Genomic DNA, 72,089 nt, shown 5'->3' on the forward strand with positions numbered 1-72,089 from the left:
TGCAAAAATTTTGTTGGTCAAATTTGTCAACCTTCTTTAGCCTAGATACTCATCTTGGCCAAAGAGTGTAAAAAATTTTATTGGTCAAACCTACCAACCTTCTTTAGCCTAGATACCCATCTCGGCTAAATAGTGCAAAAATAAACTTTGTTGTTCAAACCTACCAACCTTCTTTAGCCTAGATACTCATCTCGGCTAAAGAATGTAAAAAAATTTGTTGGTCAAACCTGCCAACCTTCTTTAGCCTAGATACTCATCTCGGCTAAAGAGTGCAAAAATGTGTTGGTCAAACCTACCAATCTTCATTGCCCCTTAGTTAGGCAAAGATTACAAAAATTTTGTTGGTCAAATTTGCCAACTTTCTTGAGCCTAGATACTCATCTTGGCTAAAGAGTGCAAAAATTTTGTTGGTCAAACCTGCCAACCTTCTTTAGCCTAGATACTCATTTCGGCTAAAGAGTGCAAAAATGTGTTGGTCAAACCTACCAACCTTCATTGCCCCCTAGTTGGGCAAACAATGCAAAAATAAATTTTGTTGGTCAAACCTGCCAACCTTCTTTAGCCTAGATACTTATCTCAGCTACAGAATACAAAAATGTGTTGGTCACACCTGCCAACTTTCATTGCCCCCCACTTAGGCAAATAGTGCAAAAATTTGTTGGTCAAACCTACCAACCTTCTTTAGCCTAGATACTCATCTCGGCTAAAGAGTGCAAAAATGCATTGGTCAAACCTGCCAACCTTCATTGCCCCCTAGTTAGGCAAAGAGTGCAAAAATTTTGTTGGTCAAACCTACCAACCTTCTTTAGCCCAGATGCTCATCTTGGCCAAAGAGTGCAAAAAAATTTGTTGGTCAAACCTGCCAACCTTCTTTAGCCTAGATACTCATCTCGGCTAAAGAGTGCAAAAATGCGTTGGTCAAACCTGCCAACCTTCATTGTCCCCTAGTTAGGTAAGGAGTGCAAAAATTTTGTTGGTCAAACATACCAACCTTCTTTAGCCCAGATACTCATCTCGACCAAAGAGTGCAAAAATTTTGTTGGTCAAACCTGCCAACTTTCTTTAGCCTAGATACTCATCTCGACTAAAGAGTGCAAAAATAAATTTTGTTGATCAAACTTGCCAACTTTCTTTAGCCTAGATACTCATCTCGGCTGAAGAGTGCAAAAATGTGTTGGTCAGACCTGCCAACCTTCATTGCCCCTAGTTGGACAAAGGTTTGTTTAGAAAGAGTTGGTCAAATCTACTAACCCTCTTTGTCCCCTGTTGGGCAAAGATTTGTTAGAAAGAGTTGGTCAAATCTGCCAACCCACTTTGCCTCCAGTTGGGCAAAGATTTTTTCTCGGTCGGTCCTTCTTGTCGACAGTGTTAACTTTCGCCGAAGGCTTTTTGTCCGGCATCGCTGTTATGCCGAACTCTGCCTTGGCGTGTGCTCCATCTTCCTCTACTCGGATGTGTTGGTGCATTCTCTCCATAAGGGCTTCCATAGTAAGGAGGCGGCGTCATTGTCATTGAATCTTTTAACTTATGACCCACTAGCAGGCCCTGCTTATACTGTGCAATAGCTAGGTTAGTAGGACTGTCGTCTATTTGGTTGAAGGTCTCCCAATACCTCGACTGGCGTCTTGGTGTTCATCTTAAACCTGGTGATAAACGTCTCTACAAGTTGTGCCCATGAAGTGATGCTACCTTCTGGCAACTTTTCAAACCAAGTTAAGCCCAGGTCGCCCAAGCTTGACGGAAACAAGATGCACATTAGAGCTTCGTTTCGCAGATGTATGGCCATAACTTAGCGAAAGTGGCTCAAGTGCATGTTAGGGTTTGACTTCCCCTCATAGGTTATGAACTTAGGCTGGTTGAAGCCCAAAGGTAATGGCGCATTCTCTATCGTTGGAACGAACGACGAGCTTTGTAATTTTGCTAGCGCTTTGTCTGCTGGTTCGTAAGCAAGGTACGACATAGGCATTCCAACCTTAACAATTCTATGTGTCCACGAAGCCAGCCGATGTAGAGCAGAGACCTTTTGGGGGTCGCATGCCTGGGCTTCTTCTACCGACCTAGGCAACGCGGTGTGCTGAGAAATGGTTTGATGTGTATGGGAGGGTCGATAATTGCTTCCCTTCGTGTAAGACCTTTCAGTCCTCGTTCTCTCAGACTTGGAGTAACGAGTCCTGGAGGTTCTTGATTGTGTGTCGCCTATTCTGAGCCTGCTACTTTCAGATTGCGATGGTATGACTTGCCTATCGAGATCTCCTGAGTGGCGAGAACGCGTTCTGCCTTAACGGATCTCTTCACATGACACCCATTTGCCTTTCATTTGGCGCTTTATGATCTCCATGTCAGCCGCCATTCTCTTTATCAACTCGTCTTGTTCCTTCACACTATCCTTCAGAACTTGAGAATCCATCCTCTGTCTCTATCCATCTAGGCTTTGAAAGCAACAAGGACTTAAGCCCCATTTTTCTCACACCCCTCTCCTTGGGTTCCGTCACTGGGGATCCAATTCTGCTAGGGGTTGGACAAAAGGCAAATCCTCGCGCCTTCTGTTCCCCTCTGGAGTTTGTCCATCAATAGTAGAATGAGGCAAGTCTTCATTGTGTGCCATTGAACTTAGTTGAAGTAAAACTCAATCAAAAGGTTTGCTCTGTGATACTTTCCACCGACGGCACCAATTGTACGAGCACGGAATAATTTTCTTGTATAATCCTGTTGATCAAGTTTGCACTCCTCCAAACGTCGTTGCTTTACTACCTGAAAACTCAAACGTGAGCTTGTCGGCGGGTGTGTGCCGGTAACCTCTCTAATGCCTAAGTTAGCAAAATAGACAATAGACACAAAAGCTATGTGTATTTGAGAGTAAGAATTGCAATACCTGTCCATAGGTTCTGTCATAAGCTATTATAGATTCCACGTGGCATAGTCCTAGCAGAACTCTAACTCTCATTAGCAGAGACCTCCCAAGAGTCTCATACCTAAGGATAATGCTTATCTTTAGAACACCCTCCTCACTACAAACCAAGTGAGATGGCACAAGTCTTTGCTTGGCTTTCTGTCGTCCAACCAAACTACCTCTGTTCTGTCTGCCAACGGCTTAGCTGTGCAACGTGTAGCACCGTGAAAGCTAACATTGCATAGCTCTCCTCCTAGCTCGGCACTTCTCCTAGCTCGACTCTCCTCTTTGTTTGACTACCTTGCTTGGTAGCTCGGCCATAGCATTGACCACTACTAGGAAGTAGCCAGGTCCTGTAGCTAAGTCCCGTGGCTAGGTCCCATAGCTAGGCCTCGTAGCTAGGTCTTATAGCTCGGTCCCGTAGCTGAGTCTCGTAGCTAAGTCCTGTAGCTAGGTCCCGTAACTAGGTCTCATAGCTAAATCCCATAGCTAGGTCCCGTAGCTAGGTCCCATAGCTAGGCTTCGTAACTGGGCCTCGTAGCTCGGCCTTGTAGCTAGGCCAAAAAATATGGGCATTTACTAGTTCGGTCAAATATCTTTGACCGCCACTTCAACCTAGCTCGACCCAATTTGACTACACAAATTACCCTCTCAATTCTTAACTAAAGTGAGACATATAATAACTTTTATTCAAATGACTTAGTTGTTCTTACTATGGAAAGATGATACTATACATTCATGATTAATTAGGAAGTTCAATCCTAACTTTAATTTTTTAGTATTTATTAATTTTGGTTGAATTAGGGCTACTCAATTGTTGAGATTTTCTGTTCAAAAAAATTTGTTGAGATTTTTAAACAATTCAATTGAAGCATGCAAAAGTTTGATTGTTTGGATCTTGTGGGTAGGATTTTGTATTGGATGACAACATGTATAACAGTATTGGTGCTTTCAAGGGCACCTAGTGCCCAAAGCCAAAAATGCAAGAAACTAACAAGAATTATGTTCTCTCTCTCTCTCTCTCTTGAATAAGACTTGGTAATAAATTTAGGATAAATTATATAGACCATTCTTGAGATTTAAAAAATATATAATAAATTTTATAAGTTTGACATAATTTTACTAAACTCTTTTTTAATAAGCTTAAAATGATTAGAATTAATGCAAGCAATGTATAAAATAAAAATAAACAAGAGTTAAATATGCATTTCAGTGTAAAAGAGATAATCACATCATTTTTTCCCAATCATTCAACTAACAGATTACTTACAACAATGGGATAAATATCAGGTGAATTAAAATTTTAAGAGAGTTTAATGTAAATACGTTGAACGTGTAAGACTCAATATATATATTTTTTTCCAAACTTTAAAATCTTATTCAATTTTTTGAATGTTTCCAAATAGGAGTGACCTCAATCTCCAACCTAGAAAGGTTAACTTTCTTCTCTATCTCCCTCTATGTTATTGCTATGGTATATTATGGTGAAAAGCTAATCAGGATGTTATGGTGAAACCCTATATGAATTTGGATGTTTATGAATGTCACGGCTGCACTAGATTAACTCAATTTGAGAAATTCAATTATTTCCTCTTGTATTTATTATGCTTTGTGCTATGTAGTGAATTGAATTATATGAAATTTATATTCCTAACACTGTCGAAATTGACTTAGTGAAATCCTATTGATTGCAGTTTTCTCCAAACCTCTGGGAAAAGCATGTAAAAGGAAGGTAGAGACATTAGATCTAATCTGCAAATATCATGAAACTTGCATCATACTCGACATTCAATTATTTAAGAAAACCTAACAATACATTACCACAAGCATACAAAAAGTACAAACCCAACAATCACAAAACAACAAAATACAAGTGATCATTTGTTCGTCTACATGCCATACATAACTTTTCTCACTCCAAATTTGTAATAGACAAATACAATCCACATGACACCAAAGCATACAAAAATTAAATTAATTAGAAAATGTGCAAGTACATAGTTTAAACGACAAAACTAACATGAATAAGCCTCAAAACATGTATAACAAGGATTCTCTGATTTTTGCTACAAATACTACAGCAGCTTTAGTGGGGCATTTAAGGTAGTTGGAGATTGGTTGCCAGGCTAAGCATGGGAGCTTCTCTGTTTCATACTCAAACACTTATACTGACACGGTCACATATGACTTGCGAAAGAAGTGAATTTTATGAGCGTTCAGGTTTGAGACACCTCATGCTCTTGTGTAGAGAGAGAGAGAGAGAGAGAGAAGCATTTCAAGCAATAGGAATTTTGGGTTCGCCTAAATTCACAAAGGCCTGTGCGCGAGCCATGCGTCCCATTGCCGCATTCCAAGACACAAGGTGGTTCATGAAGACATTAATGTACCTACCTTTGTCGTTCTGTTTGAAAAAAGTTTAAAGATATCATATCAGAGAAGATATCATGGGAGAAGGAAAAAGTGGCGGGACGAGTAACATACCTTATAATCCAAATAATAAGCATGCTGCAAAATGGCATAAGAGGCTTCATCAGCAACATATATTTTACATAGACATCACTGAGAGAGAGAGAGAGAGAGAGATAGAGAGAGCATGAACTTACTTCCCACATATCCAAACTGATAATGGGCTGCAAAAGATTTGATAAATGCAATTGTCAAGATACACAATAGATTATTAATGCAAAATATTACAATAAATAAATAAATAAAGCAGAGCAAATCAATGTAGCTGTATTGAAAATGGCTTACAATGTCATCCCACACAAGAGGGCTGATGGCATTTGATGTTCTAACCACTTCAAGTCGTTTCTCACTTCTCTTCACTAAAAATGGAAACAATGAAATACACTTTCGTCATCAAAGGGGAAACATAGGTAATAAATTAGCCAAATTGTAATCTCACAATTGATTTTGATACCCAGAAAGATAAATTTCTCTTAGTTTTATGACATAAGCTCATTCAATAATCAAAAGCACTGCCTAATATCGAAACTACCAGGAAGAAAAGTTGCTTGAGACAGGACTTACATACAAGCCAAACCCAGCCAGAGCCAAATAATGTGAGGGCTGCTTCTATGAACTTCTCTTTGAAGTTATTAAAAGAACCAAAATCCTTTTCAATCTGCTGAAGAAGACCCATTATGGGCATGTTACCACCTCCTGGTTGCATCGATTCCCAAAAGAAGTCATGATTCCAAACCTGGAAAAGCAAGTGAATGAGTTCAATTGACTAGCATGTTGTCAATTAGGTGCAGACTATCAAGAAACCTTCCATGGATTTCTATACCCACTAAAAGAAAGAAAGCAGAATCTAATTGTTCTTATGATTTATCGAGATATAATATACTTGGAAAAAGAAGATGAAGAAACTACCTCATATTTACTTTTCTTGAAAAGACAAGCTACAAAACACCATCTCATACTCATGTTGTATCTACCATCAAGTTTGTGGCTTTGAAAGTTGAAACCACATCATATTTAATTGGACAAGACAGAAAAATCTACGAACTAGCAATGCACACTGCAACCTAAAATAAGCAATCCGATTACTAGATGCAAGATAACAAATGGGAATGATTTGTTTTTAAAATTTGATCCTAGAAGTCATTCTTCTGCAATACGCATGTAGATGCAAATCTATTTCTCTCTACAGATCAATCTCTAATTCCACTACCCTACTGCAACTTGATTAGGCATGAAGATTACCATTTACCCTAGATATTGAAATAAGCAACATTTTCATATTTTGAAGCAACAGTTAGACATGCAAGCAAGTACTGTTTCAGTTAACTCATTGATGTGCAATGAAACGCCCAAAATAGTAACAGCAAGTCAAAGCAAATGATGAGAGATAACTTGATCAAGATTTTAGATAACTGATATAGACGGACCTGGGCAGCATTATTAAATTCTGGTAATGGATTCCCATTGTTATATGTCACTTTGACAAGTTCATCCATGGTGTGGCCATACAGTATGTCATTCTTTTCAAGTTGTTTGTTCAGACCTTCCACGTAAAGACGATGATGCTCTCCCCAGTGCATCTCAAGTGTCCTTTGGCTCATATATGGTTCTAGTGCATCCTGCAAATACAAAATCAAAAACTGGTGAGCCAAACATTAAAGCAATTGTCGAATCATGGAGAAGCTCCTTTTGATTAAAACAGAAGGTAGAGTTGACGTGCTGAATTCAAAACCATATAAGAGCTACAGGAAGGTGACCAACGTGGAACTTGGCACCCCAAATGACTGGATTATTAGGTTTGTTATTAAAATTATCCCACTTACCCCTTTATCCATTCTTCAAGCCAATTTAGATTTAAAAGAACAGCAAAAGAAGAAGGAGAAAATTGCCAACCAAAAAAAAGGAGGAGAAATGGAAGGGAAAAGATATGAATTTTATTTATCTTATTGCATCAATTATTAAAATAGCATCTGTATGAGATCAAGACAGCTTGAGTTTCATTAGAATTCATGGGCAACAGCAAGGGTCGTTGTACTTTTCAACCCTTAACAGATCTCTTTTTTGTTTTCCTGTACTATTTTTTTTATTTTCTATTTTCCATCATCTAGAAATAAAGTAATGCTACAAAATATAAGGCCACAATAGGACACTAGATTCAAGATCATCTGCCTAGGCGAAATATGACAGAAGATTTCCTAGGTCAAACACTTAGTGTAGTGTCTGAACCTAGTTTCACCAAATTTACAGAAATAGTGCCTCATGAAACATGACTTATCCTGTTTTGTATATAAGGTGGATGAGCAGATTTCACAAATGGCATTGGGGAACATAAATGCAGTAGCATTCCCATTACAAATAAGCTACAAAGTAAAATTATATATATATAGACAGGCTTGACGAAAATTTAATACTAATATTAAAGGAATTTTTAAGATAAAATATTGAGTTTTAAGATTTCTTTCGATTTTGATCAGGCCATGGCTAACAACCCTCTGCAGAAAAAAAAAAAAATCAGAAATAGAAAAAGTTCTTCACAAGTTCCTGTTTTGACAAAATAAATATTGATGTACTTTGTTGCAGTAGATACGAGTTTCTCTCTCTCTCTCTCTCTGATGTGTGTTGCAGTAAACATTAAAGTTGTGTTTGGATCAAAGATTTGAAAAGTCAAAAGTGAATGAAATACAAGCTAAATTTTGTTCCCTTTTGCCTTCTCCTCTTGTCCTTTCCATTTCCAAATGCCCCTCAAATTCTTGATCCAAACACACCCTAACGCTATGTTTGGTTCATGAATTTGGAGAGGAATTTGGAAGGAAAAGAGAAAAGATAGGTGAAATGTCAATGAAATACAGTTACCTTTTCTCTTTTCTTTTCCAAATCTCTCCCCATGAACCAAACAAAACCTAAGTGTAGACACTGACGGACATGAAAATTCACTTACAAGTTTATAAGGTGGTTTTTGCAGGCCATGGTAGGCAAGAACTTTTGGTGTCTTTTGGGCCCCATGCTGCTCTCTCTTTTGCCGCTGACTCTGTAGTGAAAGATAATTGTTAGACATGGTTGGATGACAAATCCGATATCCTAACATAAAATTTATGAAGAACAGATATGTTGCACGTTGGTGACAATGACTCCTCCCAAGATTGATGGAATAAAGAGTGACCACACCATAAATTGGTGTGACTCACTTCACTGAATCTTCTCTCTCTTGCAGTGTTATACACCTTCCCGCAAGAATATTGAACTATCCGTTAGTTGGTTAATAATTTGAATTCAAACCTTAACAGACACAACTCTGTGAAACATGGCAACTGTTATTAGATTATACCTATTGCCAAGAGTCTCCTATTGATATATAAATAGTGACAACAGGTTGTGAATAAGATATAGAAAAGAACTACAAAGTTAATTATTTTTCTATCTTTCGGATATTCAACATTCTTGCGTGATAAACACCCTCACGGATATTCCGATCGATTGCCATTGATAGATCATCTTTCAGTGGTATCAGAGCATAGTTACCCATTATCGCAGATATCGAATTTTAGTCTGGAAGAAAGACAAGTTTCCGAAATCTTTTTGCCAAAAATTCAGAAATTAATTGATCAACAATCTTCGGCATTGGTGAATTATGTTTGTTTATATAATTATCACCAACGTGTCGTATTCCCAGAATACTATCCGAAGAAAATAACTGTTGGTGGCGCTGTTGTTCCGAACCTTGCCGAAAGTGAAGCCGAATTGCACCGTTGGAAGAAATTTTACAAAATATTTTTCGGTTCCAATTGGGTCTCCAAATTTGCTTCTTCTTGTTCTTCACAGAATTTGATCACAACGGTGTAATTCGTTGTGAAAAACGGAAAAAATTTGATCCACAAAATTCAACTTACAGTGTTTGGACTCCTACCCCCACCGGAGAAGACTATCTACAGTGTCCAGAAAAAGAAGAAGAAGACTCTGTTTTGCAATTTAATAGGGTTGGGCTGAATTCAAAAATTAAAAGAAAAGGCCCAAAAATTAGGACCACAACAAGGAAATCAATTCCTTTGGGCCTGAAAATTAAAAAGAATTTTGTTCAGCCCATTTACTCAGGCGCAGCCCACAGCCAAGCGGGGCCCAATCCAGAGACACAGCCAACACAGCACACGGACCAGCCCAGTGTGCCAACCCAGCCAGCCCAGCGAGCCAACCCGCGTGCCAGCCTAGGTTTGCGCCCAGATCCGCGTGTCAACCCAGCAACCAGCGCCCCGCGCCCGGACCCGCGTCTGTCTGCCTCGCCTGACCCGCTCGTTGACCAGCGGTTCACGCCGGTTCGGTCTCAGCCGGTCCAAACCAGTCCAGCACAGTACCTGGACCGGTAGCAGCCTGGTCCACTTGGTTTTTGGACTCGTTCTCGCTCATTTCAAGGCCGTTTTCAGTCATTCAAAAGCCAAAATTTTCAAAATTCTTCTAAGAATTTTTCCGTGGATCATTGTACTAAATTTTTTGAAAACAAAATTCAAGGAGGAGGCTATCTAAGGGTGTTACCAAGGAAAACATCCAAAGGAACATTGTTTAAAAGGCACCATTGTGTTCCTTGGGCTCGTAATTATTATTACAATACTTATAAGTAAAGTATTGTGTTTACTAGGCCTTTGGGTTTTCATCATTCTTCTTACCCAAGGCATCAGTATCGTTCTATTCTTTCACATCATTTTCATCACAGGAGTTGATTCAACAACTACAAGGCTTTTCCTTATTGCTGTTGTTTTTTAATTTTGCTTATTTTTATTTTTAGTTTAGTATTGTATTATTCACATTTGAATTTTCATATTCACATTTGAATTTTCATAGTATCACATTTTATTTTTAATATGGCTATTAAAAATACAATGGATTCTTTGAGAATCGAGATGCTAAATGGAAATAATTTCCGAGCATGGAAACGTCACATATCTTATCTTCTTACACATGAGAAAACATTGCATACTTTATCCACTTCTAAACCAGATGATGATTCAAATTGGTTCCAAAATAAATGGATAGAAGATGATGTAATGGCAAAGGCAACTATGTTACATAATATGAAAGATAACATAATTCCGCTCTTTGAAGAACATGAAACTGCAAGACAACTAATGGAAGCACTAGAAAGTAAGTATGGAGTCCGATCAGATACTCAAATTCAATTGCTCTTGGACAAATATAATAATACTCATATGAGTGATAATGATAGTGTTGCTGATCATGTTAATCAAATGGAATTAATTGCTAAAGAATTATCCAATGCTGATCACTCCTTGTTGGACAAGATGCAAGTAACTACTATACTTAATAGTCTTCCATTATCTTGGGATCATGTTATCACATCTTTAACTCATAGCGGACGAGAGATTTCAATGGTCACATTGCCTGTACTCTTAGTTTTGGAAGAAGAACGAATGAAGTACAGGCGTAAAGAAGGATTGTCTTCTAACTTGTTGATGGCACAATCTTCACCACAACCACAGAATAATACCCACACTCCATTCAACAAAAAAAAAAAAAAAAAAAAAAAAAAAACGACTTTTTTCAAGAAAAAATGGAAGAAGGGATTTCAGAAAGGATGGAAGAAACCACAAGAATGGCAAAAACAACAACATCACAAGCATCAAATTGGCCTATGTTACAAGTGCGGTCAAAAAGGGCATATCAAAGCCAATTGTCCTCAGAAGAATCAGCCAAAGGTGAATAACCCTGTTGCCATGACAGTTTCTGAAGCAATGGTACTTGAACCTTCATCAAATTCATGGTGTATTGATTCTGCTGCAACCAGGCATATTGTGCAAAATAAAGACATGTTCGTAGAATTTACTGAAAAGAAGGTTGGTGAACACAGAATCTACATGGGCAACAACTCTTATAGTGACGTTTTGGGTATCGGCAATTGCCAATTCTCTATTAATGGGACTTCTATTGTGCTTCATGATGTGCTTTATGTATCTAACATTCGCCGAAATTTAATTTCAGTTCCGGTGTTAACTCAAAAAGGTTTTGAGGTTACTTTTAGGTTTCACATAGTATTGATTAAGAAAGGGAGTGTATTAGTGAAAGGTGTAAGAGTGAATGACATGTACTCTCTTCCTATTGATAATAAAGTATGTATTTGTGATTATTTACATGTTTCTACTAGTAATAGTTCTTATTTATGGCATTTAAGGTTAGGTCACATTAATAAAAATAAAATGTCTCGAATGTTTAAAAGTGGCTTATTGCCTAAAGTATGTTCTGATGATTTTGATATATGTGAACCATGTATCAAGGGTAAAATGACTAGCAAGCCATTTATTAAACATTGGAAATCATCAGAATTACTTGAAATAATTCATTTAGACATTTGTGGGTCTTTAAGAACTAAAACTCATCGAGGAATGGAATACTTTATTACTTTCACTGATGATTATTCAAGATATGGACATATCTACCTTCTTAAATACAAATCAGAAGCAATTGAAAAGTTTAAGGACTATAAATTAGAGGTCAAAAAACAACTTGGTCGATCCATTAAACACTTGAATAATGATCGAGGTGGCGAATATGAAGCCATGGATTCTTTCTGCAAGGAGCATGGCATCAAACATTTGTTTACAATGCCATATACACCACAACAAAATGGGGTTGCAGAAAGACAAAATCGTACTCTCATGGAAATGACAAGGTCTATGATGGCTCATGCTGATCTTCCTATTCATTTTTGGGGGGAAGCCTTGTCCACTGCTGCGTACACCTTAAATAGAGTCGAAACAAAGGCCAAACCTCTAACTCCTTATGAATGCTGGCATGGAACTCAACCTAATGTTCACAATCTCAAAGTTTGGGGATGTAAGGCACATGTCCTTATTCCCAAACCTTTAAGGGATAAATTGGGAAGCAAAACTTGGGAATGTAAGTTTATTGGTTATGTCGAAAATGGGAGTGGTTATCGTTTTTATCATCCCGAACGTGGATTAATAGAAAGTAGAGATCCTATTTTTCTTGAATCCACTGCTCTTGTTACTCCTATTGAACAAATTAAATTGCTCTCTGAAGCATCTCAGGATTCTTCTCTTCCTTTTTTGTCACACAGCCCACCTGTTCTTCTCGAACCATCTACTAGTGGGAGCAAACGCCACTTACATGACGTTGTTTTACCTGTTTCGAATTCTAAGATAAGTGGGAGTAAGAGAGCAAGACGTCCATCTACGGTTTTGAAAGATCATTATGTTTTTCAAGTTGAAGAACTTAATAACTTAGTAGATGATCCTATTAGTTATAATGAAGCAATGAGTAGCAGTGATGCTACACAATAGCTTGAGGCAATGAATGAAGAACTTGACTCGATCAAGAAAAATGATGTTTGGGAATTAATCGATCTTCCGAATGGAAGAAAAGCCATTGGTTGCAAATGGGTTCTTAGAAAAAAATTCAAAGTAGATGGAAGTTTGGAGAAATACAAGGCCAGGTTAGTAGCCAAGGGATTCACTCAACAACCTGGAATAGACTTCGTAGATACGTATTCTCCTGTTGCAAAATTTGCTTCTATAAGGATTCTAATGGCGGTAGTAGCCAGGATGGATTTGGAATTGCATCAATTAGATGTTAAAACTGCTTTTCTCAATGGAGAATTAAAAGAAGAAATTTATATGATGCAACCTGATGGTTTCCATAACCAAGGCAACGAGGATAAAGTCTACAAGTTGAAGAAATCTCTACATGGACTTAAACAATCTTCAAGACAATGGTACTTGAAATTCCACCAAGCCATTTTAGAAATGGGCTATGTTGTAAGTCCATTAGATCACTGTGTTTATATCTGGAAAAATGTTGTCAAGTTAGCAATATTGTCTTTATACGTGGATGACATATTGTTAGCAGGAAACTGTCCAGATATAATTATAAAAACCAAAATTTTCTTAACATCTAGATTTGAAATGAAAGACATGGGTCTTGCAACCTATGTTCTAGGAATTAGAATTTCAAGAGATAGAAATTCAAAATTATTATATCTAGATCAAGAGAAATATCTAGACAAAGTGCTCAAAAGATTTAATATGGATAACTGTAATTCTTTAAGTACGCATGTTTGCAAGGGACAAAGTCTTAGTAAAAGTATGAGTCCTCAAACTAAGTCTGACATTGAGAAAATGAGAAATGTTCCGTATGCTCAAGCAGTAGGCAGCCTAATGTATGCCATGACAAGCACTAGACCTGACATCTGTCATGCAGTCGGATTGGTAAGTTGGTTTCAATCTAATCCAGGTAAGGAACATTTGGCAAGCAGTCAAAAGAATATTCAGGTATTTAAAAGGCACTAAAAACTTTAAGTTATGTTTTGGTTTGTGTGATCTAGACATAAAAGGATACACTGACGCGGATTTTGCAGGAGATGTAGATGATAGAAAATCTACTAGTGGTCATGTGTTCTTGTTTGGTGGAACAACAGTTTCTTGGTTAAGTAAGAAATAGAGTAGTGTTGCAAAATAAACTATGGAAGCTGAATACATAGCTTGCAGCACAGCCGTTAGTAATGCGGTCTAGATAAAACGATTTGTTGACAGTTTACAATTAGGTATACTTGTCAGACCGGTCAGTATATTTTGTGACAATCAGTCTGCCATCTCATTAATAAAAAGTGGAGCAAATAGCTCTAAGGGAAAACATATTGATGATAGTTACCACTATATTCAGGACATAGTGGAGAGAGGTGAAATAAAAGTCAACTATATACCCTCAGAAGAGATGGTGGTTGACCCTATGACGAAAGGGTTGTCTCTGGAAAAATTCAGAGAACATATAGCTAATATGGGATTGAAAAATACCTAGTTAGGTGGTTTAGCTACTTATATAAGAGCATAGTCGGATGACTCTGGGGACGCCTAGATAACCAGTGTTTTTGCGACTCTATCTTGCATGGAAACATGTGTTTGGTCAGGTAACAAGATAGAGGAACTGGCAAGGTACGGATATCATAAGTTAGCATGAGATGTAAAGTCCACAATATGCAACGTGCTAACTAGATGATATTGTCTGCTTGATCAACAAAAAGTCATTGATAAGGTGTGTTAAGGAAAACCTTCAGGAATGGGTCTTAAAGGAAGTACTTAACAATAATTTCAGTGCAGGTCGACACATGAAAAATGTGTACGACTGAAGTCATCAATGGTGATTGCGTATGGACTATGAACTCATTACTGAAAATTGATGCCGTTCACTTGTTATATAGTGAATTGAAGTCATCTGGAATGTGTTATTAGTGGGAGAACACATTCGTACGGGTGCGGTCAGATTGGTGACAAAAACGTGCGCACGTATGGCAAAGTCACAATCAGACGTCGATCTATGAGGTAATTTCATAGATGAAAGTTGGCATGAGGCAAAATTTTGGTACCAAGGTTAAAAATGCTCAACTCAGGTTTATCGTCTTATTATGGTGTGTTCAAGTGGGAGATGATGGAATAAAGAGTGACCACACCATAAATTGGTGTGACTCACTTCACTGAATCTTCTCTCTCTTGCAGTGTTATAAACCTTCCCGCAAGAATATTGAACTATCCGTTAGTTGGTTAATAATTTGAATTCAAACCTTAACAGACACAACTCTGTGAAATATGGCAATTGTTATTAGATTATACCTATTGCCAAGAGTCTCCTATTGATATATAAATAGTGACAACAGGTTGTGAATAAGATATAGAAAAGAATTACAAAGTTAACTATTTTTCTATCTTTCGGATATTCAACATTCTTACGTGATAAACACCCTCACGGGTATTCCGATCGATTGCCATTGATAGATCATCTTTCAAAGATAACCACAAATAGTGGCAGTGGAAAACCATCATACAATATGACCAGTTACTCCAAAAGCTTAAGCTCAATGTTTCTCTCTCCATTTGCAACCCCCTCTCGCATTTGGAGAGATGAACTACCACACAAATTGAAGTAAGCAGGGTGCACAAACACACATGGAAAGAAGTGCACACTAACAAGATTAATGATGAACAAACACAACCAAACGATGAAAGTGTGACTTCCTAGAACCGAATTTTTCAAACACTCACATCAAAGAACCCATGGTACTCAAATCACCATATTTTTGAAAGCTATCACTTGATTGCATATGAAGAAAAGACGCAGACTAACAAGACCCATTAATTTTCTCAACAATAAATTATCACAGCAGCATGGAAACATACCCGAAGAGGAAGCTTGGGGTTCTTCAACAGCTTGGACAAGTCCTTAGCCCCAAGAATATGAGAGCTTGTGGGGAAAAGATTGCAGCAACAAGAGGATGACCAACCCATTTCCGTTATAGCTCTTTCTTGCAGCTAAGGAAGTATCGCTGCATAACCAATGAGATTTAGGACCTCAATTCCTCACATCAAACTTTTTTTCTTGTGTTTGGATCTTGAATTGTTAACGAAGTATAAGTTATTAATTTTTTTTTCCCCCACTTTCTCTTCCCTTTCATTTATCTCCACAAATTCCTTGACAAATTCAAATCCAAGAACCAAACAAAGCACAAAAAGATAAATAAAAGCTCTTTTTTTTTTTTCTTCCCTGCTGGGCATTTCAACAAACACTTGGCCTGCTTCAATGAAAAGGCGTGTAAATAAGCAGATAGATACGTGCATATCTACAAACCTGAGGCAACTACTTGATTTTCTCTTTCTTGAAGTTTTCTTGAAGTTGAGGATAGTTTGCGACTGTTCTTTTACTATTTTTTTTCAGGCCAATGTTTGGTTTTTGTTAAAATCATAATATATATATATATATATATATATATTTTGCTATTTAAAAAAAAAAAAACGAAAGTGAAGTATCATAAATCAAATGTGATCTTGTGAAATGTTTAGTTCTCATTTATTTTTTTTATGAATCCATAAGTCAGTCAAAATTACACAAAAGAATAGTTATTTACACGTTTGGATTTAATTTTTAAGGAATAAAAATAAGTTTATCCAAATGTGAAATTATACATTTGGGCAATCCACGCTACAGAGATTTTTTTATTTTCTTTCATTTTGGAACAAATCTTACATTATGAATAAGAATGTAACCTATGAAGCACAGGTACGGGTACGAATACTGATACTGGTACGATACGGGTACGTCGATATTGTAAAATTCAAAAAAAATAAGGTACGGGTACGGCTTGGTACGCTTGTAAAAAAATATTTATTTTTAATTTAAAGTAATACAAAAATTAATTAAATGGTTTAATTTGTTAAGGTCCAACCCAACCTATAATTAACATTTAATGCCAAAAGGAAAAGTATAAATTAAAATTAAATATCAATATATTAAATAACTTACAAACCATAGTTTAATTTTAAAATCATGCTAAGCATAAAACAAAAACTAAAAAAGAAATCTAGTAAAATGAGTTTTATCTCTGTAGTAGAAGGAAAATATTGTTTCAATTGAGGTACGGTACGGCTTGGATATATACTAGGTACGTCTGGGTGCGTCAAAAATTAAGAAGAAAAAACTTGAGTATGTGTTTCGTGTACCCGGTACGTATGCAGAAGTACCATATGAGGTACGGTACGCCGGTAAGTACCCGGTACGGGTACGGCATGTTTTTCGAAGTACCCATACTTCATAGAACGTAACACTCTAATAACGTAACGTTCCAATGTAACACACTAAAAAATTCCTTAATGTACTTTTTCCAAACGTAACAGCGTAACACTTCAAATTTTTCCCAAACATAAGACTCCGATGTAACACAAAAAAAATCCCTTCATGTACTTTTCTCAAACATAATACTCCAATCAATGTAATCTCAAACGTAACACTCTAATGCAACATACATAAAAACACTAAAAAATTACTTAGTGTACTGTTTCTAAACGTAACACTCACAGTTTTACTAAGGAATTTTGTATTCTTTTAGAATGGTTTGAAGAATTCCAAATCCCTTTTTTGGGTGTGTTATATTAGAGTATTATGTTTGGAAATATACACTAATTTTTTTTATTTTATGTTTTACATTGAAGTGTTACACAGTAAAATAATTTTTTTTTGAAGTGTTACGTTTGGAAAAAGTATAATAAGAAGTTTTTTTAGAGTGTTATGTTTGAATATTACATTGGAGTATTACAGATTGAAATTATACATTTGTTCAAAACTTAGTAAGGAGTTCTTGTACTTCTTTTGAAATATTTAAAAAATTCTATATCCTTTTGAAATGTTTGAAGAATCTCATATTTCAAGTCATTCTAAATAAAAAAGATTGTTATATAAAAATTTATCTAAAATTTAATTCTCATAAATTATTTATCTTTTTGTTTTTTTTTTTGGTCCCATGACATAAGACCATTTTCAAGCCTAACGGTAAAGAAAGGAAATTTTACCTATAATTTGGAGTGTAGGAAAGACATTCTGGGAGAAAAAAATGTAACAAGATTCAGGAGGAAAAAATGTACCATGATTCAGGAGGTTTTTCCCAAAATAGGCCTACCTACTTGTACGAGGGTGAAATATCCTCTGCTTTCCGTACTCCTTGTGCTCCAAGCTTCTCTTGACGGCGTCTACCTAGCAACACAGAAACGGTGAGCTGCCCGGCGGTGGTATGCCGGATAGACCCTCCGACGATCAAGTCAGTCCACTTCGGGAAAGAGAAGACAGAGAGAGAGTATTTTCTTTCTTTTTTGGAGGAGAAGTTGCATACCTCTAACGTTCGTCTTCCACCATATTTCTAGGCTGGCCATGCAGCCTCAAGATTGCGCGCGCACTACCTCTGCTGTCCTTCCCTGGACAGGTGGCAGTGCTCGCCTCCCACCACCTTACGCGTGTAAAGGCTTAGTCCTTCCACCAGTACACGCAGAACTGTCCAACGGTATTGAGGCGCGCGTGGAGCAGATGTCCTCTCCCTCGCGCCATTGGCCTAGGTGGCACACCTGACCGGAGTACCACGACCGGCCTATCTCTTGCGAAGAACTGTCACCAGAGGCACTCAACCGAGCTATGCCCCACCGGATTGCCCCTTGGCAAAGGGGCAGAGGGGTGATGCTCATGGGCCGGGCTGGTATTGACCGGTTTATCGTGGCATACCGGTCGCGAGGCATGCCAGCCTCCGTCCGTTTTACTTTCATCCGAGGTTATCTGGAATTTGCCCATCTCGGCTAACCGGTCAGAGACGTGCCATCCCTCACTTGTCCATAGTTTAGCCCGAGCTACTCGTAGCCCGGTCTCGCCACTTGGCTGTGTGCCCAGCCAAATGTTTGCTAGTCGCAGCTCGGCCAGGCTTAGTTCACGCCCGGTCAGCTGATCTTTTCGACTGAGCAAAACAGACCCACCGGGCGTCTCAGTAGAGGAAATAGTACGGCGCCGTGAGGTCTATCACGACCCACCCTATCTTAGCTCGGCCATACTAACGGCGCAAATCTCCCCTCTCAATTGCCCCTTAATCCTATCCGAGTCATCATGATTGGGATTATCTCCGTGACCGAGCCAACGGTTAGTGAATTGCATCCTTTCCTGGCCGAGCATGATTGGGGCGATATCTGTCGCTAAGCTATATCATTTGGTCGGTCATTTCCACTGCAGTCTTGTCAAGCGTCGTACCACCATACTGACAGACACGTTCTCAGTGCCACGTGGCATCACGCCATTGGGTCGTGCAGCCAGCTGTTCCGCACGCGCAGAATTCAAACGGCGCAGCCGTTTGGGTTTTGCCCCCCCTTTTTATGCACAAACGAAGGGTCAATTCGACTCTTACTGTTCAACTCTTCTTTGAGCCTAAACCCTAACCTCATAAACTCCATTTCCTTTACCACCGTCGCTGCTGCCTCTCATTTCACTCACCGTTTCTGTTACTCCTGAAGCTGCGTTCAAGCTCGCGGGGACTGCTTCACTTCGCATCCGTTCTTGGTGAGTTTTTTTACCCTTTTACTACTTTTTCCTATAGGCTCTTCAATTTTTTGTGCTTTCGTTCTTTATTTTCTTTGCTTGGAACCTTCCAATATCTCCTTGATGGGGGGTCTTGGCACATCATAGGGCAAACTGTGACTGGATGGGAATATGGGACCATCGTGCCCCCGTTTCTCCTTGGTTCGAACAAATGAACCTTGAACTTAGGATGAACAAGATGAATAGGATGAACACTGTGCACGACCGAGCTAAATGCTCATTTAGATCCGTAATTATGCCTTCAACCGATCAAAAATGGTTTGCGGCTTATTGTTGAGGTCTCAACCGAGTTAGACACTTAGTTAGATTGGTATGTAGGAACTCGCCGAGCTAAAACTTGAGATCTCCACTTCAAACATTAACCGAGCTGTAACTTCTTTGAATCTCCTTTCTGGACCTTACCCGAGCCAGAAGTGGAGAGTTAGAATCGAACTAGGAAATCGACCAAGTAGCATAGCTGAGGTAGGGGTCGAACTGGCCAAACACCAATAATCCCTTCACTGAGCCAATTCCCATAGGGGCTGCGCAATTTATGCCGTGCTAACCCTTGGAATTATTTTTTAACATGCAGAACACACTAGGACCATCCAGGCCAGTCCAGAACCATCATTGGTGGAGCTCAAGGTCCGAGCAAATACACCATCCTTTTTGACCGAGATAGTCAATAAACCAAATAAAACCGAGATAAATGGGGAAGTACCGATTTATAGTTAGCTCGCCCGGCGCGATGGCGGAGTTTCGAAGGGAGTACAACATCCCAGATGACGTCGTCTTAGAGCTCGCCAAAAAGGGAGACACCCCTTGGGGGGATCTAGACCGGTGCCCCTCTACCGTCGTATCAATAGTAGAGGGAGGGCTCCGCTTCCCGGTTCAACCCTTGATCTGCGAATTTTTGAGGCAGACAAGGCTTTGCCTGACCCAGGTTTCGAATAACACTTACAAAATAATAAACGGGGTCGCCGAGCTGAACCGGAGGCTCGGTCTCAATCTCGGTCTGGCCGAAATTTTCCATCAGTATAGTCTTAGTAAAAATAAGAGCAGGCTTTGCTGGTACCTCAAAGTGAAGAAGGGCCGAGCAAAATTAATAGAGGGTAACCCGGACAAGGAGACCAACGACGACGACTTCTTGTGGGTGTCCGGTCGCTATGAGGACACCGAGGCACCCATACCGGGATGGTATATTAGAAAGGATTTTGGCAGTGCTGGTGAGTTGCTCGGCTGACCACGCTATTTTCTTTATGCATCAATTACTTTCCATGCCGATCTAACACTTGTCTTCTTTTTGCAGATAAGCACCTAGTAGCAGACTACTACCAGGCCAACCAAGGGGCCATCAGAGCCCTGCTGTGCCATCCTGCCGAGGAGAGGGAGGCTGCGAAATTGCTCGGCTTCGAACAGACCTACCACTACACCGTGCCGTGCAAGAGCCGGGTTACCGATTTTCTGCGTGCGCTAACCCTAGAACCGGATCCAAACCTACCACCGATCAAGCTTATTCCACTCACCGCCGAGCAAGAAATGGCGAAAATCAGGGCCATCAAGTCCATGATCACCGGGGAAGAAGACGAGTCCCAAAAACTAGAGGCAACCGGGGGGACATCCTCCACACCCGCCGTGCAGCAAGAAGGGGCAGTACTGGTGCTTGCCAGCGAGTAACCGGCTAGTCGGTCCAAGAAGCGGCCGAGGAACGAGCAAACCGGGCCGCGTCTGGCGGATGAAGACTCTACCGATCGCGTCTCTACCGAGCTCGGGGACCAGACCGAGCAACCACGGACCGGCAAATCCAAGGGCCCAGCCACCCCCCCGGTCTGGGCGCCCGAGTTCAAATACCAGGGCCGAGCAGTTTCTGCTGAAGACTCTGTCTACGCGAACAAGGACTACTCTCTTGGTTTCAATTTGACCAAGGGGTTAATCTTGCCCGCTGATATGAAAAAACACGACGAGCTTTCCGACCTCAAGGTCCTCCGCTCGGCGGCGAAATCCATAGTGCTGGTAGGTTCTCCATTTTTTACGTCAAACTGTTTGCTCGGTTTTTGCTCAGTTTTTCGAATACTGACGATCTCTCACTTGTTTTCAGGCCGCGCAAAAGAGCTATTTGGCCCACAACCGAATGATCAAAGTGAGGCAGAGCCTGCGGGATGCCATAGCTGAGAATAAGGCACAAAAGGCCGAGATAGCGAAGCTTAAAGCTGCGCAGGAAGCGGTTGAGGCCGAGCGAGATATCCTGAGCCAAAAGGTTGACCGAGCTAACGAGGACATACTTCGGGCAGTGAAGTCGACGAAGGCTCGGTATCTCGCCGAGCTGAGGAAACTGCACGATGCACACAAAGCCGAGAAGGACAAGGCTGTAGATGATGCAGAAGACCGGGGATACGCGCAGGGCGAGAAGACCTACGAACGGCAGGTCCAAGCGACCAAGGACATCTTTTTCCAGTGCGGCTGGAAAGCTGCCGTGGAGAAAGTTGGTCTTGGTCAGGATTCTGACATGTTCATCAATCCGCCTGCTGCCTATATCCCGGTCTACATGCAGGCGTACTCCAAGGCCACCCAAAACTGGCTCATCGCGGAGGCAAGGAAAGAGGCCGAGGAAGAAGCCGTCGCCGCGAAACAAGCCGAGCAAAATCCTCCCGAAGCTTCTTCAGATGCGGAGGAAGAGGCTGATCGGGATGTTGCCGTGGTAGAAGGCACTGACGATGACGCCGAAGAAAACCTGCCCGAGCACAATGTGGAAGAGGCCGAGCAAACTGCGCAAGTCGCTGAACAAACGGTTGACGTAGAGTTGGATTGACCTTTTTTTTTTTTTTATGTAACCGGGCTATGCCCCCCCGTCTTGTACTTAAATTTCCTTTATCAATGAAGATTTCGACTTTTTGCTCACTCATCTTCTATTTCTGTTCGGTTTGCATCTGCATGGATTCCTTGATTCAATTGTTGAGAATTCACAACTGCTAGGTCGGCTGTGCCGTACAGTTTGCCGAGCTAAAATCACCTCAAACGTTTTCTAATCAGAACTAGTAGTTCGGTTCCATGAACTTTCAAATGAACTGACATTTTAACTCTTCCGAGCAAAATCTGCTCGGCCTTAATTCGTTTGTACACTTCATGCAATTTCGACGTGACCAAGCAAAATCAGCTCGCCTTTTAAGTTAGGTAAGCCGCCAACATTTCTTTTAGGCCGAGCAAATTCAGCTCGGCTTCTTATCGGTTGGACAAAACTCCAACGTTGCGGATTCTGCCGAGCAAACTCCACTCGTTTTCCATATTGGGCAAGACACCAATATGTCCACTGGGCCGAGCAAAATAAGCTCGGCCCTTACATTGGGCAAAACACCAATGTTTCAGTTGAGTTGGTCATGACGCCAACATTTCAACCGGGCGAGCAAAACCAGCTCGGCCCTAATGCGAATGGGGCTATACGCCAATTACATCGTCGGACAATGCACCAACTATTTGTGCGGTCTGCATTCATTCCGGAGAGAGGAAATCAGTTCGGTCCCATTCAGGTCGGTCTCTTGCCCTTGGTATTCATAATTGCCTTGTGTCCTTGCGAACCCATTGTACAAAGATGTAATTCCAAATAACAAGAGGGCTATTTTTCATTACAAAAGCATTGTTATCCTTTACATTAAGTGCCAAAAGGCTAAAGGTCTAAAAAAACTAAACAACACAAGCAAATTACATCTTAAAAGTAAAAGACCTTAAGGTTGGCCATATTCCATGGTCTGGGGACAGCCTTGCCATCTATATCTTCCAGATGGTACGCCCCTTTACCAGCAAGACCAATCACCTTTTATGGTCCTTCCCAATTTGCACCGAGCTTTCCTTCGCCAGGGACCACTGTGTTGCCAAGCACCTTTCTTAATACCCAGTCCCCAATCTTGAACATCCTGGGGTGCATAGCCTTGTTGTACTTTCTGGAGAGTTCTTGTTGATAAGCCACTATGTGGATCAATGCTCGCTTCCTCCTTTCTTCAGCAAGGTCCAACTCCAATGCCACCGCTTCATTATTCAGATCTGGCTGGAAACTTTCAGAGTGGATGGTTGGCATGCCAATTTCCAATGGGATGACGGCCTCCATGCCATAGGCCAAAGCAAATGGTGTTTCCCCGGTTGACCGCCTTGGCGTAGTGCGGTATGCCTAGAGCACATTAGGGAGTTCTTCAGCCCACTTGCCCTTAGCCTTCTTAAGCCGCTTCTTCAGCCCATCCAGGATGGTCTTGTTTGAAGCCTCTGCTTGACCATTTGACTGAGGATAGGCTGGCGTCGAATTGTAGAACTCGATCTTCAACTCTTCGCAAAATCCGCGAAAGAGTTTACCATCAAATTGAGTGCCATTATCCGAGATGAGGGCCTTGGGTATACCGAAACGGGTGATCACGTTTTGCCATACAAACTTCTTCACGTCCTTTTCCCTTATGGTCGCTAGTGGCTTGGCCTCAACCCACTTGGTGAAATAGTCGGTGGCGGCGATGAAGAACTTACAGTTGCCCGGTGCAGCTGGGAGTGGCCCAACAATATCTAACCCCTAAAGCACGAACGGCCAAGGACTTGTGAGAGGGAGCAAATCTCTAGCCGGCTGGTGGATCTGGTGGGCGAACTTCTGACACTTCTCGCACCTGCGAACATATTTTTGCGCATCTGCCTGCATGCGCGGCCACCAATAACCATGAGAAATTGCTTGGTAAGCCAAGGATCTGCCCTCAATATGGCTGCCACAGATGCCCTCATGTATCTCATAGAGGAAAGCCTCCACCTTGGTGGGGTGGAGACATTTCAAATACGGCCCGGTGAAAGATTTCTTGTACAAGGCCCCGGACGGGGAGAGCCAAAACCACTCTGACTTTGCCCGGATCTTGTGTGCCGCCCTCTTTTCTTCTGGTAGAATTCTATCTTTTAGGAAGGCGATGATAGGATCCATCCAAGAAGGGCCCAAGTTAGTGCAAAGTACCTCGGCTGATTCTGGTTCCTCAATGCTTGGCCAGGGTAAAAATTCTATCATCAAGGGGTTAGGAAAAGCTGTCTGAGCAAAAGCAAGCCCGGCCAATTCATCAGCCGCGCTGTTTTCCTCGCGGTCGATTTGTTCCAACCTTATTGCAGCGAACTTCTTGATCTCTGCGCGTACCAGCGCTTGATACTTGGCCATTCTTTCGTCCTTTGCCTCATACTTCCCTGAGACCTGATTGACCACCAACTTGGAATCACTAAATACCATAAGGGCTGTGGCCAAGGTTCTGAAAAGCGGTTGTGGTCGCCATAACGGTGGCGGTTGCAGGGTGTAAAGGCCGTAGCGTAACGGTTGCGGTTACCGGAATTGTGAATTTTTTTATTTTTCGCACAATTTGTAAAAAATTTACCGATACGCATATTTTTTTTTTATAATCATATTTATTGGGTTTTAAAATAAATTTTGATAAATTTTTCATAATTTTTAAGTATGATCCAATATATTTCATATTTTTAAATCACTAGAAAATGATTTTTTTTACATTTTATTTCAATAATTAATGACTTTATATGTTATAAATCCATATTACACTTGTGGAAAAAATTTCTTTTGTTGGACTCAGATGTATAAAATTATTTTTAATTATTATACTTGTAGAAGCATATGCACATTTTAACTCAAATAGTTATAAAAAAGTATACATCCATAATGGAAGAACTTGACAAAGTACATAACATCATAGCATAAATCACAAATAACAGATAGTACATTTTACACAATGTTACTACTAAAATTACATAATGTCACCACCAAAATGAGTGACGTGGTGCATCTTGAGATTCAGATTGTTGAGCTTGATTGTTGCTGCTACCTTCACCCCACCAAAATGAGTGACGTGGTGCATCTTGGGAATCAGATTGTTGAGCTTGATTGCTACTACCTTCATTCCATCCAGTAGGAAATATATAAGTAAATGTGCTCATCATGTCATCCCTTTCTGTTTCGTGCATTGGGAGAGAAAATGGATACCTTTGCTGAAAATGATCAACATACCCTTCTTGAGTTTGTTGATAATTTGGCAAACCGTATCCTAGAGGACCATGTTGTTGAGGGGGCCAAGGATAATTTTGTTGAGGTGGGTAAGGATAGCTCTGGCTATCAGTGCTATAGGATGGATAAGGGTGATATGGATAACTATGACTACTATCAGATGAATCAAGCTGTTGTTCTCTAGTTCTTATTCTTCTTTCATCCCTACAGGTATCACTACCACGAAACCTCCTAGGTAGTTGGGGTAAAGGTGCAACAGGTTCTCCAATATCATAATGTTCCCCAACATCACATAATCCAAATCCTCCAATAAAATCTTCACTTCCTGCACCAAAACTAGTACCATCACCGCCATCACCACCATTGTCGCCGCCACCACCACCACCGTCATCGTGAGAAGTGCCATCACCATCACCATCATCACCTCCTCCATCAGATGGTGTTAAACCACCACTATTATCACTTTGAGTTGGAGTAAGAGTTGAGCTTTGAGAAGTGCGTCGAGCTTGATATCTATGGGTGCCACCACCACCGTTTCCATCACTGCCATCGCCATTGCTGTCGCCGCCACCACCACCATCATCTGAGACCAAATCTAGCCATTCAGAATTATCCACACCATCTAGTAAAGGATTTTCCCTTTCTTCTATCTATGGACTTATTGGATCATCTTCTTCAAATATGCAATCCAAGTTAATAGGATTAAAACTCCTATCAATCTCCTCTTGGCTGCTTCTTTTAACATGTCTCAATTTTAATCTCATGTTATAGGTGATGAAGACTAATCTTTGAATTTTCTTATATTTCAATCTATTCCTTGTCTTCGTATGGATGAGACTAAAAGTACTCCAATTACGTTCACAGTGAGATGATGTGGTGGTTTGACTTAATACTTTCACAGCTATTTTTTGAAGTTCAGGAGCACAACTGCCATGAATAATCCACCACTCAGCTGCACAAAATTACATTACACTAGACATAAGTCAAAATATGATAGAAAATTATTTAAGTATTTATATATTGTAAATTTGTAATTTTGAAAATAAAACCTGGATTTGATTGTTTCCATGCTCTTTGTGCTAAAGGAGTGCCAAAAGTTTCCTGTTTATCTCGAAACAGCAACAACTACAATTTGGGAAATCATTACAAGTAACATTTGCAAAAGTAGATTATTACTATTAAAATTTAAATAATTGGTACGTACTTGATTTGTTGCTTTCATTTGAGCATCCATATCAGGCTCCAGTCCGGTAATGACTTTTTTAAGTCCATCCATCACTTCTCTTATCATTTCATTGGATGAGATAACACCATATTGGAATTGAGGATTTAAAAAATATCCTTAAAAAATAAGAAGACAATTAATAATTGTAAATAAATATACATTTTATAATTGAAATCGTAACACTTACCAGCTGCATGCAAATCTTGATGTAATTGAAAAGACCATCGAGTATCAATAATTTTCCAATAGTCGGTGTAGTAGCGACAATCTCTTTTAATTGCCAACTTTGCTCTATCTATAGCTTCATATATGAAACCCATTGTTGGCTTCTCATCCCCATCAACCAACCTCAATACTCTGACTAAGGGCTCATGAACTTTACAAAGTTCTGTTGCTTTCTGCCAAAACTCCTTTCCCAAAATAATTTTTTTCACATTGTAAGGCTGCCCAGTTTTAGCATGAGATCGATACAATGTGCTGAACAAGCTGTCCAATATAAATGTTTCCTTTTTCTCATTAACATTTTACCGGCAGCTTTCAATGCAGGTTCATTATCAGTTACCACTTGAACAACGTATTGTTCTCCAATTTCATCAACAACTTTATCTAACAACCCAAAATAATATTCAGCTGTCCTACTAACAATATTAGAGGCATCAATTGATTTGTGAAATATAGTACCTCTATTGCAGTACACTAAGAAGTTGATGATGTGTTGCCAAGTTAGACTGCTCCAACCATCACGCATGATAGATACACCTCTCTCTTCCCAAATTCCCTTAAATGATCCTATCCATTCTGTCATTTCATCATACTCCATGCCCAAATATACTTCAGAAACTTCATAAGCACTAGGACCCTTTACTCCTGGCCCTACTTCAGCAGCAACATCAAGCATGGGTTGTGTATACTCTGAATCAACTGCATTGAATGGAATACGATTATAGAGTATAAACTTGGACACTACCCGTCCCAATCTCTCTTTTAACTTTTGTAAATTCATTGTAGAGATTTTTCGTTGCTTTGTACTCTTGCTCTTTTGGAGTTTTACATCCATTGCTCTCAACCTTGTTTCAGGAGCATTGGGCTTAATCCAATTACGTCCACTCCCACCAGTTTCACGCACAAATTGTGATCGACGAAAAACATTAGCAATACCTGACCCTTTAGGCAATCTTTGACCACTACCCCCTGCACCAGAACTACCACCTGCATCGTATTGTGATCCATGACCTGCAACACCTCGTCTAAATTGTTGCCTTTCCTCCCATTGTTGTTGTGAACGAATACTTGCTTGTCGAGCCCTAGTCATCTCTGGATCAGAGTCAGAGTCATCATCTCGAAGATCTACAAAATCTCCCCCTTCATCCTCATCATAAAGATCATCTCCTCTAATATGTGCTTCCAATTCAGCTTTTCTCTTTTGTTTGTCTGCTTTACTCATTTTCTTATTTTGTAAATGTTTCATCATTTCTTGCCTCACGTCTCTACTAACATTAGGACAAGAATGCACTTGCCCCGTTTGATGTGCTAAATGTTGTTTGAAACGCGTAATCCCACCTTTAATGTGATGTCCACAAAATTTGCAAATAATATGATGCCTAGTGCCTTCAACTTGAGTTCCAAATTTCCAACCAATATCATCACTTGGGGGTTCATCATTGGTACTCTTTTGTCGTGACATTTTTGAATTTGAATTCCGCATTACAAAAAATATAAATAAAAAAATTCAACCACTATTTATGGTCACAACACATTATAATAACAAATTTCGTCATTAAAAAAAAAAAAATTTGTTGTCACAACACATTACGATAACAAAATAAAAAATATTTATAATTAAATGTTAAATGAAATGATTATAAAAAAAATTAACATGACTCATTGGTAATTAAGGGTGCTAATCTCGTGCATTTATTAAAAGTGTAAAATTCGTATATATATATATATATATATATTAATATGACTCATTGTCAACTGTGACTTGAAAGCAATATGTGACCTTTACTTTTATTCTGCATAACTTAAATGAAATGAAAAATATTTTTGTTAAGAGTGTGTTTTTTGTTAAGAATTTTAAAATTATTCTACGCATAGATTTTTTTTAAAAAAATGTACAATTATTTGTAAAATACACAAATGAACCTTTTCCATTCTGTTAAAAATAAAAAATTTGTTTGTTCCTAAAGGAACAATTAAAATCTCATAGAGAATTTTTTTAAAAATAAAAGAATTATGAAGAAATTTATATATATATATATATATATATATATATATATATATATATATATATATATTCTTTTTAAGGTTTCCTTTTAATCTTAAAACTGGAGGAACTAATTGGACCATACATGTTATTAGCTTACTGTCAGGCTTGGTCCAAATTCAACTCAGGACCAAACCATATAAAGGCCCAAAGCAACTAGGGCCAAACAAGCCCAAGTAAGCCTGTTGGAACTTGAATTCCTTACATTTACTTTTAGCCTAACTACTGGTTGTGTTGTTTTCGCAATTTATACATTTGGAATTTACATGCTAATATAATCATATAAAAATTAAAAAATAAATTATAAATTATAAATAATTTTTTTTGAGGTATTGATTTTTTTTTCTTTTAAAAAGATATTTAAAAAAATAGTGACTTTAACATTGTTGTCACAACACATTACAATAACAAAATAAAAAATATTTATAATTAAACATTAAATGAAATGATTACAAAAAAAATGCAACCACTATTTATACATTTGGAATTTACATACTAATATAATCATATAAAAGTTAAAAAATAAATTATAAATAATTTTTTTTGAGGTATTGATTTTTTTTTTCCTTTTAAAAAGATATTTAAAAAAAAATAGTGACTTCAACATTGTTGTCACAACACATTACAATAACAAAATAAAAAATATTTATAATTAAATATTAAATGAAATGATGATAAAAAAAAATGTAACTGCTCTTTATACATTTGGAGTTCACATGGTAATGTGATCATATAAAAATTAAAAAATAAATTATGAAGAAAAAAATTCATACATAGTTGGTTTTGGGGCTTCAATCACTTGAGTATTTGTTATCTTTTTTAATAACCTGCAAGAAAAAAATCAATAAAAATTGACATATATAAAATGTATTCATATAATTAAATGTGTTATGATTTTTAGATATTATAAAAAAAAAAATCAATCACTAATTAATATATATAAAATACTATAAATAAGTGTATAGCTCTATATATATATTTAAATTAAAATTATTAAATATATCACATAAATTTTATAGATTTTATAAAATTTAAAATCTGAAATCATTGTTTAAAAAAAATAAAAATAAAATAAAATAAAATAATCTTGGCCAGTTGGAGACCACAAGGAAACAAATGCTTATCTGTGAAGTCAACAATTTGATAAAGAAAGGGGCAGTGCTTATCTTCCCCACGAAGCTAGAGAGAGGCTATTGAGCAAATAAAATTTGATAAAGAAAGGCAAGATCAAACTCTGGACTTACTATTGTTCAGCACAAAGGCAAGATCAAGCTAACAAAGGCAAGATCAGCACAAAGGCAACAAAGGCAAGATCAAGCTAGCAGAGAGGTTCATCTCTTCCATCTCCCTCTTCCCCCTTCTCTCATCTCTTTCTCTATTTCTCACTCATCCGCATTTCAGATCTGAAAATTTGTGGAATCTCACTTCAATTGAAAATGGTTCATGGGTTGTAAAGGCAAAAGACGAAGCTAAAGGTATGTACATCTATTTCTTTTGTTTTTTCTTTTGAAAATTTGTGGATGTGTATCGGACATCAATCTTCAGCCTTTTCAGCTTTTTCTTTTGTTTTTTTTTAAAAAGAATCAGCTAAAGATGCCCTGTAACGTTCGTAACGGGCCGTTACGGCCGTTACATCACCGTTATGACCGCTACGACGGCCGTAACGGTTGATACACCTGTGAATTTCAATCACACCGCAAAATCGAGGGTAACATGTAGTGCCTACCACCGAAACCGTTACGTAACGGCCGAAACCGTTACGTAACACCGCATTTTTAAACCTTGGCTGTGGCTTTCATTCTCAGCGCGCTTCTTAGTCCGGCAAGGAGAGCTTCATACTCAGCCTCGTTGTTGGATGCTGGGAAGCCGAGTGTAATTGCCTGCTCGATGATCAGCTCGTCCGGCGAGTTCAGCACGATGCCCAGCCCGGCCCCATGTCTGTTGGACGCCCCATCAACGAAGAACTTCCACATCTTGCCAATAAACAGCTTCCAACAATCAGAGGGGTTCTGGGAGCTTCTCATTTCCAAGTCTCTGATCGGTTCATTCTGGTCCCTTTCCTTGTCTTGGTTGGGTTCATCATCGTCGAACTTTGTTAGTCCGGTCGTGCTCGTCCCTTTTCCTACTTGCGAACCAACATTCGTTTCTGTTGCCAGAACCACGGGTTGTGCTAAATCCGCACCAACCAAATCAACCGGGCATACTGGATGCATCCCAGGGGCAAATTCCGTCACAAAGTCGGCAAGTGCTTGAGCCTTGATTGCGGTGCGCGGTCGGAACTTGATGTCATATTGTCCTAATTCCACGGCCCATTTCAAAATTCTCCCAGTGAAGTCTGCCTTTTCAAAAAGCACTTTAAGCGGGAACTCGGTTAACACAACTATTGTATGGGCATGAAAATAGTGTGCCAGCTTTCTTGACGCCATCATTAGGGCCAGCGCCAATTTTTCCAAGGGAAGATATCTCGTTTCGGCTGGGAGAAGAGTCTTGCTTACATAGAAGATCGGTAGGTGCTGGATGCCTTCAGCGCGCACCAATACCGCGCTAACTGCGTGTTGAGAGATAGCCAAGTAGAGGTACAACTCTTCGCCCGGCTGAGGTGTGACCAAAATAGGGGTTGAGGAGAGATATGCTTTCAGGTCTGCTAATGCGCGGTCGCACTCGTCATCCCAGAAGAACTTGGACTTCAGAGTTTTAAAGAAGGGCCTGCAACGATCAGAAGACCGACTGATAAATCTGTTCAACGCGGCTGCCATCCCGGCAAGATGTTGCACGTCCTTCGTGGAGTTGGGACGCTCCAGGTCTTGTATAGCCTTGATTTGTGACGGGTCGGCCTCGATTCCCCGATTCGTAACCAAAAAACCCAAGAACTTCCCAATGCCAACTCCGAAGGCGCATTTGGAGGCGTTCAAACAAAGCTTGTGGCGCTTTAGGATGGCAAACATTTCTGCTAGGTCGGCGAGGTGTTGGGACTTCTCCCTACTCTTCACCACCATGTCGTCGATATAGGCCTCCATTGTTCGGCCCAGAAGAGGAGCGAACATCTTCGTTACCATCCTCTGAAAAGTCGCCCCGGCGTTCTTTAGTCCAAACGGCATGACTTTGTAGCAATATAAGCCTCTGGGGGTTGTGAACGACATGATCTCTCTGTCCGGTTTATACATGGCTATCTGGTGGTAGCCGCGATATGCGTCCAGGAAGCTAAACCTCTGATGGCCAGCGGTTAAGTCCACCAGCTGGTCAATTCGTGGGAGGGGAAAGCTATCCTTGGGGCAAGCTCGATTGACAGTCTTGTAGTCAACGCAGACTCGCCACTTGCCGTTCTTCTTCGGAACAACCACCGTGTTGGATATCCACCGAGGGTATTGCACCTCCTCTATGGCCCCAGCTTCCAACAAATTCTTTACTTCTTCTGCAACCGCTTCAGCATGGTGCAAGGCTGAGCGGCGTGTCCTTTGAATGACTGGCCGTGCAGTGGGGAAGACATTCAACTGATGACAAATGAAGCTAGGGTCGATGCCGGGCATGTCGTAAGGCGTCCAGGCAAAGGCCTCCAAATTAGAAACCAAGAAGTTGACATAATCCATCCGCTCGGCGCTAGACAAGGATGATCCCAAGAGGAAGAATTTAGTTGGATCGTTCTCGTCAATGCGCACTTCCACCAAATTTTCGACCGATTTTTCCTCGGCCTTTCTCCCTACGTCTTCAAGGACCTCTTTACCCTCAGGCCCCTCAATCATTTGGACGAACCCTTTGGCCGCTCGGCTGCCATTTACCTCAACGAAGCATTGTTTTGCCATCACCTGGTCCCCCCAAACTTCCTCTGTTTGTCCGCTTGGTGCCGGAAAGCGCATGACTTGGTGGAAGGTCGAAGCAACTGCTTGCATGGCGTGCAGCCAACCCCTGCCTAAGATCAGGTTGTAAGTCGATGGAACTTTGAGCACCCAGAACTCTACTTGCTTTACGACTGATCCCGCTTTGACTGGCAAAATAATCTTTCCAATTGGCCATTCTAGTTGTGAGTTGAAGCCGACCAAAGGGGACGTTGCGGGGGCCAAGTCCTTATCTTCCAACTTCATTTGTTTAAACGCGTCATAATACATAATTTCTACCGAACTCCCCTGGTCGATCAAGATTCTCTTGATGTCAAAGTCTTTGACGCGAAGAGTGATTACTAAAGCATCATTGTGCGGCATCTGAACTCTTTCCAAGTCCTTGGTCGAGAATGAAAGGATGTCCCTTTCTTCGGTATTTCTCTTCTTCACAGCGGGCTGAACAGAGAGCACTTCCCTCATGTGCTCGGCCTTCTTGATCATCCCTCTCAGCTCGCAGACCCTGGCCGGTTCAATGATGTCGTGGATGACGTTGATTAGACCTTGCGGGGGCGCTTCTAGGGCGGCCAGGCCGTTTGGCTCGGCTTGGTCCGCTGGGGTGGCCTTGATGCCCCCATCTATGTATTGGTCAACATGCCCCGCCGCCACCAACTCCTCTAAGTGTTGTTTGAGCGGCAAGCAGTCCTCTGTTCGGTGCCCCCATTCTTCATGAAAGGTGCAGCGATATTTTGAATTGAAGCCCCTCTGCGCGCTCCCCAGCTTGGCCGGCCAACGGATGAAGGGTTCACCTCGAATCTCACTCAAAATGCGGTAGATGGGGATTTTAAATACCGTGGTGATTCCAGTCTGTGCCTTCAATTTTCTTTTGGCATCCTCCGCTGCATCACGGGGAGTGTCAGCCCGGTCATTTCGGCGGCCCTTGTTTCTGTCATCACGGTTTGATCCATGGCGCTGATCTTTTGGCCAGTTGTTTGGGCGGTTATCCTCCTGCCCAACCGAGTGAACTTTCCCCGCCACCCTTCTGTCCGCCGCGACCGGATTAGCCTTCTCGGTCGTGGAGGCGGCATCATCCTCCACGCGAATGTGCTTGTTGATCCACTGCATCAATGACTCCATGGTTGTGGGTTGACGCATCGTGAGTGAATCTCGCAGCCTATGTCCGACTGGGAGACCCCGTTTGTATTGAGTGATCGCCAGATTGGTGGGGCAGTCGAGGATCTCATTGTACGTTTCCCAGTATTTCGCATTGTATGCCTTCAACGAACACCCAGACTCATTCTTAACGCCCAGGAGATGGTCGACTTCCTTCGACGTTCGTGTATTGGTTTTGAATCTGGTGACGAAGGCTTCTGCTAATTGCTGCCACCCCTCAATACTCCCCTCCAGGAGCCTTTCGAACCATTTCAAACCCAGCTCTCCCAAGCTTGCTGGGAATATGAGGCACATCAAGGCGTCATTGCTCCGGTGTCCAGCCATTACTTGCCGGTAATGGCTCACATGCATGTACGGATCCGTCTTGCTGTCGTACAAAGTGAACTTTGGCTGGTGGAATCCGGCGGGGAGTGGCGTACTCTCAATCTCTAGAGACAGCAGCGTGGCTGTAAGTCGCGCCGGCTCTTTGTCCACCAGCGCAGGGGCCATCACTTTGGGGGCTGGCATCGCCACTTCCTCACTACAACGAACTGGAGCGCTTAACCTCTGCAATGTCAGCACTCTCCGAGCCTCCCGACGGCGCGCCCTCTCCTCCAATACATCCCTCAAGTCCCTGGAACGTGTGGAGAAAGAGGATCCCGACGTCAGCGTCGGGCGTGAGGGGCGGTAGGTGCTGTCGCGAGAGAGGGTCCTGCCCTCTCTTTGGTCGGAATCTCCAACCCCGTAGTTCCTGGTGATGGAGAGAGAGTGAGTCCTCCCCTGGCGGCGACTGCTACTACGAGGGGACGGGGTGCGCTCACTGAGCTTGCCCTCTCCAGCAACACCCTTCCCTTTAATCTGGCTTTTCAACAGCTCCATCTCCGCCGCCATCTTGTGAATGAGGGCGTCTTGGTCCTTGAGTTTGTGCTCCGGGTGCTGCGCATGGGACTCCCCCCAGCGGCGGCGGCTCTCCGGACTCTGCGAGCGATCAGTACTTCTCCCGCGTTTGTCTCGCGCATCTCGCGAAGGAGTCTCTAGGCCCGCCATGGCTGGAATATTCGGAGGACCTTCTCTCAAGCGGACGTACTCGGGTGTGACACCATTGACGACGGACAGTGGGGCTTCGCTGTTGTTGGCCATGGAAATGGTTGAAGAAGCTCTAAGAACAAGGGTTGAGTATCAAAAACTTCTCACAGACGGCGCCAATTGTACGAGGGCGAAATATCCTCTGCTTTCCGTACTCCTTGTGCTCCAAGCTTCTCTTGACGGCGTCTACCTGGCAACACAGAAACGGTGAGCTGCCCGGCGGTGGTATGCCGGATAGACCCTCCGACGATCAAGTCAGTCCACTTCGGGAAGGAGAAGAGAGAGAGAGAGTATTTTCTTTCTTTTTTGAAGGAGAAGTTGCATACCTCTAACGTTCGTCTTCCACCATATTTCTAGGCTAGCCATGCAGCCTCAAGATTGCGCGCGCACTACCTCTGCTGTCCTTCCCTGGACAGGTGGCAGTGCTTGCCTCCCACCACCTTACGCGTGTAAAGGCTTAGTCCTTCCACCAGTACACGCAGAACTGTCCAACGGTATTGAGGCGCGCGTGGAGCAGATGTCCTCTCCTTCGCGCCATTGGCCCAGGTGGCACACTTGACCAGAGTACCACGACCGGCCTATCTCTTGTGAAGAACTGTCACCAGAGGCACTCAACCGAGCTATGCCCCACCGGACTGCCCCTTGGCAAAGGGGCAGAGGGGTGATGCTCATGGGCCGGGCTGGTATTGACCTGTTTATCGTGGCATACCGGTCGCGAGGCATGCCAGCCTCCGTCCGTTTTACCTTCATCCGAGGTTATCTGGAATCTGCCCATCTCGGCTAACCGGTCAGGGACGTGCCATCCCTCACTTGTCCATAGTTTAGCCCGAGCTACTCGTAGCCCAGTCTCGCCACTTGGCTGTGTGCCCAGCCAAATGTTTACTAGTTGCAGCTCGGCCAGGCTTAGTTCACGCCCGGTCAGCCGATCTTTTCGACCGAGCAAAACAGACCCACCGGGCGTCTCAGTAGAGGAAATAGCATGGCGCCGTGAGGTCTGTCACAACCCGCCCTATCTTAGCTCGACCATACTAACGGCGCAAATCTCCCCACTCAATTGCCCCTTAATCCCATCCGAGTCATCATGATTGGGATTATCTCCGTGACCGAGCCAACGGTTAGTGAATTGCATCCTTTCCTGGCCGAGCATGATTGGGGCGATAAAATATTGAGTTTTAAGATTTCTTTCGATTTTGATCAGGCCATGGCTAATAACCCTCTGCAGTAAAAAAAAAAATCAGAAATAGAAAAAGTTCTTCACAAGTTCCTGTTTTGACAAAATAAATATTGATGTACTTTGTTACAATAGATACGAGTTTCTCTCTCTCTCTCTCTCTGATGTGTGTTGCAGTAAACATTAAAGTTGGGTTTGGATCAAAGATTTGAGAAGTCAAAAGTGAATGAAATACAAGCTAAATTTTGTTCCCTTTTGCCTTCTCCTCTTGTCCTTTCCATTTCCAAATGCCCCTCAAATCCTTGATCCAAACACACCCTAACGCTATGTTTGGTTTATGAATTTGGAGAGGAATTTGGAAAGGAAAAGAGAAAAGATAGGTGAAATGTCAATGAAATATAGTTACCTTTTCTCTTTTCTTTTCCAAATCTCTCCCCATGAACCAAACAAAACCTAAGTGTAGACACTGACGGACATGAAAATTCACTTACAAGTTTATAAGGTGGTTTTTACAGGCCATGGTAGGCAAGAACTTTTGGTGTCTTTTGGGCCCCATGCTGCTCTCTCTTTTGCCGCTGACTCTGTAGTGAAAGATAATTGTTAGACATGGTTGGATGACAAATCCGATATCCTAACATAAAATTTATGAAGAACAGATATGTTGTACGTTGGTGACAATGACTCCTCCCAAGATTGATGGAATAAAGAGTGACCACACCATAAATTGGTGTGACTCACTTCACTAAATCTTCTCTCTCTTGCAGTGTTATAAACCTTCCCGCAAGAATATCAAACTATCCGTTAGTTGGTTAATAATTTGAATTCAAACCTTAACAGACACAACTCTGTGAAACATGGCAACTATTATTAGATTATACTTATTGCCAAGAGTCTCCTATTGATATATAAATAGTGACAACAGGTTGTGAATAAGATATAGAAAAGAACTACAAAGTTAATTATTTTTCTATCTTTCGGATATTCAACATTCTTGCGTGATAAACACCCTCACGGGTATTCCGATCGATTGCCATTGATAGATCATCTTTCAGTGGTATCAGAGCATAGTTACCCACTATCGCAGATGTCGAATTTTAGTCTGGAAGAAAGACAAGTTTCCGAAATCTTTTTGCCAAAAATTCAGAAATTAATTGATCAACAATCTTCGGCATTGGTGAATTCTGTTTGTTTATATAATTATCACCAACGTGTCGTATTCCCAGAATACTATCCGAAGAAAATAACTGTTGGTGGCGCTGTTGTTCCGAACCTTGCCGAAAGTGAAGCCGAATTGCACCGTTGGAAGAAATTTTACAAAATATTTTTCGGTTCCAATTGGGTCTCCAAATTTGCTTCTTCTTGTTCTTCACAGAATTTTGATCACAACGGTGTAATTCGTTGTGAAAAACGGAAAAAATTTGATCCACAAAATTCAACTTACAGTGTTTGGACTCCTACCCCTACCGGAGAAGACGATCTACAGTGCCCAGAAAAAGAAGAAGAAGACTCTGTTTTGCAATTTAATAGGGTTGGGTTGAATTCAAAAATTAAAAGAAAAGGCCCAAAAATTAGGACCACAGCAAGGAAATCAATTCCTTTGGGCTTGAAAATTAAAAAGAATTTTGTTCAGCCCATTTACTCAGGCGCAGCCCACAGCCAAGCGGAGCCCAATCCAGAGACACAGCCAGCACAGCACACGGACCAGCCCAGTGTGCCAACCCAGCCAGCCCAGCGAGCCAACCCGCGTGCCAGCCTAGGTTTGCGCCCAGATCCGCGCGTCGACCCAGCGACCAGCGCCCCGCGCCCGGACCCGCGTCTGTCTGCCTCGCCTGACCCGCGCGTTGACCAGCGGTTCACGCCGGTTTGGTCTCAGCCGATCCAAACCGGTCCAGCACAGTACCCGGACCGGCAGCAGCCTGGTCCACTTGGTTTTTGGGCTCGTTCTCGCTCATTTCAAGGCCGTTTTCAGTCATTCAAAAGCCAAAATTTTCAAAATTCTTCTAAGAATTTTTTCATGGATCGTTGTACTAAATTTTCTAAACAAAATTCAAGGAGGAGGCTATCTAAGGGTGTTACCAAGGAAAACATCCAAAGGAACATTGTTTAAAAGGCACCATTGTGTTCCTTGGGCTCGTAATTATTATTACAATACTTATAAGCAAAGTATTGTGTTTACTAGGCCTTTGGGTTTTCATCATTCTTCTTACCCAAGGCATCAGTATCGTTCTATTCCTTCACATCATTTTCATCACAGGAGCTGATTCAACAACTACAAGGCTTTTCCTTATTGCTATTGTTTTTTAATTTTGCTTATTTTTATTTTTAGTTTAGTATTGTAATATTCACATTTGAATTTTCATATTCACATTTGAATTTTCATAGTATCACATTTTATGTTTAATATGGCTATTAAAAATACAATGGATTCTTCGAGAATCGAGATGCTAAATGGAAATAATTTCCGAGCATGGAAACGTCACATATCTTATCTTCTTACACATGAGAAAACATTGCATACTTTATCCACTTCTAAACCAGATGATGATTCAAATTGGTTCCAAAATAAATGGATAGAAGATGATGCAATGGCAAAGGCAACTATGTTACATAATATGAAAAATAACATAATTCCGCTCTTTGAAGAACATAAAACTGCAAGACAACTAATGGAAGCACTAGAAAGTAAGTATGGAGTCCGATCAGATACTCAAATTCAATTGCTCTTAGACAAATATAATAATACTCATATGAATGATAATGATAGTGTTGGTGATCATGTCAATCAAATGGAATTAATTGCTAAAGAATTATCCAATGCTGATCACTCCTTGTCGGACAAGATGCAAGTAACTACTATACTTAATAGTCTTCCATTATCTTGGGATCATGTTATCACATCTTTAACTCATAGCGGACGAGAGATTTCAATGGTCACATTGCCTGTACTCTTAGTTTTGGAAGAAGAAAGAATGAAGTACAGGCGTAAAGAAGGATTGTCTTCTAACTTGTTGATGGCACAATCTTCACCACAACCACAGAATAATACCCACACTCCATTCAACAAAAAAAAAAAAAAAAAAAAAAAAAAAACGACTTTTTTCAAGAAAAAATAGAAGAAGGGATTTCAGAAAGGATGGAAGAAACCACAAGAATGGCAAAAACAACAACATCACAAGCATCAAATTGGCCCATGTTACAAGTGCGGTCAAAAAGGGCATATCAAAGCCAATTGTCCTCAGAAGAATCAGCCAAAGGTGAATAACCCTGTTGCCATGACAGTTTCTGAAGCAATGGTACTTGAACCTTCATCAAATTCATGGTGTATTGATTCTGCTGCAACCAGGCATATTGTGCAAAATAAAGACATGTTCGTAGAATTTACTAAAAAGAAGGTTGGTGAACATAGAATCTACATGGGCAACAACTCTTATAGTGATGTTTTGGGTATCGGCAATTGCCAATTCTCTATTAATGGGACTTCTATTGTGCTTCATGATGTGCTTTATGTATCTAACATTCGCCGAAATTTAATTTCAGTTCCGATGTTAACTCAAAAAGGTTTTGAGGTTACTTTTAGGTTTCACATAGTATTGATTAAGAAAGGGAGTGTATTAGTGAAAGGTGTAAGAGTGAATGACATGTACTCTCTTCCTATTGATAATAAAGTATGTATTTCTGATTATTTACATGTTTCTACTAGTAATAATTCTTATTTATGGCATTTAAGGTTACGTCACATTAATAAAAATAAATTGTCTCGAATGTTTAAAAGTGGCTTATTGCCTAAAGTATGTTCTGATGATTTTGATATATGTGAACCATGTATCAAGGGTAAAATGACTAGCAAGCCATTTATTAAACATTGGAAATCATCAGAATTACTTGAAATAATTCATTCAGACATTTGTGGGCCTTTAAGAATTAAAACTCATCGAGGAATGGAATACTTTATTACTTTCACTGATGATTATTCAAGATATGGACATATCTACCTTCTTAAATACAAATCAGAAGCAATTGAAAAGTTTAAGGACTATAAATTAGAGGTCAAAAAACAACTTGGTCGATCCATTAAACACTTGAATAATGATCGAGGTGGCGAATATGAAGCCATGGATTCTTTCTGCAAGGAGCATGGCATCAAACATTTGTTTACAATGCCATATACACCACAACAAAATGGGGTTACAGAAAGACAAAATCGTACTCTCATGGAAATGACAAGGTCTATGATGGCTCATGCTGATCTTCCTATTCATTTTTTGGGAGAAGCCTTATCCACCGCTACGTACATCTTAAATAGAGTCGAAACAAAGGCCAAACCTCTAACTCCTTATGAATGCTGGCATGAAACTCAACCTAATGTTCACAATCTCAAAGTTTGGGGATGTAAGGCACATGTCCTTATTCCCAAACCTTTAAGGGATAAATTGGGAAGCAAAACTTGGGAATGCAAGTTTATTGGTTATGTCGAAAATGGGAGCGGTTATCGTTTTTATCATCCCAAACGTGGATTAATAGAAAGTAGAGATCCTATTTTTCTTGAATCCACTGCTCTTGTTACTCCTATTGAACAAATTAAATTGCTCTCTGAAGCATCTCAGGATTCTTCTCTTCCTTTTTTGTCACACAGCCCACCTGTTCTTCTCGAACCATCTACTAGTGGGAGCAAACGCCACTTACATGACGTTGTTTTACCTGTTTCGAATTCTAAGATAAGTGGGAGTAAGAGAGTAAGACGTCCATCTACGGTTTTGAAAGATCATTATGTTTTTCAAGTTGAAGAACTTAATAACTTAGTAGATGATCCTACTAGTTATAATGAAGCAATGAGTAGCAGTGATGCTACACAATGGCTTGAGGCAATGAATGAAGAACTTGACTCGATCAAGAAAAATGATGTTTGGGAATTAATCGATCTTCCGAATGGAAGAAAAGCCATTGGTTGCAAATGGGTTCTTAGAAAAAAATTCAAAGTAGATGGAAGTTTGGAGAAATACAAGGCCAGGTTAGTAGCCAAGGGATTCACTCAACAACCTGGAATAGACTTCGTAAATACGTATTCTCCTGTTGCAAAATTTGCCTCTATAAGGATTCTAATGGCGGTAGTAGCCATGATGGATTTGGAATTGCATCAATTAGATGTTAAAACTGCTTTTCTCAATGGAGAATTAAAAGAAGAAATTTATATGATGCAACCTGATGGTTTCCATAACCAAGGTAATGAGGCTAAAGTCTACAAGTTGAAGAAATCTCTACATGGACTTAAACAATCTTCAAGACAATGGTACTTGAAATTCCACCAAGCCATTTTAGAAATGGGCTATGTTGTAAGTCCATTAGATCACTGTGTTTATATCTGGAAAAATGTTGTCAAGTTAGCAATATTGTCTTTATACGTGGATGACATATTGTTAGCAGGAAACTGTCCAGATATAATTATAAAAACCAAAATTTTCTTAACATCTAGATTTGAAATGAAAGACATGGGTCTTGCAACCTATGTTCTAGGAATTAGAATTTCAAGAGATAGAAATTCAAAATTATTATATCTAGATCAAGAGAAATATCTAGACAAAGTGCTCAAAAGATTTAATATGGATAACTGTAATTCTTTAAGTACGCATGTTTGCAAGGGACAAAGTCTTAGTAAAAGTATGAGTCCTCAAACTAAGTCTGACATTGAGAAAATGAGAAATGTTCCGTATGCTCAAGCAGTAGGCAGCCTAATGTATGCCATGACAAGCACTAGACCTGACATCTGTCATGCAGTCGGATTGGTAAGTCGGTTTCAATCTAATCCAGGTAAGGAACATTGGCAAGCAGTCAAAAGAATATTCAGGTATTTAAAAGGCACTAAAAACTTTAAGTTATGTTTTGGTTTGTGTGATCTAGACATAAAAGGATACACTGACGCGGATTTTGTAGGAGATGTAGCTGATAGAAAATCTACTAGTGGTCATGTGTTCTTGTTTGGTGGAACAGCAGTTTCTTGGTTAAGTAAGAAATAGAGTAGTGTTGCAAAATAAACTATGGAAGCTGAATACATAGCTTGCAGCACAGTCGTTAGTAATGCGGTCTAGATAAAACGATTTGTTGACAGTTTACAATTAGGTATACTTGCCAGACCGGTCAGTATGTTTTGTGACAATCAGTCTGCCATCTCATTAATAAAAAGTGGAGCAAATAGCTCTAAGGGAAAACATATTGATGTTAGTTACCACTATATTCAGGACATAGTGGAGAGAGGTGAAATAAAAGTCAACTATATACCCTCAGAAGAGATGGTGGCTGACCCTATGACCAAAGGGTTGTCTCTGGAAAAATTCAGAGAACATATAGCTAATATGGGATTGAAAAATACCTAGTTAGGTGGTTTAGCTACTTATATAAGAGCATAGTCGAATGACTCTGGGGACGCCTAGAGAACCGATGTTTTTGCGACTCTATCTTGCATGGAAACATGTGTTTGGTCAGGTAACAAGATAGAGGAACTGGCAAGGTACGGATATCATAAGTTAGCATGAGATGTAAAGTCCATAATATGCAACGTGCTAACTAGATGATATTGTCTGCTTGATCAACAAAAAGTCATTGATAAGGTGTGTTAAGGAAAACCTTCAGGAATGGGTCTTAAAGGAAGTACTTACCAATAATTTCAGTGCAGGTCGACACATGAAAAATGTGTACGGCTGAAGTCATCAATGGTGATTGCGTATGGACTATGAACTCATTACTGAAAATTGATGCCGTTCACTTGTTATATAGTGAATTGGAGTCATCTGGAATGTGTTATCAGTGGGAGAACACATTCGTACGGGTGCGGTCAGATTGGTGACAAAAACGTGCGCACGTATGGCCAAGTCACAATCAGACGTCGATCTATGAGGTAATTTCATAGATGAAAGTTGGCATGAGGCAAAATTTTGGTACCAAGGTTAAAAATGCTCAACTCAGGTTTATCGTCTTATTATGGTGTGTTCAAGTGGGAGATGATGGAATAAAGAGTGACCACACCATAAATTGGTGTGACTCACTTCACTGAATCTTTTCTCTCTTGCAGTGTTATAAACCTTCCCGCAAGAATATTGAACTATCCGTTAGTTGGTTAATAATTTGAATTCAAACCTTAACAGACACAACTCTGTGAAACATGGCAACTGTTATTAGATTATACCTATTGCCAAGAGTCTCTTATTGATATATAAATAGTGACAACAGGTTGTGAATAAGATATAGAAAAGAACTACAAAGTTAACTATTTTTCTATCTTTCGGATATTTAACATTCTTACGTGATAAACGCCCTCACGGGTATTCCGATCGATTGCCATTGATAGATCATCTTTCAAAGATAACCACAAATAGTGGCAGTGGAAAACCATCATACAATATGACCAGTTACTCCAAAAGCTTAAGCTCAATGTTTCTCTCTCCATTTGCAACCCCCTCTCGCATTTGGAGAGATGAACTACCACACAAATTGAAGTAAACCGGGTGCACAAACACACATGGAAAGAAGTGCACACTAACAAGATTAATGATGAACAAACACAACCAAACGTTGAAAGTGTGACTTCCTAGAACCGAATTTTTCAAACACTCACATCAAAGAACCTATGGTACTCAAATCACCATATTTTTGAAAGCTATCACTTGATTGCATATGAAGAAAAGACGCAGACTAACAAGACCCATTAATTTTCTCAACAAGAAATTATCACAGCAGCATGGAAACATACCCGAAGAGGAAGCTTGGGGTTCTTCAACAGCTTGGACAAGTCCTTAGCCCCAAGAATATGAGAGCTTGTGGGGAAAAGATTGCAGCAACAAGAGGATGACCAACCCATTTCCGTTATAGCTCTTTCTTGCAGCTAAGGAAGTATCACTGCATAACCAATGAGATTTAGGACCTCAATTCCTCACATCAAACTTTTTTTCTTGTGTTTGGATCTTGAATTGTTAACGAAGTATAAGTTATTAATTTTTTTTTCCCCCACTTTCTCTTCCCTTTCATTTATCTCCATAAATTCCTTGACAAATTCAAATCCAAGATCCAAACAAAGCACAAAAAGATAAATAAAAGCCCTTTTTTTTTTTCTTCCCTGCTGGGCATTTCAAGAAACACTTGGCCTGCTTCAATGAAAAGGCGTGTAAATAAGCAGATAGATACGTGCATATCTACAAACCTGAGGCAACTACTTGATTTTCTCTTTCTTGAAGTTTTCTTGAAGTTGAGGATAGTTTGCGACTGTTCTTTTACTATTTTTTTTCAGGCCAATGTTTGGTTTTTGTTAAAATCATAATATATATATATATATATATATTTTGCTATTTAAAAAAAAAAAAAACGAAAGTGAAGTATCATAAATCTCAAAATGTAATCTTGTGAAATGTTTAGTTCTCATTTATTTTTTTTATGAATCCAAAAGTCAGTGAAAATTACACAAAAGAATAGTTATTTACACGTTTGGATTTAATTTTTGAGGAATAAAAATGAGTTTATCCAAATGTGAAATTACACATTTGGGCAATCCACGCTACAGAGATTTTTTTATTTTCTCTCATTTTGGAACAAATCTTACATTATGAATAAGAACGTAACCTATGAAGCACAGGTACGGGTACGAGTACTGGTACTGGTACGATACGGGTACGTCGATACTGTAAAATTCAAAAAAAATAAGGTACGGGTACGGCTTGGTACGCTTGTAAAAAAATATTTATTTTTAATTTAAAGTAATACAAAAATTAATTAAATGGTTTAATTTGTTAAGGTCCAACCCAACCTATAATTAACATTTAATGCCAAAAGGAAAAGTATAAATTAAAATTAAATATCAATATATTAAATAACTTACAAACCATAGTTTAATTTTAAAATCATGCTAAGCATAAAACAAAAACTAAAAAAGAAATCTAGTAAAATGAGTTTTATCTCTGTAGTAGAAGGAAAATATTGTTTCAATTGAGGTACGGTACGGCTTGGATATATACTAGGTACGTCTGGGTGCGTCAAAAATTAAGAAGAAAAAACTTGAGTATGTGTTTCGTGTACCCAGTACGTATACAGAAGTACCATACAAAGTACGGTACGCCGGTAAGTACTTGGTACGAGTACGGCATGTTTTTCGAAGTACCCATGCTTCATAGAACGTAACACTCTAATAACGTAACGTTCCAATGTAACACACTAAAAAATTCCTTAGTGTACTTTTTCCAAACGTAACAGCGTAACACTTCAAATTTTTCCCAAACATAAGACTCCAATGTAACACAAAAAAAATCCCTTCATGTACTTTTCTCAAACATAATACTCCAATCAATGTAATCTCAAACGTAACACTCTAATGCAACATACATAAAAACACTAAAAGATTACTTAGTGTACTGTTTCTAAACGTAACACTCACAGTTTTACTATGGAATTTTGTACTTCTTTTAGAATGGTTTGAAGAATTCCAAATCCCTTTTTTGGGTGTGTTATATTAGAGTATTATGTTTGGAAATATACACTAATTTTTTTTATTTTATGTTTTACGTTGAAGTGTTACACAGTATAATATTTTTTTTTTGAAGTGTTACGTTTGAAAAAAGTATAATAAGAAGTTTTTTTAGAGTGTTATGTTTGAATATTACATTGGAGTATTACAGATTGAAATTATACATTTGTTCAAAACTTAGTAAGGAGTTCTTCTACTTCTTTTGAAATATTTAAAAAATTCCATATCCTTTGGAAATGTTTGAAGAATCTCATATTTCAAGTTATTCTAAATAAAAAAAATTGTTATATAAAAATTTATCTAAAATTTAATTCTCATAAATTATTTATCTTTTTGTTTTTTTTTTTTGGTCCCATGACATAAGACCATTTTCAAGCCTAACGGTAAAGAAAGGAAATTTTACCTATAATTTGGAGTGCAGGAAAGACATTCTGGGAGAAAAAAATGTAACAAGATTCAGGAGGAAAAAATGTACCAAGATTCAGGAGGTTTTTCCCAAAATAGGCCTACCTACTAAGTTATTTTCCAAATAGCCTAGTTTGGCCGAAATTTTCAGAATAAGCTGAAGCGTGTTTACAAAACACGCTTTCAGCATGTTTCTGGCCAGGCGCACAAAATGAATAAAATCATAAAAGCGTGGTTACAAAACACGTTTTTAATTAAGAAAACACTGTTCCTATTAGTATTTTCATCTTTAAGTGAAAGTGCGATTCAAAAACACGCTTTTAAAAAAAAGCGTGATTTGTAACCACGCTTTTAAAGAAAATTTACTTTTAAAAGAAAGTGTGGTTCGTAACCACGCTTTTAAAAGCCATATAAAATGGCCCATCCCCCCCTAATTTGCAACCACGCTTTTTAAACACTTCGTTTTTTCCCCCCAAAGCCCGAACTAGTTCTCCATCTGCTCTCTCTCTTTCTCTCTTCGTGGGTTCTCTGTTCTCTTTTTCTTTCTATGGGTCGCTGTCTGCTCTCTCTCTCGCTAGTATGTGAACTGTCTGTCTCTCTCTCTCTCTCTCAGTTTGAATTTTATTTGTGTTGATTTTGTTTGTGAAAATGTGAATGTGGGTACATAACAATATGGGGCTTTGTGAATTCAAATTGAGGAAGTTTGGAAGATAGAATAGTTTGAATATAGTTTAGAAGATAGAATAGTTTTGTGTATTCAAATTGTTTTGTGAATTCAAATTGATACCAATGTAGGTAGAATAGGGTTTGTGAATTAAAATTGTGGTTTTGAATTCACAGATTGAACCCTAGCCTTAGCCCTAACCCAATTCTAGGGTTTCAAACTGAACCCTAGCCCTAACCCAAAGTTTGTAATGCAAATTGAACCCTAACCCTAACCTAATTCTAGGATTTTCATTTGAATTCACAAATTAGGGCTAGGGTTTTTTTATTTTTTATTTTTTTTCTTTTATGATTGTCAGACAAATGTTCACAAAAATAATAAAAAATAAAAAATTTAGTCCTCGATCTGTATTGAAGAGTATTGTTCGAAGACATAGAGTGCATTACGAGTTTTATTATAATAATCTAAACCATTTGTTTTTATTTTAAATTTTCCATTATTTAGTGTTTTTAGAGTACTAGTCTACATTATTCATGTTAGAATACTTGTCCAATTATCTCTTACAAAAGAGAGAAATTTTTTTTAATTAAATTGTAAATTAAATCATTGGTCTCTGTAATTTAAGTGAAGTGTCATTTCAGTTATCGTAATTTTAATTTAAACATTTTGTGATTTTTAGCCCAACTCAAAAACCAAACGACCCCGCATAATCTAATTCATAAATTCTTTTTACTTTTATGATATTATAATTATTTTATGCTGATACTATTTCTTTGCAATTCTCCATATTTTTATAGGTACCATTGTCACTATTAATTACCCTATATATATATATATATATATATGAAAAACACAAAAATTAAAAAAATAATAAATAAAATTGTTTACTGTTTCCTTCTCTTTGTTGGTTGGTATATTAATTGTTTGATTGCTAAATTAAAATTTCTCTCAGAACAACCAAATTAGATTATGTCTTCATTTTTTATTGTCTTCCTATTTTAAATGGAAAAATTACTCATAAATCCCATATTAAGAAATGTTACTCTATCTAGTCTTGAGTGTTTTTTCTTAAACCATTTAGTCATTTTCAACATTACCATTATGAGAGGATAATTTTTGGTGAAAATTGGGCCGAGCTATGAGATGGACTTTATGGCCCAAAGTACGAAGGACTGGGTAAAAAGGGCCGAGAAGTTACTCCGGCCAAGAGAGATAAAGTTACTCCGGCCAAGAGAGATAAAGTTACTCCGGCCAAAAGAAATGAAGTTACTTCGGCTCAAGAATTATAAAGCTACTTCGGTCCGAAAGTAACTTGGAGTTATGCCGGTCTTGGGGTTATACCGGTCGCAAATCATTGGCTCGGTCTAAACCGTACCATGAGTTCTACATGAAAAGCCGAGATAGGAAAGAATAAACGGAAGAACCGAACTAAGGATAGTTCGGCCTACTCTGTGGCTCAGCATAGCCAGGTTTATCTCGGTCGTATGGTAGTTCGACCATGGTGAAAACCATCCCACTTGGTTTAAGCAGTGGGGGGGGGTGTAAAAGGATAAGCATTATCCTATAGGAGTATGAATCCTAGGAGGACTCTGCATGGAGAAATAAGAGTCCTACTAGGATTGTGCCACTCGAAACCTATAAAAGCTCACAAACATCACCTTGGAGGAGGTAACACAACACACAATTTTTCTTTCTGAATACATTGAGCTTTGTCTATTTGTCAAGTTTGCTGACTTAGACATCGGAGAGGTTTCCGGCACACACCCGCCGGCTAGCTCACGTTTGTGTTTTCAGGTGACAAAGCAACGTCGTACGGAGGAGCGCGGACTTAGTCAACAGGATTATACGAGGAGAATTATTTCTTTCCCGTACAATTGGCGCCGTTTGTGGGAATAACAAACAGAACAAAACCTCTTGATTAAAGCTTCTCCCCTTTACATTCAATGGCACACATTGAAGAATTGCCGCAGTCCGCCGTCGACGGACTAACTCCAGATGGGGGCGCAAGGCGTGAAGGATTACCTTCTGTCCCTCCCATGGCGGACTTGGAGCCCCAACGACATAACTCTAGAAGGGATGCTAGGGGAAGGCGAAATAACAGCCCCCATCGCTCTCGTTCACAAAGTCCTGACAAGCAAAGACGGAGGATTGACCCTCAAGCACTAGAAGACCGCGTGAAAGAGCAAGATGAATTGATAAGAAAGATGGCGGCGGACATGGAGGCCTTGAAACGCCAGATGAAGAAAAAAGAAGTGGCGACAGGAGAGGGGCGGAAAAATAAGACGCCCCCTCGCCACTCAAAAAATCGTAGTAGGAATACTACACCCTCACAAGGAGAGAGTAGAAGCCTCAGGACAGGCGATACTCAATCATGGTCTTCCAGAACTCGTCACTCCAGGTCTGAGAGGACTAAGTCTGAAAGATCATACACTGAAGGAAGCACATACTGGCCCTCTCATTCGCATCAAACTAGATCTAGACAGACGGAATTATCCAGATCATCCGACTTACGAACCGTGCTCAAAGAGAAAGCACGATGCAAGGAGCATACCAGGGCGCGGGATCCGCACAGAGTTTCTGCCTTACAGCGGTTGGCTCCTCGGACGCATGGAAGCGTCGACGTTGGAATGCCAATACCGCGCCCAGCCTACGAACCAACGGAAAAAGCATTGGCAAGACTACATACTTCGCCGTTTGTTCCAGCGATCAAAAACGCGCCCCTACCATCAGGCTTCCTTTAGCCGAAATTCACTACATATGAAGGGAAGACGGACCCGTACTCACACTTGAGCCACTTTCGCCAAGTCATGGCCATTTACAGGCGAAACGAGGCCTTAATGTGCATACTCTTCCCATCAAGTCTTGGCGACCTAGGCTTGACTTGGTTCAAGAAACTTCCAGAAGGCAGCATAGCCTCTTGGGCACAGTTGGCAGAAGCCTTTGTGACAAGGTTCCGCACAAACACTAAAACCCCGGTGGAGATCGACCAGCTACTCTCCATCGACATGGGCGATAAAGAGACCCTAAGATCCTACAACAGTCGTTACTGGGAGACATTCAATCAGATTGGGGACTGCCCCACCAATCTCGCCAGAGGCCTTCCAGTTGGGAACAGACTGAGGGACTCGATCACCATGACGCCACCCCTCACTATGGAAGCCCTGATGGAAAGAGTGCATCAGCACATCAGGGTAGAAGAGGATGGCGCACGTGCCAAAGCAAAATCTAGTGCGACCGCAGTACCAGAAAAGAAGACCTCAGCGAAGGTCAACACGGTAGATCGTCAGAACAGAAATGGGCGTGGCAGACGAGAAAATGGAGAAGACCCGGATAAAAGATAGATGAGAATCCGCACTGCCATAACCACATTGTTCAAGAAACCAATATATCAGATTCTGAGCGAAATAAGAGATGAGCCTTTCGTCAAGTGGCCAGCCAAGCTAGGAGATGCCCAGAAGGACTATGACGAAAGATCACGGTGCACCTTCCACAAAGAAAAGGGACACCGCACGGAGAATTGCACACCATTAAGACAACACTTGGAGGAGTTGGTGGCGGCAGGTCACTTGGACAAATACATTGAAGGAGGAACGCAGCCAGCCCCCCAGGACCATAATAACCACCCTAACGGAATGCCAATTGATGCCCCGCCACAAGGAATTATCAATGTGATACATGGAGTTTTTGAACCCGAGCGTGTATGCGAGCTCAGGGGATCAATCAAAAAGGCTGAGCACTTTAGAGAGGTGTTAAGTGCCCAACCTGCCACCAAGAAGGGGAAGACAGAGGCAACACACATCATGTCTTTTTCAGACAAAGACTTAGAACGGATATATTGCCCTCACAATGATGCCCTGGTCGTCACTCTCCGAGTCAAGGATTTTGACGTCAAGCGGATTCTGATTGACCAGGGTAGTTCATGTGAGATCATGTACTATGACACATTCAAACAATTAAAGCTGCAAGACAAAGACTTGGCGCCTGCTGTATCACCCTTAATTGGATTCAACTCTATGCCAGAATGGCCCGTCGGCAAAATAATTCTTCCAACTAGGGCAGGAAGCGTGACGAAACAAGTGGAGTTCTGGGTATTGAAGGTCCCCTCCACTTACAACATCATCTTGGGCAGAACATGGCTACATGCCATGCGATCGGTGGCATCATCCTACCACCAGGTAATGCGGTTCCCCAACGACACCGGTATAATTGAAGAAGTCTATGGAGATCAGATCATGTCAAAACAATGTTTCGCCACGGTAAATGGCAGTCGCGCTGCCAAAGGATACGTTCATTCGGTGGAAGAACCTGAAAGCAATGAACTATTCACGGACGTCGGCAAAGCGGCATATCAGAAAGCAGTGGAGGACTTGGTAGAGGTAAAAATTGATGAAAAGAACCCGGATAAGTTCTTTCTGCTCGGTTCGTCATTGTCCAGCACTGAGAGATTAGAGGTCTTGGAGTTCTTGACCTCTAACATCGAAGTGTTCGCCTGGACGCCCTACGACATGCCAGGCATTGATCCAAAATTCATCTGTCACTAGCTCAATGTCCACCCATCCGCCAGACCAGTCATTCAGCGCACACGCAGATCGGCACTCCACCACGCCGAAATAGTGGCGGAAGAAGTAGGTAACCTACTGGAGGCAGGAGCAATTAGAGAAGTGCACTACCCAAGATGGATCTCCAACACAGTCATAGTGCCAAAGAAAAATGGCAAATGGCGAGTCTGCGTCGACTACAAAACGGTCAACAAGGCGTGCCCAAAAGACAACTTTCCTCTACCACGGATAGATCAACTAGTGGACCTCACGGCAGGGCACAACCGACTTAGCTTTCTGGATGCATACAGAGGCTATCACCAAATCGCCATGCATGAACCAGACCAGGAGGTCACATCTTTTACAACTCCAAGAGGACTATACTGTTACAAGGTCATGCCCTTTGGCCTGAAGAACGCAGGGGCAACATTCTAACGAATGGTCACCAAGATATTTGAACCATTGTTAGGCAGAACAATGGAGGCTTACATCGACGACATGGTGGTCAAAAGCAAAGATGAGAATAACCATCTCAAGGATCTAGGTGAGATGTTTGAAATCCTAAAGAAGCACAAGTTGTGCCTCAACGCATCCAAGTGCGCATTCGGTGTAAGATCTGACAAATTTTTGGGCTTCCTGGTAACCAACCGAGGTATAGAAGCAGACCCCTCCCAGATCAAAGCAATCCAAGATTTGGAGAGACCCAACTCTATAAAAGAAGTGCAGCATCTCACCGACATGGCGGTTGCACTCAACTGATTTATCAGCCGGTCGTCAGACAGACTACGACCATTTTTTCATGCCTTAAAAGCCAAGTTCGAGTGGGATGAAGAATGTGACCAAGCTCTGGAAAGCTTGAAGGAATATATGTCTTCCCCACCACTGCTTGTCACCCCAGTACCTGGTGAAGAACTCTTCTTATACCTGGCAGTCTCTCAGCACGCAATTAGCGCAGTGTTGGTTCGTGCAGAAGGAATCCAACACTTGCCCATCTATTATGTCAGCAAGACATTGCTGGGAGCCGAAACAAGGTATTTGCCACTAGAAAAACTGGCATTAGCATTGATGATGGCCTCCAGGAAATTAGCACACTACTTTCATGCCCACACCATAATCGTCCTCACAGCTTTCCCACTAAAAGCTTTGTTTGAGAGGGCGAACTTTTCTGGGCGAATTTTGAAGTGGGCAGTAGAGTTGGGACAATTCGACATCAAGTTCCAACCCAGGACCGCAATAAAAGCCCAATCTTTGGCAGACTTCGTCGCAGAGTTTACTCCTGGAAGTCATCATATCTGCCCAGTCGACCTAACTGACACCATCGAACTAGGGATGGAAGTTGACGCCGGAATAGCGCAACCCCTAGTAGAAGGGACTCAGTCAAACACCAAGGCAGACCAGACTAAGGACAACGAGGAAGAAACAAATCAAGGCTCACCAACAGTACAATCAGATGGCGAGGGGCAGACAGCAAGCATGGACCTTGAAGAAAACACCATTCTTGACCCCACGACATCATCTGACCCCTCCACTTGCTGGAAGTTGTTCGTTGGTGAGATGTGGAAGCTCTTTGTGGACGGAGCATCCAACCGGCATGGTGCAGGACTCGGCATAGTCCTCATCTCACCAGACGGCCTGGTTATAGAGCAAGCAATCAACCTTGGCTTCCCAGCATCAAACAACGAAGCGGAGTATGAAGCGCTTCTCGCAGGACTCAAATCAGCATACTACATGCAGGCCACCGAATTAATGGTCTACAGCGACTCACAGCTGGTCGTAAACCAAATTTCTGGTGACTATGAAGCAAAGGATGATAGGATGGCCAAGTACCAAGAGTTGGTCAGAACAGAGATCAAGAAATTTGAAGTAGTAAGGATAGAACAAATCGGCAGGGAGGAAAACAGCAGAGCTAACGAACTAGCAGGCTTCGCCTCAATGGCAGACTCCTCCATACCTCATCCACTACTAATCGACTACCTACCTAGACCAAGCATAGAAGACCCCGAAGCAAAAGAGGTATGTTGCACAGAACTAGGCCCCTCTTGGATGGATCCCATCATCCTGTTCTTAAAAAACGACATCCTACCAGAAGAGAAAAAAGAAGCCAACAGAATAAGAACGAAATCACAGCGATTTTGGCTCTCCCCATCCTTAGCATTATACAAGAAGTCATTCTCAGGACCCTACCTAAAGTGCGTACATCCCAGCAAAGTAGAAGCTTTCTTGTACGAGATACACGAAGGGGTGTGCGGAAGCCATCAAGGCGGAAGATCGCTAGCTTACAGGGCCATTTCACAAGGGTACTGGTGGCCATACATGCAGGTAGACTCAGAGAAATATGTAAAGAAGTGTGAGAAATGCCAAAAATTCGCATACCAAATTCATCAACCAGCAAGAGAACTCCTACCATTGACCAGCCCATGGCCTTTCGCAATGTGGGGCTTGGACATAGTAGGACCGCTTCCAACAGCATCCGGCAACAGGAAGTTCTTTATCGCAACAACAGACTACTTCACAAAGTGGGTGAAAGCAGAAGCATTGGCATCAATCAAAGAAAAAGATATGAAGAAGTTCGTTTGGCAGAATATTATCACTCGGTTTGGCATACCAAAAGCCCTAATCTCAGACAATGACACTCAATTCGACGGCAGAATCTTCAGAAGCTTTTGTGAAGAGTACAAGATAGAGTTCTACAATTCTACACCGGCATATCCTCAAGAAAATGGCCAAGCAGAAGCATCAAATAAAGTCATCTTGGATGGACTTAAGAAAAGATTAGAGAAGGCAAAAGGCAAGTAGGCGGACGAACTTCCTCATGTTTTATGGGCTTACCGCACCACACCTCGACGATCAACAGGAGAGACACCATTCTCCTTAGCCTATGGAATGGAAGCAGTAATCCCACTGGAAGTTGGCCTCCCCACAATTCGAAGCGAAAATTTTGATCCAGATTTAAATGAAGAAGCCATAACATTGGAACTCGACCTTGCGGAAGAAAGAATAGAAAGAGCACTGGTTCACATTGCTTCATACCAACAAGAATTAATTAGAAAATACAACAAAAAGGTGTATCCAAGACAATTCAAGATCGGCGATTGGGTACTGCGCAAAGTAATGGGAAACACATTGGTACCAGGAGATGGCAAGTTAGGGCCAAACTGGGAAGGTCCTTACAAAGTGGTCGGTTTAGCAGGCAAAGGGGCATACCACCTAGAAGACAAGGACGACAAAGTAATCCCTAGGCCATGGAACACAGCCAATCTCAAGTTGTTTTATTTTTAGCTTTTTCTTTTTCAAACATATGTAATTTTCTCTTTCCTCAATAAGACAATCAATTCTTTTTAGCATGCGTTGTTCTCTGTAAAAGTTAGCTTTAGTAAAGTTAGGAATATTGCAAACCTTTTATTCTAGGTTAGCGGGAAAAAATTAACTTAGAGGTTGACTGGAATAAACCAACTCCTGTACTCTTCAGCCGAAGTAAGGGTATGGCCGAAGAATGGTTGGCTGGAATAAACCAACACCCTTCCTAAGCCCAGGATAAGGATCCAGGCTGCAGGACGTTTGGTCGGAATAACCAAACATTGTTCTAAGTTAGCTGGAAAAAACTAACTTAGAGGTTGGCTGGAATAAACCAACACCCTTCCTAAGCCCAGGATAAGGATCCAGGCTGCAGGACGTTTGGTCGGAATAACCAAATATTATTCTAAGTTAGTTGGAAAAAACTAACTTAGAGGTTGGCTGGAATAAACCAACTCTTGAAACTCTTCAGCCAAAGTATGGGTATGGCTAAAGAGTGGTTGGCTGGATTAAACCAACTCTTTGTACTCTTCAGACCAAAGTATGGGTATGACTGAAGAGTGGTTGGTTGGAATAAACCAACTCCTGAAACTCTTCAGCCGAAGTATGGGTATGGCTAAAGAGTGGTTGGCTGGATTAAACCAACTCTTTATACTCTTCAGACTAAAGTATGGGTATGACTGAAGAGTGGTTGGCTGGATTAAACCAACTCTTTGTACTCTTCAGCCGAAGTATGGGAATAGCTGAAGAGTGGTTGGTTGGATTAAACCAACTCTTTGAACTCTTCAGCCGAAGTATGGGTATGGCTGAAGAGTGGTTAGCTAGATTAAAACCAACTCTGAGTACTCCTCAGCCGAAGTAATTATGTCGGCTAAGGAGTGGTTGGCTGGTAAGCATAAGTTAGTTCGAAAAAGCAAAAACCGAGATAAACGTTGGACATAAAAAGATCAACTGCAAGCATACAAATCAAAACCGGAATAAGAGTTCAAGTAAAATTTTCATTCATTAAAAAGCAATTACAGAGGGGGCATAGCCCGGTTACAAAGACAAAAGGTAACAAAAAAAGGGAAACAGTACAAAATCAGGAGAAAAGTTCTTCAATTTCGGCATCAAAGGCAGAATCAGCATCAACATGAAGACCGGTTTCAGGCAGGAGCTCGTTATCAAGGGTGGTTTCGGTCGGTACCACGGTTTCACCTGGTTGTTCAATAGTTAGGTCTTCTACCATGGGTTCCGGCCGAACTGTCTGATCCACATCAACAACTGGAGTATCCTCGGAAGCAGAGTCTTCATCAGAGTCTGAGCCTTCAAGAAACTGCTGTTGCATGGCATTAGCGTACTCCACAAGGGAGTTCGGTATGAAGTAGGCTGGAGAGTTAAAAACCTCGGTCTGTGGATCATGACCGAGCTTCTCAACGGATACCCTCCAGCCGCACTTAAAGAACAGTTCCTTGGCGGCTTCACACTGCTTGACATATACATCCTCTGCCTTCTTGAAGCCTTTCTTTTCGGCTCCTTTTGCGCTCTCTTTCAGCTGGTTTATCTTGGCATCTTTTCTCTTTTCAAGCTTCACCAGCTCGCGCAGGTACTTGTCCTTTAGAGCAATGGCAGCCTTCTACTTTTCTACTTCGGCCGAACTAACCAGTCCGGTCAGTCTACCAATCTCAGCTTGTAGCTCGGCCATTGGCTTTCTGGCCTCCTCTAGCTCGGTCGCTTTTGCTTCAGCTTCTGCCACGGCTTGCCTTGTTATTTTCCTAAGCTCTACCACCTTCCTATAGGTGACGTTGTTTTTCTGAATGGCCTGACAAAGCAAAAGATTTCCCTTTAGCCGAAGTAAAAGTTGAAAAAAGAAAGTAGACGGAGACGACCGAAGTTACTTACCAGAATCATGGATTTTGTTGAGGACCGGATGGCCTTCAGTTCGGTGTTTAACTGTTTTTGATGGTGCTCCATGTCTTTGGGGAGGCACACACTCTTGGCCAGGTTGAAGGCCAACTGGTGGTCTTTCTCAGCAACAACCGAGTCTGAGTCATGGATGTCTCGGTCATTGAAAGTAAGTTTTGGTAGCCAGCTACTGGTAGTTCGGTCAGAAGGCTCCGGTTGGGGGCTCGGTGGCAAGCTCCGTGGAAGAGCAGGTTCTTCTTCATAAACCAAACTTCGTTTGGTTTCGGCAGTTCGGGCGCACTTGGTTCAGCGGGAAGAGGACGGTTGTTGGGAAGGGAGGGCCACAACAGCAGGCTGCGATTGGCTTGGTGGCGTTGCTTCGGGCCTGGTTGTCTCGGTTAATAGCGCCCTGACTCTGTTCTTTTTTGCCATCTCCTTTTCAGCTGTTAGTGGGATCAGTCTAATCTCAGGTAAGGATGCGTCCGGTTCTGGGGCCTCTTCAAGAAGAAAGTCAGTTACTCTGGCTTTCCGGTGACCACTATATCGGTAGGTCAGCTCAAATTTCAGCAATTTGGCCCAACTACGTTCAGGATATCGTAATGCGGCTCGCAAAGTTGCAAGGTTTGGATAGTTGTATAAGGAATGAAGGTGGGCAGAATCTGCGAAAGAAGAACTGTTAGTTCGGTTGATAGACTAACAAACCGAAATAAAAAAATACAAGGAAGAAGACCGAAGTTAAATTACCGGGCTCTCCTTTTTTCCAATTTATAGGTCGGCCAGGAATTTGGGCTTGAAAATCCTCAAAGTTCCCAGAGACCCAGAAAAAATCGTCGTCGTTTAAGTCTTTGTTCGGTGTATATTTAATTATCTTCTCTCGGCGGCGGCGTATCCTAAGATAATAGACCCACCCATCTTCTTTTGAGCCAATGGAATATTGATGGAAGATTTCGGCCATGCCAAGGTTTAGTCCGGCTTGACGGTTCAGTTCGGCTATTCCCATAATGATGCGGTATGAATTAGTGGACAGTTGGGTAGGGCATAATCTAGTCTGCCTAAGAAATTCATAGATCAATGGTTGGACTGGAAACCGTAGTCCGGTTTCTATAATGGATAAAAGGGTAAAGGGGACAAAGCCTTCGTTATCCTAGGGAATGACATCTTTTTCGGCTAAAGACAGGTGGACATCATCAGGTATGTTATAGTCCTTCCTGAATTCGGCTAAGCCGCCTGGAGTGTCTACAAGATACCTATACTTCCCCATTTAAGGTATAAATTATGAATAAGTTATGTCGGTGTAATAGTTGTGCTCAGTAGCTCGGTTGAGCGCACGGAGTGCCTGGGCAACCTAAGTCTGCAAAGTAGAAAACAAAGGGGTTAAGCACAGATCATTGGACCGTGCTACAAATTAAAAGCAAGGTAAAAGAGCCTTACTTCGGCTTTGTGGACAGGTTCTATCTCGGTCCAGCAAAATACTAGGTAGCTCGGTTTGAACAGGGTTTTTATTAGCCAAGACCTTGGTGAGCATCGCGGCATACTGGCTTTGGTAACAATTTTGTTAAACCGGTTCATCGTCTAGGGGCAGCTTTCTGAGTTCGGTCTAAGAAACTAAGAAAGCTGGTTTAGCCCCAAAGGCCTACATTGGTTGACCCTTGAGTTTTTACTTCGGTTAAGCCTCTCAGGGCAGCTTTCTGAGTTTGGTTCAGAAACTAGGAAAGTTGGTCCAGCCCCAAAGGTTTAGCTCGGTTGAAGACCAAGGTTCCTAGTTTAATGAGTTCAAACTTTGTACAATGAAGCTTATCTCGGCCAGAGTGATTCAGGAGTTGGTAACCTAATGAAACTGTTGTTTTTTCTACAAGTTCTAGTTCGGTTATTTGCTAAAGTGATCTACCTATATAGGACAAACAGTATCCTAGTTCGGTTGCTACATGACTTTGGATCTAAGATTAGTTTTCTACAGAATATTTCATAAACACGAGTTCTGCTAATGTTTTTCCATAAAAGTACAGAAGCGAAGCAGAAATGGAAGAAAATGTTTTGCAAAAAATACAGTAAACAAAATGCATAGAACAAATACGAAAGCAAAAATAAGGAAGGAAAATAGATTTGCTTACCAGATTGAAGAAAAGGGGACTGGAGATGGAAACAGTAGCAGCAAATGAAGAACACAAACTCAGGATTGGAAAAGCAGAGGCACGAAGAGAGAAGAGGGTGAAAAGTGTGGGTGAATGATTCAAGGATGGAGGGGTTGTTTTGTGAAAAGGGAGAGAGAAAAAGCGGGAAACTGTTCAAAATTTTCGTAGTACGAGGGCGGCGTGACAGCTGCCCACAGCCTATCAGAGCCTGCCACGTGTCATTGGAAAGTGAAGCGTTACAGTCACAGTGATTGAAGAGACGTTTTGACCGGACAATCGGAACCTGGAGTAAATTAAGCTCGGCTGGAGAGGTTAATGGGTTTTTTAGCCCGGCTGGAAAGGCTTAAAAACGTTAGCTCGGCTGGTCACCAGGTAATCCCAATCATGCCGTGCAGATGGAATTAAGGGGCAATTGAGAGGGTAATTTTTGGTAAAAATTAGGCCGAGCTATGAGATGGACTTTATGGCCTAAAGTACGAAGGACTGGGTAAAAAGGGCCGAGAAGTTACTCCGGCCAAGAGAGATAAAGTTACTCCGGCTAAGAGAGATAAAGTTACTTCGGCCAAAAGAAATGAAGTTACTTCGGCTCAAGAATTATAAAGCTACTTTGGTCCGAAAGTAACTTGGAGTTATGCCAGTCTTGGGGTTATACCGGTCGCAAATCATTGGCTCGGTCTAAACCGTACCATGAGTTCTACATGAAAAGCCGAGATAGGAAAGAGTAAACGGAAGAACCGAACTAAGGATAGTTCGGCCTACTCTGTGGCTCAGCATAGCTAGGTTTATCTCGGTCGTATGGTAGTTCGGCCATGGTGAAAACCATCCCACTTGGTTTAAGCAGTGGGGGGGGGGTGTAAAAGGATAAGCATTATCCTATAGGAGTATGAATCCTAGGAGGACTCTGCATGGAGAAATAAGAGTCCTACTAGGATTGTGCCACTCGAAACCTATAAAAGCTCACAAACATCACCTTGGAGGAGGTAACACAACACACAATTTTGCTTTCTGAATACATTGAGCTTTGTTTATTTGTCAAGTTTGCTGACTTAGGCATCGGAGAGGTTTCCGGCACACACCCGCCGGCTAGCTCACGTTTGTGTTTTCAGGTGACAAAGCAACGTCGTACGGAGGAGCGCGGACTTAGTCAACAGGATTATACGAGGAGAATTATTTCTTTCCCGTACACATTACCAAACACATATCATCAACATCGTGAACATCATCAACACCAACTACATCATCAACTAAATCATCAAACATCAGACCTCCCTATAATATCTTTCTTTCTACCAGAAACTTGAAAAACAGATCTAGGGTTTCAAATCTCATCACAAATAAGAGAAATTTTCATCACAAACAAGAGAAATGGCGTTGGAATAGGTAGTTCTTGGGTACGCCGCCGGAGCAGAGGCCATCATGGTCCTCCTCCGCACCTTCCCTGGCGTCGATCGTCTACGGAAGGGTCTAATCGCCGTAACACGCAACCTCCTCAAAGATCATCGCGATCCGATCTCCAAACCCTAAAGCAACTATGATTCGATCTTGAACGCGCCACCGTCGACTCCCTCACGTCCCGCTGCGACCTCCTTCAAAGCTACTACAAAGTCCTCTGTGCCGTCGAGTCCCGGTTCCCGATCTCCGGCGACAAGGACCACATCAACGCCGTGACTTTCACTTGGCACATGATGTTCAATGTTGGTGATGTTGATGATGTATGATCAATGTTGGAGGCTCTCAATTGATGTCAGTGTGGAGGCTCTCAGTTGATGTCGGTGATGTTCAATGTTACGGAATAATGAGCATATCGAATTCGAATCGATCGTTCCGATTAGAGATCGACGGTGACTGTCTTCTTCTCGAAGACGGCTAGCATGATGTTTGTGGCCGAAGATGATGATGGCGGAGCCATGAATGATGTTGGAGAATAATGTTTGATGAATGATGTTTGATGAATAATGTTGAAGATGTAGTTGATGTTGGTGATGTTTGTTGGTGATGTTTGATGTTTGATGACGTTGTTAATGTTTGATGATGTTTGCTGATGTAGTTGATGTTTCCTGATGTTGGAGAATAATATTTGATGAATAATGTTGAAGATGTAGTTGATGTTGGTGATGTTGGTGATGTTTGATATTCACAATGTTGGATGAATAATGTTGAAGATGTAGTTGACGTTGCTGATGTTTGATGACTTTGCTGATGTTTGATGATGTTGATGATAAAGGGAAATCATAAAAAGGCCTATAGTAAGCTTTTTGAATTTTTTTTTTTAAATAAATGGGTATATATGTTATTAACATTCAAATAGGACTTATTAGTCTATAAAATAAAAGGTAGGACCAAATGGTTTAACAAATTAAGATTTAGGATTTATTGGTGTTTTGCCCAATTTAAAATAATGTCTTTATAATTAATTTAACTTCTCCTACCTGAATCAACACTTAGGCTAAATACATTCAGAAAATTGATTTATTTATGAAAACTGTAAAGAAATTTGAAATAATGTACTATAAAATCAAAATTAAGATATTAAGATTCCAAAAAATATTACGATTGCTAGACATGACCCCTCGCCACTTTTGAAAAAATTAAAATTTTATGTTGATTAGACTTGAATATTAAAGTCCAAATTGAAAAGAGAAAAAAAAACTAATAGATAAGAGGGGAGGGAGAGGGGGAGTGTTATAATTTTAAGTTCAATGGGAAAAAGTGATATAAAGTGTAATTTGCCTAAAGATCACTGTGTTACAAAGGTAGGAAGCAAACTTCTTAAAAATTGGCTTACAAAATTTGTAATGATAAATTATTTTAGACACTATGACAAAAAATATTTTACTTAGTTTTAATTTAACCAAATAATAAAAAATATGTAATTATTTAAAAAATATATTTTATGTCAAAACAAACCAATATTCTTTATGTGTTGCAAGCTTTTTTCTTAAAAAGCTAAAAAATCCAAAACATAATAATTATTTTAACTAATATTTTAATTAAAAAATCAATAATGATTGTTGGATTACAATTAATGATTACTTAAATAAAGTTCTTGACTTACAAGTAATTGTAATTGACTGAGTTAAAATCCATATAATTCTTTTAGAAGTGAAATCCAATATAAGTATATTGTTGATATTTTAATATTTTTTGTTTCATTAAAGCAAATATATGGAGAGTGTTCTAATTATCTTCTACAAGGGAGAAACATAATTCGGGATCCCGATGAAGGTGTGTCATATGATGCTGAGCCAAAAGGGATATATGGGGTGCAACTTGGCACCATGCTTATCAATTTGGAGGAGATGTTCATGTCCAAGGTGGCAAGTTACGGCGAAAGTGTCCGATTGAACTTCAAATGTAGATATCCTTATCACCGGTGGCAAGCAATCAGCAAATACAAGATATTACCGATCAATGACGACGAGACGTTGAATACCGTATTAAGTATTGGTGCAAGTTTCCAACCACCAAATTGTTTGGAAGTGTACATTAATAAAGAGGTTGTACACAATGTCCCGAATATGACACAAATGGATTCTCGTCTCTTCACTACATTGCTTACACGGGGGATTGACACGACAGCGTTTCGGTCTCCTATGTATGCATCAGATCAACGTTATTCAGTGGGCTACACACAACAGACATTTGAGGGCCATGGTGTGGAATCAAGTTCACGTGGTGGATATGATTATGAATTTCACAATAACACAGAAGATATGCCCACCTACAGCCATCATACCACTCCAGTTGAAGTTGCTGGGAGTATGGCAGAAACGGTGAACTATGTACAGTTTGCTAACAATGACATGTATGGTCTTGATGTCGCCCTAGACGATGATGAAAATGAAATGTGTGATGAAGAAAATTTATTGGCCGGATCAAATGATGATGATGAAGAAGATAATGCCGACGGCCCCGTTGACCCTGAAAATGTCCCCATCCCACTTAGACCTGAAATCCATTTCTATGAGAACATTTACATGGGTGGTGATTTTGACATGAGTAGCCATGATGTCGTTCCCCGTAACCGGATCTGGAACGCTGAAAATGCAGAGTTAGACAAATGGATGGTTTTCGTTGATAAGAAGCAACTTGTACATGCTGTGAAATTGTACCACGCAATAAATAATCGAGAGTATAAGGTCATAACCTCCAAGCGAGACCTTTGGGTGTCTGCTTGCAAGCACGATTGCAGGTTGTGGTTGAGTGCATCTCTTAATAAGAAACATGGTCTTTTTGAAATAAAGCAGTACAGGGGTCCTCACCATTGTTTATACCCACGAATGAATAGGGACCACACTAATATTGACTCCAGTTACATTGCTTCTCATCTTTTGAGACAAGTTGCGATGAGTATAAAAAATAAATTTATATATATATATATATATATGTTTGTTTATAGTGTTCACACCCAAATAATCCAACTCATATTTGATTGTCGTATGCAGAATGAACCTCATATACCAATTAAGAATGTCATCGAAGATACCAAAAAGACCATGAACTACAGTATATCATACAAGAAGGCGTGGCATGCAAGGTCAAAGTCAATTAGAATGGTATTCAGGGATTGAAATGAATCATATAGGCAGTTGCCTAAATTCATGCATGCATTACAGACATCTAATCCTGGCACCATCGTTCAATGGAGGCATAGATATACCAGAGGTGCAACCATTATGCCTGTCTTCCACTTTGTTTTCTGGTCTTTCAAACCCGTCATCGATGGATTCAGATATTGTAGGCCTGTTATAACCATAGATGGTACATTCTTATACGGAAAATACACTAGTTTGTGGCTTGTAGCAACGATCGTCACTGCCAATGGCAAAGTATTACCGTTTGCATTCGTTGTTGTCGACACAGAGAGTTTGGAGTCTTGGTCGTTCTTCATTTCAAATATCAAGGAACATATTGTCATGGACCGACAGAGAGTGACTTTGATATCTAATCGAGCTGAGAGTATTTTAGTTGCTGTGAGGCGACATTGACTGAATCCCTCGCTCCAATTTGTTGGATATCATCAGCACTGCCTTCGACATGTTTGTAGTAACTTTAACACAAAGTTTAAAAATAAGGAGCTGAAACAACTTCTATGGAAAGTAGGGAGTGCTCATCAACGATGAAAGTGTAATGCTTACTTAGAACAGATACAGGCCATTAACCAATATGCCATCGATTGGGTCCGCAAGATAAATCCTGTGGAATGGTCCCTTGCGTATGACGATGGATATCGGTGGGAGGTATTGACCAGCAATGACGCAGAGTCCTTCAACAGTGTCTTGAAAGGTGCAAGGAACCTATCTATCTCAGCTATGGTTGAGTTTACATTTTGACGGCTTGTAAAATATTTTGACGAGATGGGAGCCCAAGCAAAAATAGATGCACGAAATGAGTTCCAATACCCTAGAGAGGTGCAAAAAACTATCGAGGAGGGCATCACAAGGGGAAATACTTTCCAGTTGATATCGTACGACAGGTTAGTTTGTAATATAAACTAAATTGTGCTTATTATGTTATGAAGTTAATTACACTTAAAAACATGAACTTGATTAGTTTCTATCAATAATGTCTGATAGGCCCCACCGCGTATTTGAGGTGCAAACATCTTTTTTCCATGGACGATGTCGCAATACACAGATTGTGCGCATGAATCAACCCACGTGTAGTTGTGGCAAATACGAGATATGACACTATCCAGGTTCCCATATGCTCGATGTTATGTCTGAATGCGGTGACGATCCATTCGAGTACGTTGATCCAGTATATAGGCTTCCTGTATACATGAGGGTTTGGGAAACTAAATTCAATCCAATACTGCATCAAGATTATTGGGATGATCCGCAATGGACCTTAATGCCTAATGTACTTCGTCTGCGAGAAGTAAAACGGGGTTGTAAATCTATGTCCTGTATTCTGAATGAGATGGATATATCAGATAGGCGTTTGACCGCTCATTGCAGTGAGTGCCAGCAGACAGGTCATGACAGGCGGACATGTCCAGCGCGACTTGGTCGATGAAGACTATGAAATGCTTACATGAGTTTTGTGAATTGTGAAATTGTAAAATAGTTGCACTTTTTAATTGTCAGATTGTAATTGGACAACCCATGTGAATTTTTAGCTTGTAATGAAAATAACCCCATGTTAAACTATTAATTAATTATATTTACTAATGTTTTAGAAGTTAGACCAATTGAACATTTTGCAAACCCTAAAGTTATTTTCTTAATTTGAATTCTAAATAGATCATTTTTAATTTTTAATTTTTTATATATTTTAATTGTTTTATATTAAAAAAAATTACAACTAATATACTAAGCAAATAAATTAAACTAAATATGCATGCAAAAAAATTTAACTGTAGCACATAGGCCTAAGTTTTTTATTGTGTACTTGATTGAAAATGTGTATTAAAAAATTCTATACTTAATCAAATAGTTCTTCTACCATTTAAAAATTTAATATTTATGAATAAATTAATATTTTCAAATGCTCCAAGCATTTTCACATTTACAATTTATGAATAAATTTATGTAATTTAAAAATTTTATACTTTATTGAAACTTTTAGTATTACAAAATCAATAATTAAGTTTTGTCAAATATGCCATAAATGTAATTATCAACCTATTGTTTAAACAAAATTTTCTCATTCAATTTTTTGGCAAATATTTATGTAGGAAAACTATCCACGTGTTACTGCACTATGTTCATGGTCATTATTAAGTTTATGTAACAAAGGCCCTAAAATTATTTTGAAAAAGATTTCTATATTAGTTATAGCATAGATAACGGTAGATTCTGTTGAATTGTTTATCATATTTAATGACACATAATTTTAAATATTAAAATAGAAATATATATATATATATTTTTAAAAATCATAAATTATGAAATAATTAGAGTTTTTTTTATGATTATAATTAGATTTTAGTGAATTTTCCATATTAGTGGCACACAAATTTGTAATTTTAAAATAACTAAGCACATTTTTCTTTTAGAAGTCGTCATGTATGGAATAATTAGAGTTTAATTATTATAGTTAAATTATAGTTAACCGATAGAGTTTTCTGAAATAAAAATTAATTGCATTTTAGTGAATTGCTTCCATATATAGTATCACACAAATTTAAATTTTGAAATAGCTGAACATACTTTCCTTTTACAAATCATAATTTATGGAATAATTAGAGTTTTTTTGTTATGATTAAATAAGAGTTTTATTGTTATGATCTAGTATTTCACTTGTACAGGCTTCATGGCACATCTACCTGAGGAGGTCCCACTTCTCATTCATCCACATCGAGCCGACAGTATATGGGAGCATCTGATATGCAATAACGTTTGTTGGACTTTACGCTTACATTTAAAATACCCTTCATTTTGTTTTATCTTACGTGATAATGTTATTATTTAAACTAGTCATTCTGTTATGCAGGAGGAGGCACGGACAGCGTTGACATGCCGCCAGACAGATTCTGGCCTATAGGAGCATCTATTGGACCACAGAGTCCTGCAGTATATATTACGTGCAGGATTCTATGGTGTCTACCGTATCGGTCATATTACACTGGACCACCCACTCATCACTGCTCTGGCCGAGAGGTGGCGTACGGAGACTCATACATTCCATTTTTCGATCGGAAAGGCCACGATCACATTGCAGGACGTATCTATCCTATATGGTCTACGGATTGACGGCCGAACAATTACTAGTATTGACCCAGCATTTACGAGGGACCAGTGGATAGCGTTATGTGGTGAGCTATTGGGAATAGCACCTACACCTACAGACTTACAGGTAGGTAGACTGAGGGTGAGGTGGCTAGCCGAGCATTTTGGTCCTCTTCCAGAGTAGGCGCCAAATGAGTTGGTACGACAGCATGCCCGAGCATATATTTTGTGGCTTATTAGGGGGGTACTTCTCCCTGATAAGTCATAGAACCTGCTCAAGCTTATATACTTGCCACTACTGAGAGCATCGACGAGATCAGCGAGCACAGCTGGGGTGGTGCGGCTTTGGTATGCTTGTATAAGATGTTGTGTCGAGCGGCTCAGGTGGGTGCGAAGGAGATCAGAGGACCACTTGTCTTGCTACAGGTTAATAAAAATTTTAGTACATGTCAATTCATGTTGTATGACATATCAGTATTGTAATTGGGTTCAAACTTTTGTAGATTTGGGCGTGGGAGAGATTCATTCGCATTGCCCCGTCAAAGCGGCAAGTGGTTGCGCCTGGGGAGCTTCTCATGGGGCAGAGAGAGCAGCAGTTGCCACCCGGACCTCAAGGCAGCCGGTGGAGGGTTGACTTCGGCCACGAGGTCGTATCGACCCATGTAGTCATCGTTTATAGAGACCAGTTCGGCCAGATGATCAAGGGCGAGGTTTGAAATTTATTGCATTTTAGTTGTCTTGTTCATTGTATACGTTTTGAGTTCATGAGCAAATTTTAATATACTTGTCGTTGTTGTAGTTTATATGGCAGTCATATGCTGGGATCCTCAGTACATTGCCAGACTACTGCCGACTAGACCAGGAGATATGGATGGCGAGAGTGCCACTTATTTGTTTTGACGTGGTTAAGTGGCATCTCCCTGATCGTGTCCTCCGACAATTTGGTCGGGTCCAGTCTGTGCCAGACCGATTCGACACCGAGTGGCTGTTGTATTCGACTGATAGGCGTAGCCGAGCTGGCACTGACTGGAGTTTGTTTTACATGCGGTATATACAACAGTGGGATGCCGGTCGGGACACTATCGTACAAGCTAACTAAAGCGATGAGGTACTCTCGTCGTCCGACCCTTACATGTTGTGGTATCGGCGACATACACGTCTACTAGTCGGTAATCCGAGCCACCTGTCTGATCCAGATATCAGGGAGTTGGGCCTTCTCTTGAGGCATTGGTGAGTATCATAGTATGTATCAGATAATTATTTAGATCATAATTGATTTACTTTTAGTCAACTATAGTTTAATACGTCCGAATTTTTGTTCAGGTGATTGGAGCTGGGAGGTCATATCACTTGGCTGAGGACGCCCTATTGAGACGTGATGGACAGCATGACTTGTAGACCGTTGGAGAGATCCGAGACTTATTGTACGAGGCGATCCAGCATGCCCATCGGGGGGATCGTCTACATTTTGGCCACTATGGTGTACATAGTGCAGCAGTTGCTCCAGACACATCAGTGTCATCCACGTTAGTGCCTTCTACTTCAGCGTCGGCCACATCAAGTCCTTGGACATCAGTGACCCCACCGCATGTTACCCCATACATATCTCCAGATTCCCTCCATGTACATTCTACCTAGCATACTTGCATACCTTATGTAGCTGACCTTGATTGGACACCTCCCCGATACATGCATGAGGTTGTTACCCTACCCACCCAGTTACCACCACCACACAGTTCAGGTGTGTGTAGTGTTGGAGTTGATACATGTGCATCGCATATTCTCACACTACATACACACCTACTTTTGTGGGGACTAGTTCGACTGCAACCGCGACTACACATGATGCAGTTCTCACTAACACCTCTCACGCTCTTGATGAGGTCTATATTGAGGCCCCCCCAGAGCGCGAGGGAGAGGCCAAGGTTATGGTTGTGGTGGATGTCACGGCCGAGGTCGGGGTGCGGGCAGAGGCAAAGTTCAAAGTCCAACTGCAGATCATGATATAGTTGCACCAGATAAAGGAGTTTCATAGCTCACAGCATTATCCGATGTTGTACCAGAATGAGGATCGAAGGCAGCACAGGCAAGAGAGAGAGGGTCACAGTCATAAGCTCCACAGGTAGTCGCTGGAGGGCCACATGCAAGGGAGGGAGCGCCACAGGATCCGCATCTGTGATTGGGGAAGCCACATATTCAGAGAGTCTATGGCAGGAGACCGAGGAGGGAGCTTTACGGTCGGGGTTGTGGGACTGGGGCAAGTTAGGGCATTAGAGGGTGTGATATGGAGTGTATAGTATTTTTTATTTATAGTTTTTGTAAATCAAACTTGTACAGAGGATGTAAATGTGCTATATTTATTTATTCCAGAATAGAATTTTACAGTTTTTTATTCTTACTTATTTTGAGGCTTTCTTAAATACTTCAAATATTTAAATCATGATGTCACAATGGGTCAAACAATATGACTAAATTACTCGTAAAAAGTGAATACGTAGTTATTAACTAATATATTTTGCGTCAATAGATAAAATAAAAAGAAAATTGAGAGAGAAAAAAGTTTCAGTTAAAAAAAAATTGAGAGAAAGAAAATGGTGCAAATGGGTTTAAACAGTGTGATTATATACATAAGAGATTGAAGTTGTGCTGCATTTGGTACCATATGGATTTTCGCTTTACAATAATAAACTTTATATTTTTTTAAACAGTTTTTATTTTAAAATTTTTTTTTTAAGAAAAATGAATTATTTCTTTACAAAAAACACAAAAAATAAATATATTTTATTTCTTATTCTGTACTGAGAGGGTGATTTATGCTCCGGTGTTGGGCCGAGGTATAGACCGAGCAAGTTGAGGGCCCAGCAGAGCATTGGGCCGAGATGATCGACTGTTCACCCGGAGATGGGCTACCAAAACTTGGGCCGGGCAGAGTTTGGACTGTGTGCTGCCCCGGACCGTGCAGAAGCTGCTCGGCCAGGAAGTGACCGGTCAGACCAGGATGCTCGGTCCGAGGATTGTCGAGACCAGACAGACCGAGAGACCGGCGCTCGGAAAGGCGCGGTCAGCCGAGGTAGTTGACTGACCGGCGAGAAGGCCGACCAAAGGAGGAGCCCGGGCTAAGCTTTGCCGAGATGCCGCCTAGCCCGGTCCTTCATTTGGTTATCCGGTTAGGCGCTTAAGGTATGAAGCATGGTATGACCGAGGTAGGGCAGCTCGGCTGCCGAGCTCCAGCTATGCTGACAGGCAGTTGAGAGCAGGTGATGAACGGCATGGTTTATGCTGACAGATGGGATAGCAGAGCCACGTGTCAGGAGATGACAGGGAGTGGATATGGGGCTCAGAAGGTATATAAGCATGTCTGCGCCCCCCATACGCGATACACGAACACATCTGTAAGGATTTCTTACACTCAAACACTCCCTCCCTTCTCTCTATTCCCTCTAAGGTGTGTGCTAACTTGACCGTCGGAGGGTTTTTCCGGCCACACACCGCCGGGTAGCTCACCATTACTTGCTCGCAGGTGATCGGACATCGACGGAGCTCGGAAGAAAGGAATACGGGCACGCCGAAATATTTGCTCCCCGTACAATTGGCGCCGTCTGTGGGAAGTTTTTAGACAAAACCTTGTCTTCCAGGTTCATCTGATCGCCGTCCATGGCGAACAACGACGAGTTCCCGTTGTCCGCCATCGATGGAGCCACCCCGGAGTATACCCGAAGGAGAGAGGGACCTCCTGCCGTCCATCCAATGGCTGACTTGGGGACGCCCACTGGAGGACAGTCAGGAGACGCGCGGGATAAGCGCGGAAGGAGTCATGGGCGTTCACGGAGTCCAGACGGTCACCGGCGGAGAGACTCACACGCCAGGCGACTGGAGAGCAAGTTAAAGGACCAAGACGCTGTTATCAGGCGGATGGCGGCGGAGATGGAGGATCTTAAGCGGCATGTCAAAGGGAAAGGTGTAGCTGGAGTGGGAGACCACAATGAGCGCACTCCGTCCCGCCGGTCAGGCGATCAGAGTCAGCGACGTACTCAGTCCATTTCCATCACCAGGAGTTACCAGGTTGGTGATTCCGACGTGCATGCAGAAAAGTCTAGCGCGCAAGACAGTACCTACAAACCCTCACGTCCGGCGACGACGTCGAGGTACTCTTATTCTGCTCAGTCAGAGGACCTACGGGCAGTGTTAAGGGAGCGGGCTCGCCGGCGCGAAGCTCAGAGAATCCCAGCTTTCCAGCGGCTCTCCTACGGGGTTCATGCCAGCGAGGAGGTCGGAATGCCTCCACCCCGCCAGGCAATGCCAATATTCGAAGATACAGACTTGGCAAGGTTGAATGCCACTCCTTTTTCCCTGGAAATAGAAACAACGCCGCTTCCAGCAGGCTTCCATCAGCCTAAGTTCACACTTTACGACGGAAAAACCGATCCGTACATGCATGTGAGCCACTTCCGACAGGTTATGGCCGGACATCGGCGCAATGACGGACTTATGTGCCTAATCTTCCCGTCCAGTTTAGGTGAGCTGGGCTTAAAGTGGTTTGAGAGGTTGCCGGAAGGGAGCATACAACGGTGGCATCAGTTGGCCGAAGCGTTTGTTACGCGCTTCAAAACTAACACAAAAACGCCAAAGGAAGTCGATCACTTGCTGAGTGTCAAGATGGAACCGTGCGACACACTGAAGGCATACAATTCAAGGTATTGGGAGACCTTCAACGAGATCCTGGATTGCCCGGTCAACCTTGCCATCACGCAATATAAGCGTGGTCTCCCGGTCGGACATAGACTGCGGGACTCGCTTACCATGCACCAACCGACCTCCATGGGCCAGCTCATGCAGCGCATCAATGAGCACATCCGAGTAGAGGATGATGCATCAGCTTCCACCGTGAAGGCCACTCTGGTCGGAACAGACAAGAAGACAGCTGGCAAAGTGCACGCAGTTGGGCAAGAGCCCAGCCGCTCAAATGACCGAGCAGAGGAATCAGACCGAGGTTCAAATCGTAAAAACCGGGGTAGAGGACGTCGGAATGACCGGGATGACTACCCCCGTGATGACGTTGAGGACGCAAACAGGAGAATGAAGGCAAGGACTGGCATAACCACGGTCTTCAAGATTCCAATCTATCGCATACTTAGCGAAATCCGAGACGAGGAGTATGTCCGGTTTCCTGCTAAGTTGGGCGATGGACAAAAGGGGTACAATCCGCGGTATCGTTGTACGTTTCACCGGGAGAAGGGCCACCGGACTGAGGATTGTTTGCCTTTGCGACAACATTTGGAAGAATTGGTTGCAGCCGGGCATCTGGACCTTTACATTGATGGCGGCGTGAAACCAAATCAGGCTCCGGTCGATCCCAGGGGACAGGATGACCGAGATGCACCACCACAAGGAGTTATTAATGTCATCCACGGCATCGTGGAATCGGAGCGCGTTTGCGAACTCCGGGGCATGATCAAGAAGGCAGAGCATATGAGGGAGGTTTTGTCAGTACAGCCTGCCATCAAAAGGGGGAAGACAGAGGAGAAAGATGTGATTAGTTTCACCTCAAGGGATTTAGAGCGTATTCAGACGCCGCACAATGATGCTCTTGTAGTAACATTGCGCGTCAAAGAATTTGATGTTAGACGGATCTTGATCGATCAGGGAAGCTCGGTCGAGATCATGTATTATGATGCGTTCAAACAGCTCAAACTCCGTGAGACAGACTTGGCTTCGGCCACTTCGCCACTGGTTGGATTTAACTCGCAGCCGGAGTGGCCATTGGGAAAGATTATCCTGCCGGTCAAAGCGGGATCCGTGGTCAAGCAAGTGGAGTTTTGGGTGCTACAAGTGCCTTCAACGTACAACCTTATCCTTGGAAGAGGATGGCTTCACGCCATGCAAGCCGTAGCATCGACCTACCACCAGGTGATGAGATTCCCCTCGGCTATGGGGGCAATCGAGGAGATTTGGGGTGATCAGGTCATGTCCAAGCAGTGCTTCGTGGCGGTCAACGGGAGCCGGGCAGCCAAAGGATTCGTTCA

At 41.1% G+C, this 72,089-nt stretch overlaps 4 protein-coding genes and 1 long non-coding RNA gene across 6 annotated transcripts; all 5 read right to left on the reverse strand.

Moving 5' to 3' along the window:
* Positions 1-4,770: 4,770 nt before the first annotated feature.
* LOC114304643 (superoxide dismutase [Fe] 3, chloroplastic) lies at positions 4,771-16,117 on the reverse strand. Of its 2 annotated transcripts, XM_028249782.2 has the most exons (9): positions 15,995-16,117; positions 15,547-15,692; positions 8,295-8,384; positions 6,784-6,975; positions 5,921-6,092; positions 5,642-5,715; positions 5,494-5,520; positions 5,372-5,395; positions 4,771-5,291 (listed from the first exon to the last, which is right to left on the reverse strand). In XM_028249782.2, exons 2-9 carry the CDS (start codon positions 15,652-15,654, stop codon positions 5,166-5,168), a joined length of 813 nt encoding a protein of 270 aa, XP_028105583.2. In that variant the 5' UTR covers positions 15,655-15,692; positions 15,995-16,117; the 3' UTR covers positions 4,771-5,165. The 2 variants fall into 2 exon arrangements, with proteins under 2 accessions (XP_028105583.2, XP_082768005.1); XM_082911879.1 differs by lacking the exon at positions 15,995-16,117 and having other exon boundaries at positions 15,547-15,956.
* Positions 16,118-23,792: 7,675 nt separating this feature from the next.
* On the reverse strand, positions 23,793-24,479 carry LOC145814976 (uncharacterized). The gene has a single exon (XM_082911943.1). The coding sequence runs from the start codon at positions 24,477-24,479 to the stop codon at positions 23,793-23,795; it is 687 nt and encodes a 228-aa protein (XP_082768069.1).
* Positions 24,480-24,921: 442 nt separating this feature from the next.
* On the reverse strand, positions 24,922-26,618 carry LOC145814927 (uncharacterized). The gene is made up of 3 exons (XM_082911848.1): positions 26,467-26,618; positions 26,312-26,387; positions 24,922-26,214 (listed from the first exon to the last, which is right to left on the reverse strand). The coding sequence occupies exons 1-3, from the start codon at positions 26,551-26,553 to the stop codon at positions 25,913-25,915; spliced, it is 465 nt and encodes a 154-aa protein (XP_082767974.1). The 5' UTR covers positions 26,554-26,618; the 3' UTR covers positions 24,922-25,912.
* A 299-nt stretch (positions 26,619-26,917) lies between these two features.
* On the reverse strand, positions 26,918-28,171 carry LOC145814977 (uncharacterized). Its single transcript, XM_082911944.1, has one exon. The coding sequence runs from the start codon at positions 28,169-28,171 to the stop codon at positions 26,918-26,920; it is 1,254 nt and encodes a 417-aa protein (XP_082768070.1).
* An 8,118-nt stretch (positions 28,172-36,289) lies between these two features.
* LOC145814944 (uncharacterized) lies at positions 36,290-44,294 on the reverse strand. The gene is made up of 3 exons (XR_014358155.1): positions 44,163-44,294; positions 43,716-43,861; positions 36,290-36,555 (listed from the first exon to the last, which is right to left on the reverse strand). It is a non-coding gene; the product is annotated as an uncharacterized LOC145814944 (long non-coding RNA).
* Between the last annotated feature and the right edge of the window lie 27,795 nt (positions 44,295-72,089).

Source organism: Camellia sinensis, unplaced genomic scaffold (genome assembly GCF_055761805.1).
Source record: "Camellia sinensis isolate YWXY unplaced genomic scaffold, ASM5576180v1 Unanchor14, whole genome shotgun sequence".
In the NCBI taxonomy this organism is placed as follows: domain Eukaryota; kingdom Viridiplantae; phylum Streptophyta; class Magnoliopsida; order Ericales; family Theaceae; genus Camellia; species Camellia sinensis.

Excerpts from the sequence above, each read along its gene's own strand:
- LOC145814927 (XM_082911848.1), bottom strand. The coding sequence starts at position 26,553 with ATGATAAGAGAAGTGATGGATGGACTTAAAAAAGTCATTACCGGACTG. Across the intron at positions 26,388-26,466 it reads AAATGAAAGCAACAAATCAA|TTGTTGCTGTTTCGAGATAA; the intron begins GTACGTACCAAT and ends CCCAAATTGTAG. Across the intron at positions 26,215-26,311 it reads ATGGAAACAATCAAATCCAG|CTGAGTGGTGGATTATTCAT; the intron begins GTTTTATTTTCA and ends AATTTTGTGCAG.
- LOC145814977 (XM_082911944.1), bottom strand. The coding sequence starts at position 28,171 with ATGTCACGACAAAAGAGTACCAATGATGAACCCCCAAGTGATGATATT.
- LOC114304643 (XM_028249782.2), bottom strand. The coding sequence starts at position 15,654 with ATGGGTTGGTCATCCTCTTGTTGCTGCAATCTTTTCCCCACAAGCTCT. Across the intron at positions 5,521-5,641 it reads CTCTTGTGTGGGATGACATT|CCCATTATCAGTTTGGATAT; the intron begins GTAAGCCATTTT and ends AATCTTTTGCAG. Across the intron at positions 5,396-5,493 it reads TCAGTTTGGATATGTGGGAA|CATGCTTATTATTTGGATTA; the intron begins GTAAGTTCATGC and ends GCCATTTTGCAG.
- LOC145814976 (XM_082911943.1), bottom strand. The coding sequence starts at position 24,479 with ATGGTATTTAGTGATTCCAAGTTGGTGGTCAATCAGGTCTCAGGGAAG.